This window comes from Haliotis rubra, unplaced genomic scaffold, assembly GCF_003918875.1.
Source record: "Haliotis rubra isolate DU_JTF1 unplaced genomic scaffold, ASM391887v1 Scf517, whole genome shotgun sequence".
NCBI lineage: Eukaryota > Metazoa > Mollusca > Gastropoda > Lepetellida > Haliotidae > Haliotis > Haliotis rubra.
This window is the reverse complement of record NW_025767210.1, coordinates 2,718-56,612: the sequence shown is the minus strand read 5'-3', so window position 1 is coordinate 56,612 and position 53,895 is coordinate 2,718. Positions and strand designations below refer to the sequence as shown.

Below are 53,895 nucleotides of genomic sequence, written 5' to 3'. Positions count from 1 at the left end.
TTGATTATACGTCGAACCTGGACACGTTTCACGTGCCGTGCTCATTTTGGGTCACGTCATAGCTGAAGGCAAATGCTTTGAAGGTGTGTTCAAAGACAAATCTTGGTCGCCGTATATCTGAAGAAACATGCTTTAGTGTGCTAAAGAACACTTTTGTGTGCTTTACATGGAGACACGAGTGCTCAAGGACACATTTTTGTCACGTTACACCTAAAGACATACTTGGGGCGGTGTGCTCAAAGACACATTTTTGTCACGTTAAACCTGAAGACATACTTGGGGCGGTGTGCTCAAGGACACATTTTTTGTCACGTTACACCAAAAGACATACTTGGGGCGGTGTGCTCAAAGACACATTTTTATGTTATGGCCGAAGACACGTGCCTTCATCAAACACACCCTCGTTTGAATTTGAAAAAAAAAAGAAAGCAAAATTAGGATAATATTTTGATCAGTGAATAAGAGTGGATGCCCGGCTTTGCACATTGTATCGAGGTATGGAACCGAACCTGTAGTATTGAGCTTATAAATTTAATCACTGGACACTCCACCAGCTCGGCTGTTTGAAACGTGGAACACAGCAATCATATCCCAAATCATATCCGTCCCTTTTTGCTGAAGAATCCCGAGTTTGTTGTTCAACGCAGCAATCAACAATACTCCGGTCTATAAGCAATCCGTGGACTGTTAATATTAGCACGCCGCAACAAGCCAGCCATTACATACATCTGGAAAAACGAATGGCAACACAAGAATAGTGTCCGGCTGGTATGTGAGGGAGTTGGGGAAGAATGAATCACCAAAACACATGTACGAGTGCTGGCTGAAAAGTTCTAAGCCTAACCGCGAAGGACCTGTCGATTTCCAAACGTTATTTGCTCAGCACCAGCTCATGGCAAAACGGGGCGGTGGGGTAGTCTAGTGGTTAAAGCGTTCGCTCGTCACGCCGAAGGCCCGGGTTCGATTCCCCACATGGGTACAATGTGTGAAGCCCATTTCTGGTGTCCCCGCCGTGATATTGCTGGAATATTGCTAAAAGCGGCGTAAAACTAAACTCACTCACTCACTCATGGCAAAACAACGTTTCTGTCCGCAAAATCAAGGCATATGCCACAGTCCTTATGTATTCCTTTGGTCCTTCTCAGTTGTCAAGTGTAAAGAGATAGCATTTAATCGGTATGAGGAACGCGGGAGTGTCACCACGCCAAATTGCTGCCCAAATTGGTTATCAACCATCAACGATCAACGTTAAGAAACATGGGGGAACTGTTGTAAAGGGCGGTAGACCCAACACTGGAAGGTCTTGCACATCTCCATAGACATGTACAACCCAACCCTTTGCAAACAGTGTCGTGGAATGTTTGTTTTGTCGGTTTTGTACCCCGTTTTGAACGAATTTAGTAATAAGGAAATGTAACAAACTGAATGTTATCTTTTCGTCAAAAATGTAAATGCAGGTTAATGATAGTTAAACGGATACCCATGTTACAACATTATTCTAAAGAAAGTCAAACTTTTAAACCACAGTATCTTCAGTAGCAAACGTACTCTACATAGTCACGCGCTTCACGTGCTCAGTAATTTGATCTGAAAGCAGTGTAACAGCGAATTAATATTATTTTAATTACTTCATGAAGATGTGCCCTAACAGCAGACAGGAACCCATTCGCAGAATACTAACTAGTGGAATTAATTCAATAATTTTCAAACAACTTCTGCATCACATGATCCCTTTTTTTCATATTTACTATGACATACATTTTCTGAAACCTTCCTGTAGATTTCTTTCATGCACTTCATTCATCCATCATCCAAATATGAACCTACTTTTCTTAATGGTTCTTCTAAACCTTGTTTTCCATACGACTGGCTGACCTGCAGGCTTCATGATAGTCAATAATTTCATGTCTATGTGTGATGCAAGAAGTAAATCACTCCAGTTACTTACACTGCACCACACTGAAGTACAGACTGCAAAGGGCCATGTCTTTCCCAATCAATGTCAGTGTCACAAAACAAAGTGAGTGAGTGTGAGTGAGTTTAGTGTTACGCCGCACTCAGCAATATTCCAGCTGTAAATTATCGAGTCTGGACCAGACAATCCAGTGATCAACAGCATGAGCATCGACCTGCACAATTGGGAATCCCACAAAACAAAAACAAAAACAAAAACTGAGATCAATGAACAATAATGATTTATTGAACAGTTGGCTTGTTTCATCTTGTCGTTTTTTGATAACAACCATATCACAGATAGACTTACACAAGAGAGAGATATAGCCGGATTCTTCAGGAATCTGAACACTGCCATCAACCACCACAGACCTTTCGAAACTTACCAAGTGGCCACACTTACTCATATAACCCAGCCTCATCTAGAGTTTTCAAATTCAATGGTCCAAAATCATTTCAAACAAAATGTATTCAAACAAACTATTCACCAATAGCTGGATGAACCAGACAGTCCCAAGAAATGTGTGCTCAACTTGATTTAAATCCATCACACAGAAAGGTATCTCTGTCACAGATTGTGAGAGAGCTTTCATAAACTCAAGTCAAATACTGAGATTCATAACTCATACAAAATAACAGGTGGATACGATTCAAGATCCACTTTAGGGTGTTGCATGATCCAGTGATCAAATTTAGAGATCTAGGCTCATCCAATGCAATATGAGCGCGCTTTGACCTTAATAAGACCTATATTGCAATTAAAAACAAAGAAGTACAATCATCTCCAGATCAATGTTGAAGGTAGAAACACTAGTGCTATGACCATCAGAAATCTTAAGTTGAAGTTAAGAGTACATAAGAGATAGAATCATTGGAAGTTGCATGCTGAAGTTATGAGCTTCAGGAAATGACCACTAGTAAAGTTCAACTGACACTATATCATGACCAAAGCACTGACATAGTACTCTATGTGATCTAAGACTATAGACTATTTACTTTGTCAAAATGTCTTAATAGTCTCAAAAGACTGTTCTATGCATTGTATGCAAATATCAGAAAAAAAATACATAAAGAAATATTTCGATTTGAACCCCCGAATAAACAGATTTTTTGATGACATGAGGGCATAGAATTTAAGTCACAAAGTATCTTGCAATGTATATATACCATGCAATGAATAACAGATAATCTACATTACAGAAGTGATATTATTTACGATGTATTTGTTTGTGTTACGCTTTGCTACTGTATGTAAAAAAGTACTATAGGTCTATGGTCTTCTCAGTACAGTAAATAGGATTGCAGATTGAACACCTACAGCATGCAACGTCTTAAAGGTAGACTGGTCTTATTCAAATAGGCTGCAGCTCAGATCAGACATGTGGTTTACATAAAATAATTAGATTTGGAAAGAAATAAATGGTCTTTTTAGAGTTCTCAAGTCTTGGTATAACAGAATAGTGACTGCCTCTACACCTGCTTTCTTTGTCAAAATATATCAATGTCTGAAACTGCTTGTAAGGCCACCCCAATTTTATTTTTTGTTTTACGGATCCGCCTGTCATATTTTTTCAATAATAAGGAAAAAAATATTCATTAATTTTCCCCACTCAAAAAATAAAATCATGTTTTTATTGACCCAAAATGTAAACTTACAAGAAAATGTTCTTTTAGATTGTTTTTTGCCCAATATACACTTCATAAATTGCCAAAAGTAAAATTTGAATATTTAGAAGGAATATAACCTTGACTGGTGATTTTATTTTTATTTTTTTTCCTCTCCTGCCTTTAGGTTTTCTGAGGACAAAAATCCGTAAAACAAGAAATACAAATGGTGTGGCCTAACATGTACTCACAATCGAGCAAGTAAGTATGAAGCCTTCATATCAACATGGCAATGTACTTCTTACACTACCTGATCAACATTATCTTAACTGAAGCCATATAACATTCTCTAAAAATTCTTTTAATGTGAACATTTCACAAACACTTTCTTTTGTCAAAATGATTCACAACTAATGTCATCCCAATGCAATTGAGAAATATACAATATGTGTCAATCCTAGTACATCTATATGGCAGCAGGGCTCTGAATCACCTGCACCCATCTTTATTGCTAAACTGAGACCTTCTATTCCCAAGTCTTACCAGTTTTATACATCTGACACTTGAAATGGATGTACATAAATATACTTCTTAACAGTCTTCTTGAATTATCTTATCTTGGTTTGGACAACAAATTCCATATGAACATGATAAATTTATACAAAGACAAGCTGGCATAACACCCATCAGTAATATATACTCAAAGGCAAATTAACAGATCATATAAAATTAATGACTATTGATGACTGTCAATAATCACACTGCACACTTTACACACTGGTCAGTCTTCCTGGAATACAACAGGTAAGGGTCACCTGGGTAGTTTCATGCTGTTTAAGTCTGACAGGAGACATTGAGAGTCTCCCTGTTCCTCAAAGCAATCATAGCGCTACGAAAGTCGTAACTCCAATACTTTAACATTGACTTACGACTGTCGTAATGCTACAATCGCATCATGAACAGGGTCCCAGGAATACAACAGGTAAGGCTCACCTGGGTAGTTCATGCTGTTTAAGTCTGACAGGAGTCACTGAGAGTCATAGCTAATAGAGTGAGTGAGTGAATTTAGTTTTACGTCACACTCGCAATATTCCAGCTGTATGGCGGTGGTCTGTAAATAATCAAGTATGGACCAGACAATCTAGTGATCAACAGCAAGGGCATCGATCTACGCTAGTGGGATACGATGACATGTGTCAACCAAGTCAGCGAGCCTGACCCCCTGATCCAGTTAGTCGCCTCTTATGACAAGCATGGGTTGCTGAAGGTTTATTCTAACCCGGACCTTCCTTCATAGGTCATAGCTAATAGAAATTCCCTTTATACATCTTTGATGGAGAATGAAAGTAACCAAATCTTTCAATATTACATACCTAACATATTTTGACACAGACTTCCCTTACGTTTTATATCAAATGAATTGGGAAAAGTTCAAAATCCTCAGACTCAAGGGGTAAAAGATTACTGAACACTTGTTTACATTCTTAGATTAATGAGACTCTACAATGTTTCAGTTACATCGCTGTGTCAGCTCGGCATGGGCAGAAAGCCTGGAGTATTTTCAGATGTGAACCACTTTGGTAAATCCCACACACATTACAGTGAAAACAACTGGCACTTGGTAATCTAAACAAGCGATCCAACCACGCAGCGGGCAAAGTGCAGCACCCTTGATGATAAAGCCATCTGTGCTTCCTCACAAATCTTATCATAAACAAAAATACTATCACTGTTAGTTTTGCCTTTCAATATAACTTAGTGACAATGATTTCAATGGTAACCTCAATTAGGGGAATGAAATATCAGCAAGGCAAAATGGCAAAAACCAAAAAAATATATCCTAGCAAATATCAAATATGAGTGCAAGAAAATTCTCAGGTCATTAAAAATAAGCAAAATACCTCTTCGTGGCAGAGTAATTAGTTGTAAAAAACGGAATGACAATAACTCTTAGTAGGAAATTAAAGCACTAGATGAACAGCCATATCACTTTCTCGAGAACCTTAGTATTTTTCCTTTTGATGGAGTAGCCCTTACGCATAATGCCAAACGAAAAAAATGTGATGATCACAAATGTATGCATATTTGTTAGAATATACAAAATAAACAAGGATCGGTTGTCTCCTTTTCTTCAAATATGGAGGAGGGGTTGTTTCCCTTTCTTCACATACAGGAGATCTGTTGTCTCCCATTCCTGACAAGTAGAGGAGTGTTTGTCCGCCTTTCTCCACAGTTCCTAGAATGTCCACCAGGTGCATATTTACACTGATGTCATGCTACAGAATATATATACACTTCAAACTTTGTTCATGATCATAAATAATATGTATATATACATAGGTATCTACACTGCTGAGGAACTTGTGAGATCAACAGCAGGCTGAGAAAGAGTAAGCTGAGACCAGAGCCTATTTGAGCCCAGAAAATCTGCATACTTTAAGACAATAATTACGGAAGTTATCAAATATGTTCTACTTCACTGCAAATCAGCCTGTTCTTTTCAAACTTGCATGTTTCTGTCTTCCACAACGAGAAAGTTGAGGATGATGTGTCAAGAAGGCTGATGTTGGAATTGATCAAAGAGTCGTCTCTATCCAATATATGAAGATGACCATATCTCAGATCTATCATATCTGAGATATAATACAAACAATACAAAAAAAGGGAAACATTAATATTAAGTCACAAACTTTCTCATTAGTTATAACAGAAATAGCTTGTCATAGAACAATGATTCAAAAATGATTGATATTTGAATTGGGCTAAAATAGAACCTTATCACAGATCAACCTTTCAGAGGAACAGTGAATTGTCTGTGTGAACAATGAAACATTGTCGAGAAGTTCTCCTCAGAAACAAAGGCACATAACAAGCTTGATGACAGGTTTTCTCTGAAAGATACTTTCTGACTTGGTGATTGGGAAAGAATAACAAATCAACAGTCACACGATAAAGCTGTGTGTACAGTCATGTCAGGCTACCCAAACAATGCTGTCTCATTATGACATAACAAGCTTGATTACAGGTTTTCTCTGAAAGATACTTTCTGACTTGGTGATTGGGAAAGAATAACAAAATCAACAGTCACACGATAAAGCTGTGTGTACAGTCATGTCAGGCTACCCAAACAATGCTGTCTCATTATGACGTGTTCAGGGGCATTTATCATGAAATGTTTGTATATGCTGGACATGCTGAATAATAACACTCAAAGAAAGTCAAGGACAGCTTATTTCTATATATTATCCAATCTGCAGTGACAGCACAGTAATATGAATAAAACTTGCGGTCCTTAATTTCTACAGAGTAATATAGCGTGTGCTCATGAACAGGGAAGAGCTATATCATTTTGTTTATGGACAAAGCATATGCTTATTCACATCTCTCTGACTGAAACATCTGACACTCAGCTGACTGTAGAAGGTGAAGAAATTGTTTTTGATACAATCTCGTATAAATCAAATCTTCTACCCATAAGTAGTTCTGAAAAACCACAAACAGCAGGGCTGGCCTGGACATTAGATGCCTCTCACATACCCAAGGGACACAACTCTGTACAGCAAACAGTTGTTCTTCAACCAACTTGCCATCTGTGCCACCATGCAGCTATATGGTGGGGGTCTGTAAATAATCGAGTCTGGACCACCTCAACGCTATAGTTGATGTTCCTATCTGATTTGTTTGCTTAGAGTACAAGATATCAAATCTGCTCTTGAATCATTCAACCCTGTCCCCTGGCTTGTTCAGACATATAGTGGTACAAACATGTTTCATAATTCAATGTGTATTCAAGTAAATTTCAACGCTTCCTCTGTGACAATCAAAATACTGCAAACAAAATATTAGTAAAATCTAAATATTTTTTATATTTGTATACTTATCCTGCACTACTTACTTCCTGCACTTACTGCTTACCACTCGAAAAATGTGGCTGTGCCAGACGATTGATGTTGAAAGCGTAGACTGTGATCACTTCCTGGTCTCGGGTAAACATCCGTCTGCGCACGCATCACTGGAAGGTGACGTCAGCCACCTCTGATTATTGCCGTAAATCCCACAGATGAAAACAAAGAGGGGAGGTAGTTGAAAGCGCAGGGTGGGCCCTTATCATAAGTAGTGCAGGATATGTATACAAATATAAAAATATTTAGATTTTACTAAATTTTTAACTAATCCTGCACTACTTACTTCCTGCACATTTATCGGACAGGCAGGATGGAGGGCGTGTCATCTGTGGGGATCGCCTCACAAGGTAACAAAGACAGCTCGGTCAATGTTATTAAGTGCGCCTCGGTGGTGGAAAACCGTCGTCGCACCTAGATCGGACAGCGAGTGACGATCAGGCAGTGGTAAGACACGTAGTCTTAAATGGAATATACCAGACGATTTTTAAAGCGTTATTAGCTTTAGGGAAATGTAGTAAAAAAGCAGTGACTCGAGTTAACCCAAGCGTTACTCCTTAACTGACACACCCAGTTGTACTCCGGGAACAACTCTTTTCCCATACGTCGTCGGCGTGCTTCATGGGAAGAAAATGCATGGTGGAAGGTATCTTCGTTGCACCTGGCAGAATAGTCAACAGACAGTGACTATCTCTCAGTGGTAATTCGCATATAAGACATGTAGGCTTAAATGAAAAAGACCATGCGATTTTCAAAGCGAGATCAGCTTTAGGGAAATGCAGTAAAAAGCAGTGACTTGAGTTTTCGAAGTGTTGCTCCTTAACTGACACACCCAGTTGTTTCCCTCGGACCAACTCTTTTCCCACACAGCGACATCATGCCTCGTGGGAAGAAATATCATGAACGAAGACACCTTCGATCGTGGAATCTGGAAGACTGGTCGACAGAGAGGGATTACATCTCAGTGGTCATTCTCATATAAGCCATGTACGCTTAAATGGAAAAGGCCACCCGATTTTTAAAACGTTATTAGCTTTAGGGAATGCAGTAAGAAGCTTGGACCTGAGTCTATCCAAGTGTTACTCCTTAACTGACATACCCAGTTGTTTTGTTCAAAACAACTCATTCCCCACACGACATCGTCGTGCTTCATTGCGAACAACAATGTAGGATGTGACATCCTTTGGGGATTGTTGAGGTGCTGGTCAGGCACCAATGGTCCGAAGCGTTGGACTCATATGGTGTGGATACTGATTGGCGAAGACTGTGTCAGACTTCTAGAAACACTCTTGCATTATCAATGCCACTGTACAGTTACAGTGAAGCGCCATAGTAGAGGCGAGTGTGCGAAGTACTGGAGGTTGGTGTAGATGTAGGGGAAACCAGACCAGCCGCATTATACGCATGAATAAAGGAAGTCCGTATCCACAAAACACTCAGGGTTTTGCTTACATGCCTCTGACGGCTTGAGGTCGCCTAATGTACAAACTGAGTACACCAGCTGAACACAGGAAAATCTTAACACCAACAACAGACGATAAGGGCGAAATAGAGAACTGTCGATCATTTCGCCCTAGCTGGCAACGAGTGTGTAGTGATGAAATCCCCATAAAACAGAACCATGGTACAGAACCATGACTGCGTCGTTCAAACTGGATCCAATTCGCACCAAACGCATGACCCTTGTCGCTATCGTGAGTTCGTGAATGACTTGTAAAACACAACGCGTAGGCAGTCCAGGACCATGTTGAGAGTCCTGGCTGGTGTTCAAAACAGCAGCTTGGGTACACAAGTGCTAAAGAAACGAAGCATGGACAGTAACTGCTGTCAATGGGGACTGCTAAAACGAATTGCCACTAACATAAGTGGCAGCCATGTCCCTCCTGAAATGCCTTCCGTCTAAAAATACAGCAGGGAAACTGCTACAAAACAGGGGGGTGTGTGTATTCAGCGGATCCTGCTTCGTGGCAACACAACTGCTCGAACTACTGCCCCTTGTTATACATGTACCTGATGGGAGTCTAATGTTCATCAGCAATGCAGTAACAATGCTCTGGCTGAAAAGTAATTGGCGCAAATGCCGCCTGCAGATGCAGTGTGTTAATTGAACCGTTCTGGCGTGGGATGAGGATACACTATAGGATGTTTCCCCATCTGGCTAGTTGAAGAGGGGCACTGGACACTAAACCGCTTCAAATCAGAAACCAACCTCTGGTTGGTCATCTGGGACCGACTAAATATAGTCGAAGTCAAGTTGTAATTCTTGATTGGGACGAAAACATTTGGAAGCAAGACTGGAGGACAATTATTTTGCATGTAGCTCCCCCAGGAAAGGCTTAAGCCATCCACTGCCCAGGCTGACCATCTGGAGACAGAGACACATAAACCGGTATATCTTTGTGTAGCATTCAGTCTGTGAAAGCGACTCTGTCAGATCCCGATATAGTGTCCGCTAAGATGTACCTGCACCCAGGCATATGCTGAGTTCTCAGACAGACATGGGTGTCAGCTATTACTGGAAAACAGAAGGAACTTCTGGAAACAGTGACCCGGTCAAACTCTTGTCAAACCACACAACCGTCGAGTTGCCCGGGAGATAATGCGCCCAGTGACAGATAGCTAGAGCTCCAAACTGCTGATTGATCTCATGACCGTATGCAAATTACGCCATATGGTGGAGAGCACACATGAAATCACCAAATAATCAATGTTGCTGCATTATGATATGAATTAATAACCAAGGACCTGTTGAAGTAAAAGCATAGGTACTCCCGGTCGAAAGTAAACCTCAGAACCAGGCACATCGTTGAGGCAGAGCTATGAGGAGCCGGAACAAATGTTTCCAGATGTCGTGACGTATGGACCCCCAAGAAATAACCAATTACGTCAGAAACGCCGGTGTTGGACCTGGCGCTTCATAGACGGAAAAAATGGTGTTAAGATGATATATTAAGAAAGCGCAACAAGCACATTCATTCATGTGAAAAAGGGGGAAAAACACGGAAAAGTGCAATTCAATCAGTATGAATGAAGGCACTTATGAGAAACCCCGCCTTACAAACTATACAGCGTTTGCCGTATAGAAACTGCAACATAGCCGAAACCCCCAGCAAACACACTGTGAAAAACATTACAATAGTAATGAGGAACACGCGGGGAAACAGCATAATTGAGAACAAACGTCTCACAAATACTGACAAAAACTGGAGACCAGAATTAAGGCTTAAAATACGATAATAGTATAACAAATAAGCATGAGCCAAGAACAAGCGACTACGAATACATCTAAGCCACGTGTTCTGAATGGCGAAGGGACCGATAATAGTGATGAAAACTATCGTGTTTAACACAAACACCATCACTACAACAGTACTACAAAAGATAGAAACAGAAGGGTAATACCTACACCCTCTGAAAAACAAAGGAAAAGCATCCAAAAGTCAGTTTATTATCAATAAACACAATTCATAGGATACAAATCAGTAGAGCTGGCAAACCACACGTGTTGCGAGGAGTGTGAAAAGCAATAATCTGAGGTGGCTGACGTCACCTTCCAGTGATGCGTGCGCAGACGGATGTTTACCTGAGACTAGGAAGTGATTACAGTTTACACTTTCAACATCAAACGTCTGTCACAGCCACGTTTCGAGTCGTAAGCAATAAGTGCAGGAAGTAAGTAGTGCAGGATTAGTTAAAAATTTATTCTTTTAAATTTAACTTAACAAAAAGTTGACTATAAATAGATCACTTCAGAAAGGTTTTCTTGAACATATACTCATGGACTGACTGACTGACTGAGTTTGGTTTTACGCCGCTTTTAGCAATATTCCAGCAACATCACGGCGGGGGGACACCAGAAATGGGCTTCACACATTATACTCATGGAAACAAATAAGGGAACACATGAAAGTAGAAGTGTTCCTTTATTCTTTTCCAGGTTTCTTCACAAAGTATGTATTGCACTTTGAGTGACATTCTGAAAATAAATGATGGAACACTTGTACTTTCATGTGTTCCCTTATTTGTTTCTATGAGTATATTTTTCACATTTCAAAAGTTCTTGTCAGTCTATAAAAGAAGTCTGCATTTTTCACTCAAGATGGAGATTAAAAATTGAATGTCAAAGACTTTTGCAGTCAGATTAAAAATTCCAGGATTTTCAAAGACACTGACAGTCCTAAAACTTGCCAGGTCTTTTTCAAGATAGAACTAAATTCAAAGGTTTCGCAAACAGGCCAAAAGATTCCAGGCATTTTCTTGTCTGGGTAATCTACAATCATCTATCTATCTACAAGCGATATTTTAAGATTTTACTTTGGATAACATGGTAACAGCTATACATCTGAACATTTCAACTATCTGGCATGCCCATTACTACATATTTTACCTCCAGCATATCCTCAAGTAAGGCAACAAGGAGAATCTCTGTTCACTGGGGGAAGTACAGTGATTACTCTTTTGTGAAAAAAAGTCAGTTCATAATCGACAAAATTGTCATCTTCACTAATACTTCCTTCTAACAAGGGTTTTGAGAAGATATGACTTTGTTACCATAATTATAAAATATAATATAGGAGATAATGTACAGTGAAAACAATGGCCTGTACCATAAAAAACTGTCAGATTCTCACTTAACTACTACCCTGCAAATACAGCATTTATTTGTTGTGGCCTTTAACGTGTAAATAGATGAACGAGTGATTACAACAAATTTTAAGAGGAGCTAAATAAATAATAGTTTAAAATTTGTCCAGCCTGTGATTAAAGGTGTTAAATAGGAGGAGAAATGAGAATGATTTCTAGATGACTAATCACAACCATCGTGTAAGTAGGATCGAACCTGACATGGGAGACGAGGAGTATTATAGTGAACTGATGAATATATACATTCCAATGCATTTCCTCAAACACACACTCCCATCTCATTCTGGGCCTCCTTCCATAGAGTGATCCTCGTTGCATGGTGCAGTATGGGAGTTGCTATCAACCTGCCACGAAGACCACTTTTTGGTGAGGGGGCCTGGAGAAAATACGTTTTCAGATATATGACGACGACGATGATGATGATGACAGTGGTGATGAAATGTTCACTTCTAATTCGCTCTGGAAAGCTCAGGCAGGTAGAACACTGCACATGCATTTAATGAAATAAATACCTCACAGAACTTTCAATCTATTTAGTCAAGGAAACATGTCTTAAGTTTTTACACTAAATATCTTCACCCACCTAAACCTGATTTCATTAAGGATAAATGAATTTTCAAAAGTTGAGGGGAAGAAAAATCAATTTCAAGAGCAGTTTCAGTATGACGACAATTCATAGATGTGTATTCAGTATGTAAATCCTGATTCAGAAGCAATAATTAATACTCTCTTCCTTCCGAATGCACAGCATTTTTCCTGAACTAGACCTGCAAACCAACCAACAAACAAAACTCTAGCCTAAACTTCTAGGCCTTAATTGACTTTCTTCAAACATGATTCCAATTCAAATACCCAATACCTTTAGCTGACCTTTCCATAACTGACATTGGCGATGGTGACAAACAGCCACCAGCTTCTACTCACACGTAACAACTACATGTACTACATTTTCTTCTAGTTTCAGTGAAGGCTAAAAGTATTTTGAAAGGAAAACATAAATCCATAACTAATATCCATAAAATCCTGGCAACAATGATGATGATGATGATGATGATGATGACGATGATGAATATGATGATTAAATAGAAATTCTGGCAATCTGGATTCACACATTCCCACAAGAGATATCTCACACCTTGGAAGAGAGAGCCTGAGAGAGCACACCTTGGTCAAAATGAGAACTAGCCTTTTCTTGCAAAGAAATATAGAAAAAAAAGACATGTGGTGGATCTCAATCATAATTAAGTAATCGTTGGTGGAGAAAGTCTTGGTGTGAATAATCTCAGCTTTTTCTCTGCGGTAGTCTTTGGCAAATAAACAGGCCTTTCTAGCAGACTCTAATGCAATGCCATGGAAGCGGATCACCAGTGAACACAAGCTATCTTCATGTTGGTTAATTAGCACATTACAGAGTTGCTGCCACAAAGTCACAAGCACATCTTTCTTCACCTTGGCCAACATGACTTTTCAGGGCGTTTTCCCTTTTCCCTGACCTTGACCTTGACCCCACATCCACCTTGACCAGACCTAGCTCCTCTGGTAATGTGTCGGTCTGTCCTATGACTTCAACTGGGCTGTTGTTCGGTCTCTTAAAGCTCACGCATGGCTGTTTAAATGACATGACCTTGAACTTTTATGGGTGACCTTTGACCCTGATGATGAGTGCAGGATACATGATGATGATCTTTGACATAGGGGATTATGTCATATGTGCTATGCATCCCATGTTCTCACAACATCCACAACACAGGTAGATGCCGCTGAGAGGAAGTGACACTTTACAGGATCTCTCATGTCTTCTATGTAACCTTCAACACAAGGTCAAGGTCACCCTGATTGTCTGCAGTGGCCATGATAGATTTATACTGATAGTAGAGTTCATTCATATCTGTGATTCGGACTGATGGTGTCCTGACAGACCGAGTCTCTGACGCTGGCTCAAACAACTTCGAGAGAATCTCCTGTAACTTCTCCACCTTGTATTCTGAAAATGCAATGCAAAATCTCAGATATGCAAATTACATCCTTGAATACTATGACAATGTGTTTGAAATCCATGTTTGTCCTAGTAGCTTTGATAGATATTGAGCTGTCTTCGAGTTATGCCCCAGAAACGGAATCCAGCTCTTTTTTGGGATTTGTGTTAATGGTTACCAAGGAAATCGAGAAAAATAAAATTGCCAAAAATCTGTACATACAAATTATATCATGTCTGATGTGACATAAGAACCTGAAGTGATGCAAGTCTCGGATGTTTACAACTTTCTTTTCATCCATGAGCTGACATAGGTAAGTCTTTGCATTTGTACTTGGCCACCGGAGACCGTAGAAACAATACGACAGATTGAGTGAATGAGTGAGTTTAGTTTTACGCAGCTTTTAGCAATATTCCAGCAACATCACGGCAGGGGACACCAGAAGTGGGCTTCACACATTGTACATATGTGGGGAATCGAACCCGGTTCTTAGGCGTGACAAGCGAACATTTTATCCACTAGGCTACCCTACCGCCCCCCTTCCCTGACAGACTGACATGAAGAAGTTCTCTCACCATCAAGGTCCTGCCCAAGGAATGAACACCACCTTTCCCTCATCTCCTCTGCAGAAGCCGTGTCATCCGAGAAGCCAGACAGGAAGAGAGCTGGCATAGAAGGCAGCACCAGATCCATCATGGTCGTCAACATCTCGGAGATGTCGTCCTCAGCTTCAAACATCTGCGCAGACCAAGCGTTCAGTTTCTGTGGAAATGAATATGACATGTCAACTCAATCTCGAATGACAGATGACTTCATCATAGCAAACGTTATTCAACAACGTAATGCATTATCCAGTTAACATGAAGTAAATCACTATAGCCTGTACAGGATCATTGTGTTCTGAAACATGCAGGACTGACTGACTGAGTTTGGTTTTACGCCGCTTTTAGCAATATTCCAGCAACATCACGGAGGGGGACACCAGAAATGGGCTTCACACATTGTGCCCATGTGGGGATTTGAACCCGGGTCTTCGGCGTGACGAGCCAACGCTTTAACCATTAGGCTACCCCACCACCCCACAACATGCAGGAAGACAGGAAGATGATGTACACCATACATGGGGGGAATGGAAGTAACTGTGGTCCAGGAATACCAGTGGTTGATGTCATGAGCAAGCAATGCCATCACAGTCAGTCTTGCTCAATACCAGAGTCCCAGAGAATTCAAAGAATTACAGTCCATTTGGCTCAAAAGCGGACCGATGAATTGCAATCTAACTCGAAAACTAATAAACATAAAATACTCAATGAAACGCTGATCATAATCAAAACATCATACCAACTCTGTGAGGTTTTTGCAGAATTTTTGTCCTAAAAACAATAAAGTTGTTTAACAAACTATCATTAAAATATTAAAACAGTTCACTGTTTGTTACGAGGGAGGAGTGCAGCGAAAGGGACAACCAGGTGTTCGAGAAGCACGTTCACAGACAAAGTTATTTATTCATTGACATGTGCTGTGCCGTCTCCATCCGTTCTCGAACACCTGGCTGTCCCTTTCTCTGCACTCCTCCCTCGTAACAAATAGTGAACTGTGTCAATATTTTAATGATAGATTGTTAAACAACTTTTTTATTTTTAGGACATAAATTCTGCAAAAACCTCACAGAGTTGGTATGATGTTTTGATTATAATCAGCATTTCATTGATTATGTTATGTTGATTAGTTTTCGAGTTAGATTGCAATTCATCGGTCCACTTTTGAGCCAAACGGACTATACCTTGCTATTTACTTCTTCTCAGATTCTGGCTGGAGATCTACTCACCTCTAAGCATTCCCTCTGGTAAAAGGCCACAAGCTGTTTACTCATCCCCAAGTTCTCACTCTTGCCCTCGATCACCTCAGTGTTGTAATGCCACGCTATGTTAAAGTAAGGCATTGCTTCTGCAAACCTGCAACACAACACAATGGCTGTAGTCTTGATCTTGTCCAACAGAAACGTTGCTTCATATGTACAGACAAGTGTGTGTGGTGAGTGTGTCACACTCGGACGACTGAACACAGTAACACACGTTATATTTGAGATTACACGTTCATACTGGACACAGCTTTAACAAGAGCCAAGGCACTCTAAAACAGTTGGACTGCAGTCTTTCAAACACCTACTCGTTTATCCACTATCTGACATGATATTGATCAATCTAACACAGTCTACTGCTGCAATGTGATTGCTCTAGCCACATCATGGCAAGGTGGAATAAGCCAAACCAGTGATCAATATTGCAAGCATTGATCCATGCTATTGGTGTATATTGACACAGTGAGCGAGTGAGTAAGTGAGTGAGTGAGAGTTTTATGCCACACTCAGCAATATTCCAGCTACATGGCAGCGGTCTGTAAGTAATCGAGTCTGGACAAGACAATCAAGTGATCAACAGCATGAGCATCAATCTACGCAACTGAGATACAATGACATGTGAAAACCAAGTCAGCAGACCTGAAGACCCAATCCCATTTGTCGCCTCTTACGAAAACCATGGATTCCTGACTGACTGAGTTTGGTTTTACGCCGCTTTTAGCAATATTCCAGCAACATCAAGGCGGGAGACCATGGATTACTGAAGACCAATTCTGACCCGGATCTTCACGGGTCACCTTGACACAGTACCAAATATGACACTGAACCTGACCAACTGACCCATTTGGCCGCCATTGATGACCAGCATCGTCAGGGACCTACTCTAATCTCACGGCGTCGTGGCTCCAATTACAGGACCTCCATGGCACCACCAAGGAGATAGATCAATGAGTACCATTCAATATAACCAATGGGCAAAAGAGGATTGTCTGAGGATGGTGTTACTCGGCTTTTAGCAATATACTCTAGCCTGGAGCTGGTATCAGTACTCCATGTCCTCTGCTCTAGCAATATCTTACAGCATAATAGTGTAGGAGACCAGAGGTGAGGTGAGGTGAAATTGGGTTTAACGTCATGCTTGAGAATATTTCGCTCATATGACGACGTGCATGCGTGTGTATGTGTATGTGCGACTGCTTGTACTAGCCCAGACTGAAGCTGGTTTTATAGTGCTAGCCCACTGAGATACCATGCCACAGTGAAGCATGAATACCCCACTCAGACACATCATACTGACTCCAAGCTGACCAGTCCTTGTACCCATTAATGCCGAGCGCCAGGCAGGGACCAACAAGTACCATATTTTAATGTCTTTTGGTATGACGCGGTCGGGGATCGAACCCGCGACCTTCCGCTCTCTGGGCGGACGACTGACTGACTGACTGAGTTTAGTTTTACGCCGCTTTTAGCAATATTCCAGCAATATCACAACGGGGGACACCAGAAATGGGCTTAACACATTGTGCCCATGTGGGGAATCGAACCCGGGCCTTCGGCGTGACGAGCCAACTCTTTAACCACTAGGCTACCCCACCGCCCCTGGGCGGACGATCTAACCACTACACCACGGAGGCGGCGTAGGAGACCAGAAATGAGCTTGACTTATTGTACTCATGTGGAGTGAATGCCTTAACCATGTAGCTGCTATTCTGGGCTGGAAGCAGCATGAGAACGATCATCAGATCAAACGTCTTGAGGTCCGAGATTAACTTACCTTTCTTTATAATAGGCTTCTAGACCTTTAACAAAGAGGTACACCACTTCCCTGAACTGATGGTATTTCCGATGCCAGGCCTGAAACAAAACGCTCATCATATAGCCTGATGTTTCAACACTGCCTTGCAGGTGCTGTCTCATGGCGTGTGGTGTGGTGTGGTGTGGTGTGGTGTCTCTTGGTGTGGTGGTGTGGTGTGTGTGGTGTGGTGTGGTGTGGTGTGGTGTGGTGTGGTGTGGTGTATAGCTATGTGTATGTGTGCTTGTGTATATATTTATGATACATCCTGTTACACACTACTCAGCAGTCTACATGGAATTCACCCAGAGCAGGTAATTTCGAAATGTTAACACCTTAAACCTGGCAACTGTGTTCAGGTAAAATACAAAGTACCATGGATAAAATAACATTCTAAAACTGGAAACACCTAATGTTTATCTTCATTCTTATACCTCATGCAGTCTCAGACCCTGCTCGCCCTTCTCTCTCTGGATGTTCGTCATCATCTCCTGAGCCGCAGCACGTAAAGACTTCGTTCTGAAACACATGAGAAGGCTTAACTGACAAAGTATTATCTCAAATATAACAAATGTATACTTGACCACTTTCTTAATGGCTTTGTGTATCAAACACAGAGACTGACATCCTACATCATCATGTACATAGACACACCTTCAGTAAAGTCACTGATTCTGACCACTAAACGATTCTCACCATAATGTAATTTTTTGAGTAAAATTGATATTTTATACTTATCCTGACTCATGTTTATTATGCTTGTCTCCTCCTTCTATGCGAATGATAGTGGAACACTTGAAATCCCTTGTAGTTCCCTTTAAAGCGGACGTAAAAGAACACTCACCCACGAGTTTCCTCCCTTGCATACTTTCCCGCCAAAACATTCACATGACTAACCATGCTTGTCACTCTCTCCGTAATATGCCCGACACCTGGATCTACCATTAAATCCGAAGTGTCATCTAGTGGGGAGGTTGGGAGGGCTTGACATCATGAGTCAGGATAAGTATAAAATATCAATTTTACTAAAAAAAATACATATTTTTCCTTATCCTGACTCATGCTTATTATGCTTCCAGTATCCGTGGGATAGGTGGTGGGTCAAGCCACTTTCCCGGATTTATCGGCTGTCCTAGATACGTCCTGTATCTCCCCCCATGGGAACTGTAATACAGCACTTCCTGACGATCCTGTTCTTTCAACTTTAATCTGTCAACTCGTAGGGAACAATACTTAACAGACTTCTTTAAGACATGTGAATCTACTAGATTCATGTGGATTTGTCATATAAGTTGCCACCCTTTCCATGTACGAGTATCTTCTATACAAGTACAGGGTCTAAATCACTCATACTGGTCTATTCTTAGACATACATATGGACTTATAACCAGACTCTGGAGTGAAGGTTATCTGTCATGTGATAACAGGGGTGAGATTCCTAACTCAACGCCTTTGTGAAACCATTAATTGCTGTGCTACAACAAGTGGCCCAAATTGGTGAATGCCGGATACGTCTTCAGTAGCAATGTCTCTGAGGTAATGGTTGGCAAACACCGTATCCGATTTCCAAAAGCAGCGCTTCATTATAGATGAGATCGAGCAGTTTCCATGTAAAGCGAATGTAGATGCCAGAGCTCTAACTTCATGTGGGTTGGATGCTCGTGGAGGATCTAGTCCTGCTGCTTTATAGGCCCTCAGTATAATGGCTCTCATCCATACTTATATTGTTGTTCTTGAGACGTCTGTAGATGTCTCTGTAGACAATGTGATTAAAAGGCACTTAAAATTCCGTCTTCTTGTTTGTGTCTAGTAGATGTCTCTGTGTGTATTAAACTCCAGCGATAATAGCATAACTACGCTTATGGAAAATAGTACCAGACAATATTTGATTAAAAGGCACTTAAAATTCCGTCTTCTTGTTTGTGTCCAGTTCAAGTATCAGTGCTACGGAACATCGTTCATTCACGACTGACGTGTGTCTAGTGACAGGGTGACGGTGTAGTGTTGAAACACACTTTGGAAATCTAAAAGACAACCATCCCACGAATTCATCTAGAAAAGGTTTTCTGTCTACAAACCCAACAGGTTTGAAGATTAAACAACATTTTGTTCTGTGGAAGGCGTGTTACAGTCACGTCATTGGTCCCAGTACAGTACAGCAGTTCGATGAAGGATAACTCTAGTCGGGAATCCGAGTCAATGAAATGTGTCAATCTCTGCATCAGATACTGGGACAAACCTCTCGGACTGATTAGGAATGTGTGGCTCAAAAATTCATTTAGCACTGACTCCGATAAGAAAGAAGCTGTTTTCTGGTTCGATGGCATGGATGCTGTGGCAGATCAACTCACATGTCACACTAAGGTAACGTTTTAACAACAAACAGGTTGTAGGAATTCAAGGGCTGTAATATTCTTATCAGTCTTCCTGCTACGTCACCATCAACTTTAACTAGGTCATTGACCTTAATCGGGGTTAGCCTGATGGCGGCCATGTTTGTTTACAAACAATGCAAACAATTGTTGTTGTTTTTTTAAGGTTATTTATTTTAAAAAGACTACTATTTATAACGCAATTTTATTGCAAAATAATAATGTCTAATAAAAAAGAGTATTCACATTCTTTAACCTTTATGTTTTCTCTTAAATATCGGAATGTGTGAGTACAGCACGTTCTAATTATCAAGGAAACGGTAAAAGTTGTCAATGAACTTGGATCATGAAAAGTAGTTCCGTCAACCAATCATATTTCTTCTCTGCTCAGCTGACCAATCAACATTGAGAATCACTGAAAAGCACATGTGTGATTATCACAAAAATAAAATGAAATAGAGTTTTCTGAGTGTGTAACTCGAAAGTCGTTTGCTCAGAAGTCTCACAAGCATCACTGGTGAGATGTTGTAGTACTACATTGAGATCCCAAGCAGGTGCCTTCAATTTCTTTTGATGATCTTCCAGTTTAAAGGAGCATAATAGAGCGAGTAGTTCTGGCACTTTTGTCAGCTTGATTCCTGTCTTCACTGTGATGACTGTACTGATCGCCGCCAGATATGTAGACAAGGTCGAACCTTTCAGTCTCCTCGTCTGTCATGGGTGACACCAGTAATCCCCACTTGAGGATGCAAAGCTTTCATTGCTGTGAAGCCTTTCTGCTGTGCGTAGAGTTCAAATCTCTGCCACTTGTCATCATACAAGTTGCGAGTTGATCTGCGTAGAGCTAAAGTTACTGCGTTTGCTGCTCTGGCAGAATATCCTCTTTTCTTCAAGCAAGTTTTGATACTGTACATGCGTGAAGCTGAAACAATTTCTGTGAGCTTGTTTGGTGTGCGGATGTACTAGTAGGTTCGTCCACGTTGGTAATTTCAGGGTTGGACTTCCGAGTTCCTGAATGAGGTCTGGAAACCATATTCTTGCTGGCCAGTAGGGATCGACCAAAATCAGTTGCAAGACTGTCGTCTGCTTGATTTTCTCGAGTACTTGAGGTAGTAGAACTGGGGCGGAAACGCGTATGTGTTTAGTCCTTCCCAAGGTATGTTCAGTGTGTCTACTGCCCACGCTTGCAGGTCTGGTACTGGAGAGACGAATGTTTGTAACTGTTTGTTGAACCTTGTGGCAAACAGGTCCATGAGCGGGGATTGTAATTCCTGTATGATGAGTCGAAATGCCTCTGGGTGGAGCATCCATTCTGTTGGGGATGGTTGCTGTGGACGAGATAGAGCATCTGCCAGGACATTCTTTGCTTCTGGGATATGGCACGCCGCCTTTATCCAAATGTTTAGGCTGTCTACTAGTTCGAACAGTTGGAATATGAGCTGTAAGAGGCTTGGCGATCTTGTTCAGCCTTGTCTGTTGATGTAGTATGCCACTGTGGTGTTGTCCGTGTGAACTGTCAACATTCTCTTGACTAGAAGACTCCACCAGTATTGTAAGGCGTTGATTACTGCTTTCATTTCCAATTGATTGATGTGAAGTTGTTGCTCCCTTCTCAACCACTTTCCTGCTGTTACCTTGTTTCCGTGATGAGCTCCCCAACCTTGCAGAGACGTATAGATGTGTGTTGCAGACCGGCTCTTCTAAGTAGATTCCTCAACAAACATTCTAAATGAATCTACCTGGTTTGAGAAGATAATCTTGATTGAATTTCTTCATATTGTAGATTAGTCAAAATTTCTCCTTGGAATTCTCTTTGGGTATTCCGCCGAATAAGGTGGGCGCTGACCATGGGACTTTTAAGAGTGGCTTGGTAAATCTTTTGCTCCAGAAGCAAGATGAAAGGAGACCCTGTCTTCTTAAAAGTGTAAGGCCTGCCATCGTAGATACTAGATGTTCCGACATGAAATGCTGATCTCTCTTCTGGGTAAATAAGGCTGAAAGAATAATCCTGTCTTCCTCTTCATGAGAATGCTGGAACTTTGACATAAGCGCCTCGTTGATTGCTCTGGATATTGCAGGCCCAAAAAAGGTCCGCCTGGTCGTTGTGTCCAGTTGAGCGATCTTCTTATCTTCTACTTTGTATGACCTACTGCGACCCTCGTTAATAAGCTTATAGTTCTCATCCACCTCCTGAGCTTTCATAAATGGTTCCATGAGATGTAAAGGAAATCTTCTTGCATTAAATGTCGGGACATGTTGACTCTGGAATTTCGTAGCTTTGTCAAATGCTGTGCTGAGAGTTGCAAGGACTCCAACCACAGGTTCAATGGGTGGGATCGTGAGAGAGTAGAGTCCTCGTTCAACATCTTGTACGTGAGTACCTCATTTGTCTCTTTGGAAGGAGATGCTAAGTCCAGACCACTCGCAATCCAAGATGTAACTTCTCAATCCGAGAAGATACCATCACTTTCTTTATCTGTTCTATGAGTCGATTCTCGCTCTGATGAACTGTGTCTTTGCGAGTGCATTCGCGAATGCTCCCTTCGCGGATCCTCCTTCCGGTAATCTTCCATTCGCGAATGCTCCCTTCGTGACTGGTCTTCTCTTCGGACGTGATTTCCTCTGTATGAAGGAGATGTTGATCTGTAACTGTGAGATCTACAGGAGTCTGATGTAGTACGATCACGCCTCGATGGAGATCCCCTTCGACTGGAAAGGCCATGCGAAGATAGGTCTTCCCTAACTTCATCCACTTCAGTGACGTTCGTAGAACCTTCACGAGTGTAAACTGGAGATACTTCTGCCGGTAAGGATCTTCTTGAAAGCAGCCTTCTTTTCAGCGAACCGCGGCTCCATCATGGACATCATTTGCTGTGTGAACTGCTTCATGAACGCTCCTGGGTCGAAGTTCTGCGCTGACTGCTGAGTCTGCTGTGGAATTGACGACGCCTCTGAGAACGTGGAGTCTTCCTCCAATCTGCGTTCTAGCTGCGATGAGGAGATACTACTGCTACCTCTGGTGCCAGATGTCTGCATAGCTGACGGCCCTTCTTGAGATATCTGATGTGATGAACCAGATACCGACGTCGTAGATCTCGTCAATGATGGATGCTGCGACGTTCTGCTGATAGTTGTAACTTCAGGCAGTAGAATAGGGGGGTCATCAAAACGTCTGGTTCAGCAGGAGGCACTATCTCTTCGTTCAAAGACTTCTGATGAGTAGTCTTACTTGGTGGAGATGACTTCGAAGAGGATCTCGACCCTGACGTCTACTTCTATTGCAACACTGCTGAAGACGACTTCTGCTTCTTAGTCTGAGATGACAGCAACTCTGATGAAGATGCCCTCTTTTTAGATGCAGTCATGTCAATCGGGATAGAGGCCTTCCCCTGAGACGAAATCGGCAATTCACTGGAAACATGAATTTCAGATGTAGTTTGCAACACACGGTTACTCATGCTATCTCTAGGATTATCAGCCATGACTTGAGATAATCTTCGTACCCTGTCCTTCGAGCGTCTATGTACAGACCATAAATAATCACTAAATTGTGAAGAACATAAAGTAGTACAAGAAGGACATAAGGGGTGTGGATCAGCCACAGATAACCTGTGCCTGCAAAGAGAACACGATTTCATCAAAAGTAAACAAAAATTACAAGAGATGAAAACTCAAGATAATTATGTAATTTTGAACATAATTCCTATATAATATACAATGAATAATATACAGACCAAAAACCGTATACAGCAGAATTTAGGCTATAGGATTGAAACTAAAAGAAATATAGTGCCGTATAGGGACTCCAAAGTTCACACAACCATCCACCAGGGCGATGGAGGAGAGAGTGACAAGCATGGTTAGTCATATGACTGTTTTGGCGGGAAAGTACGCAAGGGAGGTAACCTGGGGTGAGTGTTCTTTTACGTCCGCTTTAAAGGGAACTACAAGGGATTTCAAGTGTTCCACTATCATTCACATAGAAGGAGACAAGCATAATAAGCATGAGTCAGGATAAGGAAAAATAATCTAATTACCGTATTTTTTGCACCATTACCCGCTCCTGAATATTACCCGCACCCCAGTTTTGGAGTTAATCTCGACAACACAGTCTACACATAACCCGCACCTTACTATTACCCGCAACCTTTTGTGCGATTCAGTGTAAAACTAAAAGTAAGACGCGGAATATCTTTCAGTAGCCAGGATCTAGCGTACCTTTATTGGGAGTTGCCATCAAAAAGTTTTCAAAATCGTTATAATTTGCTATCCTTCTTCTTTTTTATATATCCTTTTTTCCATATTATTTGATGTAATAAATTGTCAATATTAGTGTCGTTGACCGATTGAACATCGTGTGGCTGACGGATGAGTAGCGTCACCATTTTAGAAGTAGACCGCACCGAATGGAAATATTGTAGTAAATTCATGTTTCAGACAACTTTAATAATCTTTCGGGATAAATCATCATGTCTTCTGAATAATAAACATAATCCATTGTTGTTATTACAAAATAAATGATTAAAACTGATGTGTCGTTCTAACTTCTATGTCTGGCTGCACTGCGACAACTCTCCTACCCAGAATTCCTTGCGGCGAGCCTCTGCCACCGCCAGAAAAATGTGGCGTTTTTAACAGTCCATTCAATATAATGTACATAATTCGTAACTTTTGTTATGTTTGATGGGACTACACATCTAATTAAACATTGTTGCTAAAATGGTTTAGTTTCACTGAGAAAATATCCAGAAACGTGTACCACCACTATTTCGATTTGCGCGGCGATCCTTTGTTTACATGGGTTGTACCCACGTGCTGTCATCGAGGCTTTATGGAGAGAAAACGATGCAGCCAGTTTGAAATATAAATATGTATTGTCATAATATTTACGTAACAGTGTAAAACTGATATTAGATGTTATGCTAAGTCATCGCTGCGCCGGAGTGTGTACTGCGACCTACCACGTGCCAATCAGTCGGGGTTTCCCGGCATGAATTTAGTATAGACATGTGATTGGCTGAAAATACCACACCCACACAAATTAAGCCAGTAGAAACACTTCAAATTCATATCGCAATAGCAATATACTCATATGGTTAAAAATAACATGAAACACATAAGAATATAAAAAGATAACATGCAGAAACTGAAGAGCTAGAATTATTTATTTTGACAAATGATTATTTTGATTAAATATGTATTCTGCCAATATGGAAACGATAGCATTTCAGTTCATTTCGTCTTCACTGATGGATATTTACGCAGGTGGGAGGACTGCAACTAACAATACTGATTTTCTTAATTGTTGTGACAACACTACATCGAGCGAAATCACTTTGTAATCGTACGAATTGCATTAGGATTGTGTTGACAATATTTTATTCTTAATTTTGTTTCTTTATAAACAATATATTATCTTGTAGCAAAATACATTAACAACTCTTTAACTAATCACGTGGCCCTCCTCCATTGATTATCAACGAGACTAAATTACGAAAAACATCAATGTAAATACCTGCCACGCCCACCCACATGTCGCGACAAGTTCATGGTGACCTGATGAATATTCATACAAGAACCCGACACCTCCATGGCAAAATGTCGATTGCTATTTTTATACGCTTTAGAAATGAAATAATCACGGAAGTAAATTCACAGTACCATTTATAAACTTTTGCTGTCCATAAAGTATGTATTAGCATTGCTGATTCACGTAATTAACGACAAAAAGTTTTCGCTTTTGCACACGTCCCCAACTCCGACATTTTGGCGAGCGTCCCAGCCAGGGTTGCGATGAATGTGCTAAGGCGTACGGAATTACCGGACGGCATTGTATGCTCTTTGAACATTTTCATAACAGTTACAAGCAGGATTGTTTTATTCATAAATCAAATCTACTGTCATATTATTGATACACCGCTCGATTTGAAATTGAAAGTCGCGTTTTAAATAGCACATACAACGACTACATTCCCGGGGTATTTTATAACACTTCCTTAAAAAAAATTCATGTTTTCTCCGTGTAAAATCCACTCATAACCCGCTCTGGATTATAACCCACACTGCCGCATAACCCGCAGTTTTAGAGGGAAAAAGATGCGGGTAATAGTGCAAAAAATATGGTAGTGTAGTTGGGTGACGAGCAAGGTATATGGAGAACCTGAAAATAGCATGAAAGAGTTCTATGAATCGCACATTGTTCTGTGCCCAAACCTATGGTGTCTACAAGCCTGAACACAGCTCCAACATCAAATTCAGTACATTTCTGATTTTTCACTGAGACTTTACCTATGTTTAACGCTGCCTCCAGCAATACAGTACTTGCATCTAGCTGTCCAGATAAAAGCCCAGAAGCATGTTTGAAATCATAACAAGGAAAATGTAATTTTTGGAGTAAAATTGATATTTTATACTTATCCTGACTCATGCTCTTTTTGCTTGTCTTCTTCTTGCGAACATAGTGGAACACTTGTATCTCCCTAATTGAAGCTCCCTTCAATTTAAAATCACTAATTAGTATTCACCACGAGTTACCCCCCTTCCACAAGCGCGGGAACGAGGGCGCCACCTCTACCCATGTGCCTCACTCTCTCCTCATATACTGAGCCCAACATTTGAATTTACAGGGAAATCCAAAGTGTTATTTGGGGAGGATGGGAGGGCTGACCTCATGAGTCAGGATAAGTATAAAATATCAATTTTACTCCAAAAATTACATATTTTCCTTATCCTGACTCATGCTCTTTTGCTTGTAGCATCCTACGAACGGAGGTGGGAATATCTAATACTTTGGATTTTTAATAATTAGTGATTTGAACTGTGATGATTGTAATAACCCTATGGGAACTTCATAAAGGCACTGAACTGATGAATTCCTGCTGCTAACTTATCAGCTGCCATATAAAAGGTTATTACCATGTACTTATTATGATAAAGTATATATAACATTAATACAATGCTTAAGACTAATAGACTTAAGCTTGTTAATATGCTAGTATAAACTCCTTAGAGTTTGTTAGCTAAAATACTTTAAGATATAACATAGTACTAAGCTTAAGATATGATTAAACTTAAGCTAATTATATAATAGCAAACTCTTTAGAGTTTGTTAGTTAATATACTTATATGATATAGATATAATGCTGAGCTTAAGATATGAATAAGCTTTAGCTACATATATAATAGCAAAAACTCTGTAGAGTTTGTTAGCTAATATATTTTTATAATATGAGTATAGTACTGTGCTTAAGCTATAATTAACTTAAGCTACATATATAATAGCCAAACTCTGTAGAGTTTGTTAGCTAATATATTTTTATAATATGAGTATAGTACTGTGCTTAAGCTATAATTAACTTAAGCTACATATATAATAGCCAAACTCTGTAGAGTTTGTTAGCTAATATATATTTATAATATTAGTATAGTACTGAGCTTAAGATATAATAAACTTAAGCTACATATATATATAGCAAAACTCTGTAGGGTTTTGTTAGCTAATATATTTTTACAATATGAGTATAGTAGTGTGCTTAAGATATAATTAACTTAAGCTACATATATAATAGCAAAACTCAAGTGAGTTTGTTAGCTAATATATTTTTACAATATGAGTATAGTAGTGTGCTTAAGATATAATGAACTTAAGCTACATATATATAGCAGAACTCCATGAGAGTTTGTTAGCTAATATATTTTACAATATGAGTATAGTATTGTGCTTAAGATATTATTAACTTAAGCTACATATATAATAGCCAAAAACTCTGTAGAGTTTATTAGCTAATATGTTTATAGTGTAACCATAGTACTAAGCTTAAGATAAGATTAGACTTAAGCTAAATGTATATATAGCAAAATAAACTCTTCGCCTACAGATTGAAGCTGTACATCTAGGTCCTTCGTCAAGGTGGTCCGTGACTTCCTTCGCGAAGGTGACATCGTCCTGGCTGCTACGCGTTGACGGGGTGCCTCTGGGGTGCTGTCTACGTTGGAGCCTTCGCTTAGGCTCGGGACCCTGCTACGCGAGATATTGGTCCTCCATGATGTTCATAATTTGTCGCATCATGTCTTCTGGGATGGTCTGCGGCGAGGTCGTGTCGGTGCTTTATCTGCGGTGTTAATGGAGGGTCCACGGAAAATCGTCCGACATCAGTGTAGAGGCATCAGGCTGCATGGTGATCTCTGCTGATGTCGTTGTAGCTGTCCCCGGTCGTTTCTTGTGGCGTCGTCGGGGATGATGATCAGCTGATCATCGTAGAGTCCAGGTCATCGGCTGGAACAATCTCGCTGAGAAAGTCCTAGTAGACTTCGTTGATTTTCCCTCAGAGGTCGGCGCTGCCCTGGGTGTGCGGCGTCTGCGTTGAGTGTTGGTAATGATGGGACCCTCAGGGCGATCATCGCGATATCTGGCGCGCGGTACATCAGGCTGCATGCTGATCTGTGCCGACATCGGTCAATCTTTGATGTACATCCGGTATGAAGACCGGCTGATCATCATACAGGCCCAAAACTTCGATGGGAGCGGTCCCGGTTGTTGAGATGTAGTAGAAAAACCCTCTAGTCTTCTGCTGCGACGATGGGATGTCTGGGGAAGCAGGATGCTTCTTGGAGATGGCGGACTACGTCCCACACCTCTCCACCACTCTGGCGGAACACCACCACGAGGGGAGTCGGCCAACAGCAGTAGACTGGCGAGGGTTCGTGTATCAGTCATACTAGACTCTGCATACACGACCTATCTGCTGTCGTGCCAAACGCAAAGTAAATATTAATAAAAGGTAGAATTGGATAAATTAGTACCGCAACTGCAATGTGAATATAATAAACATGGCCGTACATCATATTAAAGGCGGATCAGCAGCAGCATAAAAACGTAATCTGCAATAGTACAGAATTTTCATCAACGTAATCCACTGAAAACAAACACGCAGCCCCGCGTGAATAAACTGTAGAAAACGACTAAATATCAATATATAATCGTTGAAGGATACTAGCTAAACCTCTATAGATGTCTATACGAGGTAACTAACTAAATATAATTCAAAGGATATAGTGTGTCGGGAGACACAGGCGCTCTCACGTCCAGCTCACTGGGCGAAGAAGGAGAGAGTGAGGCACATGGGTAGAGGTGGCGCCCTCGTTCACGCGCTTGTGGAAGGGGGGTAACTCGTGGTGAATACTAATTAGTGATTTTAAATTGAAGGGAGCTTCAATTAGGGAGATACAAGTGTTCCACTATGTTCGCAAGAAGAAGACAAGCAAAAAGAGCATGAGTCAGGATAAGGAAAAATTTAAAATATGCTGTCATCAGCTGCATTCTTCCTACCTGAGATGTAAAAGTATATTCAGTACTTGTTACTCACCTCTGTTCAGTGTCCAGCCTATTTAGGTACGTGATCTGTTCCAGCAGAACCCACTTCAGCGTGTCCTCGTCTGTCCCATTCATAAACAGATACAGGCTCACCATCCGCAGCCTCAGGTCGTCAAGGGGCTTCTTGGGAAACTGTTTCTCCAACTTGGCTAGACTCCTCAGCTCTCCCATAATAATCTGAAGAGGTGAGGTGAATTGGGTTTAACTTCGTGCTTGAGAATATTTCGCTCATATGACGACGTGCATGCGCGTGTATGTGTATGTCTGGCTGCTTGTACTAGCCCAGACTTAAGCTGGTTTTATAGTGCTAGCCCACTGAGATACCATGCCGCAGTGAAGCATGAATACCCCACTCAGATACATTATACTGACTCCGAGCCGACCAGTCCTTGGTGTACCCATTAATGCCGAGCGCCAGGCAAGGACCAACAAGTACCATAGTTAAACGTCTTTTGATATGACGCGGTCGGGAATGATCACAGGATTATAAGTTCTTGAAACGTTTTCTGGAAGTGTTCAAAAATAGGCCTGAAAGTTGAAGTGTCCATATCGTATCCATGTTGATGCGCCAGGATTCAAATTTGACTGGAACAATTTTGATGGAGCCCAGGCAAGCCATAATTTCAACGACTGAGCAAGGATGTGAATCAAGAATGTTCTAATCTGCGACATTCTACCCTATAAGGCAGAGTGAGTGGGTGTGCCTGAGTTTGTTTAGAAAAGGAAGCAACCACACAATTTCCAGCTTGATGGTTAAAAGCATAATGCATGCAAACTCCAACCCCTGGATTCAAACCCACATTAATGAGGTCCTAACATACTGCAGTCCCCAGGCCTGAAATCCCTACTGACACTGCTACCAGTTAGTCTTTAGTGAGTGAGTGAGTTTAGTTTTACTAAGCACTCCGCAATATTCCAGCTATATGGCGGTGGTCTGTAAATAATTGAGTCTGGACCAGACAATCCAGTGATCAACAGCATGAGCATCGATCTGCGCAATTGGGAACCGATGACATGTGTCAACCAAGTCCGCGAGACTGACCACCCAATCCTGTTAGTCGCCTCTTACGACAAGCATGGGTCACTGGAGATCAATATTCTAACCTGGACCTTCACGGGTACCTAGTCATTAAACAGCCACTGAAGTTCTACACTATACAGTATGTCTTGTGGCCCTGTCATCTTAGCAAATAGAGTCATTTAGACCAATGTCAAGTGGAAATGATGTCTTGTTATGAGAGTCGTGACTTACACTTTGCAGCAACTCCCCAGGAGGCTTGGCAGCACTCATCTCCATCATGTTGATGACGATGCCGAGAGTGTCTTTCATGGCCAGCTGGGCGTGGACGACGGACAGGTTGATACGTTGTGACATGTGCACTGTCTGAGTGCCTGTAGTTTGTGCTGAAATGGAACACCACAAGTATAAAATTCTGAACTGGGTACTGGGGGCTTAACTGAGGCTCTGAACCTGTCATTGTAATGTGGGAGGCTAAAGAATATGTGGTTTAGGCATGAACCGATTTGTTGGAACCAGGTACAGTCAAACACCGTTGTCTCGATATTTACGGGACCAGGAAAAAATATCGACTTATCCGAATATCGACACATCTGAGTTGGGCATATCATCACATACCAACCTGAAAGAAATGAAAGAAAACAAATGAAAACAGTAGATTGCATGTCTATTATTTATTTGTCCTCACAGAGATCGCAAATACACATGGTAATCTCGTCATAGTGTCCATTTTGAAATATACAAAAGTTGGATTTACTCCACAAACGAAGTGAAGAAATCAGAAAGTTTTAACTGATGGGCATTTGGTGCTGGCATGAACGCAATACTGGTCAACCACTCTTGATATATATAACAAGTCCTTGTGTCATTCGACCTCCATCTCTCGATTCCACAAATCGAGTCAGGACGTCGGGGTTGCTTGTGCAAGTGAGGGCGGGGGTTGGGCTGGTTCCTCACTGTCAGTCTCACAGTCGCAATCACTGTCGTCGGCGGCTGGCTGTCTGGCTGCGATCACATCATCCACAACTCGTCGGGAGCATCGGTAGCAGTAGTGGTACTGGTATTTGTGAACCCGGCCCTTCGGAAGCAGTTACTGATTGTTGTTGGTGTAGCTGCATCCCATGACATCTTTACAAATCTTAAGGCATCCAAAACAGACACATTCATTTCTTTTTTTTTGATTCAATGGAGGCCAAATGCTTCAATGTTACGTGTTTCCTGTAGTGGACTTTCAGATTTTGGATTATTCCCTGATCCATGGGTTGTGTTTTGCTCATTGTGTTCGGTGGCAGAAAGATTAACTTTACATTTGTCAAATTTGGAACATGTGGACGGGCAGGGCAGTTATCAATCACAAGGGCAATTTTCCCTTTTTTCTTCTGCATTTTTCTATCTAAATTTCTGACCCAACCTTCAAAAATTTCGGATGTCATCCATGATTTCGTGTTAGCATGGTAATCTGTAGGGATCTTTTTCACGTTCTTAAAGCACCTAGGATTTGGGGCTTTCCCTGTCGTCAAGAGTGGCAACTTGTCAGATTCCGACATGTTTGAGACAACAAGAACAGTTATTCGTTCTTTACTTCGGTTCCCACCATGACATTTAGAACCTTTGAAGTCAAATGTCTTATCTGCTTCTAGTCGATAAAAACAACCCCATTTCATCTGCTTTGTAAATGTCATCTTTGTCATATGACTGCAAAAGTGTCGCTAAGTTTGTGTTCCACTGTTTCATAGCATCGGAAGCTGTGCCAACAGCATTCTCCTCCACACAAACCGTCTTGAAGACAATATCGTGTCTCCCTTTAAACCTATCTAACCAGCCATTTGTACATGTGAATACACTAACCTCCAATTTTTCTGCCAATTCTTCTGCCTTAGCCATAATCATATGCCCTGATACATTAATGTTACTATCCCTAACTGTCTTAAACCATTTCAAAACTGCCTCATCTACATCCTCAAACTTAGCCGTACGCATGTGTTTTCTTGCTGGAGAGAATGATGAACTCTCAAATGCCTCTTTGATTTTCTGAGAATTCTTTATCCATGTTGAAAGTGTGTTCTGGGGAACGCCAAATTCTTTAGCAATCTCCAGTTTTTTTCCACCATTCTCAACCGCGATGATAGCTTCATACTTGGTCTCGATCTTATTAACTGTTTACTTTCTCTTTTTAGGTGTACCAAGCCGGGTCCTTTGCTAGATTGCTCAGACCTGGTGATAACCGTACTGACAGACCTACCATTTGGTAACATGTTATAGCCCCAAAACACAATAGCGTTCAATTGACTCCTAATCCGCATTTCTCAGTCAGCGATTTAGTAACAACTCCACAATCAATTGCTTGTCACGTGATGACACAAGTCCCTGACTAGATTCTCACTATGTTTTGATTCGATACTATAATCCGTTATCAGGAGTGTTAAGTTGAAATTGGGAGTACATCCTAGTAAGATAAACAAACAAGTGACAGCTACAACTCAATTAGCCTTAATTAGCTTACACTACCGCTACCTTTGATTCATGCCGCAGCGTGTGTGTAAACACGTGGAGACAGTCACAGTTCAGATGGATACTTGTCCGAGAAAGGTAGGTGTATATCGACTTAACGTGCAAATATCGAGTTAAAAGAGTAATTTTGCTTGTCGGGACCATGAAATCATATCGAGATATCTGAAATATTGAGACATCCGTATCGAGTTAAAAGGGTTCAAATAATGATAAATAATGAAGGATTTTGCCAGGACCGAGAAATTATATCGAGACAACCGAGATATTGAGTTATCAGAGTTCGACCTCACACGACTCATGTAGGGAACTAAACTCAGTCAATTATTCTGGTAATATCAAGCACTAGGACACACTGTCTTGACAAACTGTACTTGTTCATTCATTTGTGAGGAATTAGCTCACCTGGCTTGTCGCTTCGCATCCTGTGGTCAGTGACTTCAGAGTCTCCGCCCACTTTCTTCAGCGCCATCTCTCGGTCCCAGTCCTCCAACTCCTTCCCGAACTTCTTGTTGTCATCCATCACCTGGTCGGCGAGGTCTGGAGGGAGAGCCTCTACCTGCTCTGATCGCTGCTTCCCTGGAACAACAAACCCACAGTGAACATCTGTCTCTCCAATCAACCAGTGATATCTTTTGCATTATCAAAACACACATACCACAATATATCACACTTATTATTTCATCTGTTTTGTATGTTTGTTTGTGTCTTGTGTAATGCCACACTAAGCAGTGTATTTAAGCGATATAGCAGCAGTGTGTAAACAGTTGCACCTGGACAGACGATCCAGTGATCAACTTCATGAGCACACAGAGCTGGGATATGATGACACATCATCCTGGTCAATGAGGATGACCACCCCATCCAGTTAAATGCCTCTTATGACAATCATGGGTTGCCTGAAGACCAATTCTTTCCCAGATCTTTGCGGGTTCTTTCATCTGTATTTTGCTGTGACCCTAAATACACTGGAGACTTCTGTTGTACATTGACAACTTTGTAGTTGTTGTTATGGTCACAACATGTCATACAGACATTATTTCTGATGTCCCCCGCCGTGATGTTGCTGGAATATTGCTAAAAGCGGAGTAAAACCAAACTCAGTCAGTCAGTTATACACAGCAAGCTGGTTGCAGATGGTGTCATTTCTCAGATGATAAGAATGACCTTGATATTTCTGAAAAAGATGTTGACTAACACAACATTGGAATTTTCCAGTATTTCTCTGTATTTCAGGCAGTGGAACACCAGTAACAACTATCACCTCTACATTCAACTGAATCTGTGGTGCCTAACAGACACTAACCCTGTCTTTCTTGGATATACTTTCACAATTGTTTATCATCAGATTGCAGTATCACATTGAATCTGGACTACTTCACTAACTCACTGTCATTTCAATAACATCACACTGAGGCACTGTCTACCACACCCTACCTTCTAACGCCTCCAGTCTGCTGCGGTCCACGTACATGAGGCAGTAGGCACTGGCATTGTGGTAGCCTCCCATGCTCTCCTTCTCCAACTCTTCCCAGGATGACTCGGACACGGTGATGTCGTTGAACTTGAGCCACTTCTCCCTGGTCAAGTCATAAATGTAGGCCCAGTAGTGGCCCGACGCCGCCTGACCCTCATGAACCAGCACAGCATGGAGATGGTAGGGGAACTGAGGAACAACAGTGTATGCTATACTGATAGCCTGGATATATATTAGATCTTCCAAAATAATATGACTGGACAAAATTTAAAATCAATCATGGGAAATCTTACTGACTTTGCTTGTGACAAATATTACTGGCTCATCTTACAAAAAGGACTAACTTGATACATCAGTCGTAGATGCTATACAAGCATCCTGGGATATCTCTAAGATTTCAAAATGGGGAACAAATCAGTCTGTAATACCAGCATCCTGGGATATGTCTAGGATTTCAAACTGGGGAACAAATCAGTCTGTTATACCAGCATCCTGGTATATGTCTAGGATTTCAAACTGGGGAACAAATCAGTCTGTTATACCAGCATCCTGGGATATGTTTAGGGATTTCAAACTGGGTCTAGAACAAATCAGTCTGTTATACCAGCATCCTGGATATGTCTAAGATTTCAAACTGGGGAACAAATCAGTCTGTTATACCAGCATCCTGGGATATGTCTAGGATTTCAAACTGGGGACCAAATCAGTCTGTTATACCAGCATCCTGGATATGTCTAAGATTTCAAACTGGGGAACAAATCAGTCTGTTATACCAGCATCCTGGATATGTCTAAGATTTCAAACTGGGGAACAAATCAGTCTGTTATACCACCAGCATCCTGGATATGTCTCCTGAGATTTCAAACTGGGGAACAAATCAGTCTGTTATACCAGCATCCTGGATATGTCTAAGATTTCAAACTGGGGAACAAATCAGTCTGTTATACCAGCATCCTGGATATGTCTAGGATTTCAAACTGGGGAACAAATCAGTCTGTTATACCAGCATCCTGGATATGTCTAGGATTTCAAACTGGGGAACAAATCAGTCTGTTATACCAGCATCCTGGATATGTCTAGGATTTCAAACTGGGGAACAAATCAGTCTGTTATACCAGCATCCTGGATATGTCTAGGTTATTTCAAACTGGGGAACAAATCAATCTAGTCTGTTATACCAGCATCCTGTTATGTCACCAAACTGCAAATCAGTCTGTTACACCAGATCCTGATATGTCTAGGATTTCAAACTGGGGAACAAATTAGTCTGTTATACCAGCATCCAGGATATGTCTAGGGTTTCAAACTGGGGAACAAATCAGTCTGTTATACCAGCATCCTGGATATGTCTAGGATTTCAAACTGGGGAACAAATCAGTCTGTAATACCAGCATCCAGGATATGTCTAGTTGAGAATATAAAGATTATTTGCAATACATCATGTACTCACTTTTTGCATAGCATCATCATACTGTTACTTCAAGTCACTTCTCCTGTAACTCTGACCAAGGTATGATCTTCAAGTTTCAATGTTCTACCATGATAACTCTGCATAAAAGTACATTTTTTCTGTTGTATGAAATTGCCCCATACAACATCTCAAAAATAAACATTGGCGTAAAGTAATATCTCTGAAAACTATCCGCCAGTCACATTTACACAACTATACCATGATTCATTACTATTTTGAATGTTTTAGAGCACTAAAATGAACTTATCAAACATGTTTATTAAAAATTTCAATATCATAAGGGACTCTCAAGGCTGATTACTTTGAGGTAAACAAGGGGTAGTATTTTGGAGACCCTGTTGATCACTGCTGGAAAAATAAGAAGACATCAGAAGATTTTTCAAAATATGATCAGGCAGCATTCTAAAGGTGAGAATCTTGTAATTATGCTAGAATTTTATCATATTTGTTCTATCATCTGTTTAGCAAACCCCTCTGTGTCACCTGTCACTGTCAAATAACACTGGCATTCCACTGGATGTAACTGTGTATAAACATACACATTTTAACAAAAATAATGTACCTTGATGTTTTCTAGGATATATCAGGCTACATTTAATATTGTTAGAATAAGAACATTGTATCAAGGTCTAGCAGATTTGAAAAGCAAGCAGACGTCAAGTGACACATTGTTGCAAAGTGTATATATAAGCTTGAAGTGACAAATAATAACAGTAGAATCTGTAGCCTAGTGGTTACAGTGATGGATTCTCAATTTTTTTCTGTTATCAGACATTCAGGTTCAAATCCTAATTGTTTTTTTCTTTTCTTCTTTTTTCTTCTTCAAAAGTTAAGTTAAACATTGTAAATTGGCTGACAAAACTTGTGCACATGAAATACAAAAAATTCTTAAGTTTGGTAATGTAAGTTACACTGTTCAAACAAACTTGAATTAACATCATGTAAATCTTGTTTAAGCCTGAAGACACTGACTTTTCCACTTTGTTCCCACACAATAAAGAACCTGTAGAAGGTAAGCATTGTTTCAAAATGTTATTATGGTAACAAGTAAGTATTAAGTAAATATTTACAAACTGTCCAGAGCTGTTAATTAGTGGTGCACTGATCAAACAAATAATTAGTTTATGGATATTTTGTGGGCTGCCAGTCAAAAATATGTTTACAGAATCAATGACTATTGGTTTCAATTGTCATATTAAAACTGAGGACTGATTACCTTTGTTTTCATGTGGTCTAACAGTTGTTTTTATCTTATATCTATAATTGATCAAAAAGTGGCCTCAACAATTGATTATGCTTTTGGAGGTCAATTCCCTTCCCTATATAACTATCCTATTCACATCTTTAGCATTAGAAAAATTACAGAGCCCCAATTTCTTGAACATAATGATAATTCTTTTATGATTTCAAATATTTGTTTTCAGATAAGAGAAATTTGCTTGGACTGATTTCAGGAGTGTCATGTCATGAAGATGACAACTTAAAACTTGAGGTGGAAGGTAAGAATAATGTGAGTGCTAAAAATAACCAATATTTTTTTTCTTCAATTTTCTTATTTAAATTGACAGAATTTCAGAAATACTGATGTCTCAGTGGTGATTAAATCTGCATAAGCCTTCAAGGCCAGACTACTGACATTTGAAAATAAATAAGTAATGTTACCCTTGTATAGATTTATAATATTAAAGTTTTATAAAAAGAATTCTCTTTTGATATAAAGTCATCTGTTTTTCAGTTGTGAGAAGATCTGGCTATGGCAGACACCAAGACAATATGCCTGTTTCCAGCAACTCTAGTGATACACGGTTGAATGCTGCAGTTCTTGACAGTGATTCAGAAACTGATTCAGAGATTGATGACCATGTGGATGAAGAGTGAAAATGGATGTTTTATATATCTTTGCAGTGAATGAGTTGTGAATAAGTACTTTTTGAAGATTTTTGAATACTGACTTTTAACACTTACTTGGTGTCAAAATCAAGCTGTGCCAAGAATGTAATTTCACCTGAAATAGGCCCCTTTGAGGTCAAGACCTGTGCTTTTTAGTGCAACATGATTGGTTATTATAACAACATGTTGAGAATGAGATGTTGACTGTATATATTTGCAAGAATGTTGTAAATACTGACTTTTAACACTTACATGGTGTTAAATCAAGCTGTGCCAAGAATGTAATTTCACCTGAAATAGGCCCCTTTGAGGTCAAGACCTGTGATTTTTAGTGCAACATGATTGGTTATTGTAATAACATGTTGTGAATGAGATGTTTACTGTATATTTGCTAAAACCGGTTGTGAATACTGACTTTTAACACTTACTTGTTAAAAATCAAGCTGTGCCCAAAATGTAATTAGACCTAAAATGGGCCCCTGTGATTTTTAAGTGGGACATGATTGGTTATCATAAGTACATGTTGTAAAATTGACCAATAGTTTATGTTTGCAAAGAAAGTTGTCAATAATGTGCTTTTTGTAATCAATTTGCAAGTAATTGAATTACTGTCCACAATGTATTGCAACCCTAATTGGGCCCCTTGAAGTTGAAACCTTGTGATTGATGTTGACATGTTGCTTCATCATGAATACCTGTTGCAAAACTGATACTGTTTGTATGTAAAGAAACTGATAGTTGTATATAAGTCATTATGGCACACTGATATTTCAGATTTCTTGTTATTTTTTCATGGGAACTGATAAAACCCATTTTTGGCCCCTCTGCATTGAAATTATGGCCTCAGATCATTTAAAAATGGCTTTTATATGCAAAAGCCATCTTGTCTCTAAACAAATAACATGTGTTCAGCCAATTCTGTTTGTGGGCCAAAAACACCCTTATCATACCTTGTCCTTTGAAATCATTTGAAATTATACACATGTCACACTGGCCTTTAATCTCAACACAGAATATGAGAGTTTGACGATTAACCTAGAGACTTGTGTGACAAACTATGTTTGTTGTGTATCTTGACAAAGAGAAGATGAAGTTTTCATTGTTTGGTTTTCTGTCATGAAATAGCTTGAGTATTGCTGCCTGACATCACTCACTCATCCCTACTTGGACAGAAGACAAAAACTTACCCCTGACGCCAGTCTCCACCTCAGTTCGCCAACGTCTGAGACAGTCTTGTAGCACCTGGAGTTCACTCTCTGACACATGGCGGGGAGGGCTGGGAAGTGCCGGGCGGGGGCTTAGGGGCCTGCCCGGGGAGCTTGCGGGCAGTGGGATGACATGGTCACATCCACTGGCCGGGACTGGGAGAGAGAGTTCGAGATTCTGTTCTGCAACTGAAACAAGATGGAAATGTAGCATTAGTTTTGTTTTTCAATAACTGCTTCCAAGTATATGCTAACAACATGACGACGAACTGTTAATTGTCAAACCTGGATTAGACAAACCAGTGACTGATATTATGAGCAACATTCCTCATTACCTGTGCGCATAAATCAAAGTACTGGAGTGAGTGAATATGGTTTTAGGCAGCCTTTAGCAACCTTCCAGCAACATCAAGGTGTGGAACCCCAGAAATGGGCTTCACACATTGTACCCATGTGAGGAATTGAACCCGGACCTTCGCGATGAGCAAAAGCTTTAACCACTGGGCTACTGCCCTCAAAGTACTGGACAAACATTACTGATAAACTGATGTCATGAATCAACTTTGTTGTGAACAGGGGAAAACATTATGTTTGTCTTTTCAAAAGAAAATAAACCTGTTTCGTTAGAGTAGTGACCATATTTTGTACTGTTTTCTGGGTTTTCATTATACACTAAAAATCTCAGCAATCTGACACAAACTGATCCACTTCATGACCACATAGCAGAGTAAAATGAAAAGGTTTTTCTTACTTTGTGATCGAGTTCGGTTTTGGAGATTCCATCTCAACATCGTCGCGACTGTGGACTGGAAGAACTGGGTTTACTCTCTCGAACTGCAGCACGGACGACAACACGTCTTGTAGAGGGAAACGCTTTGCTTCCAGACCAGTAACAGATGAACCTGGAACAGGCACAGGAATACCGGGATAGGATTGCAGGGAAAAATGATCTCATCTATCTCATCAACCTACTTTACCATGCATCTAGCTGACTTAATGATCCATCTCGCTGATTTACTGATTCCTCTCATTGACTTACTGATCCCTCTGATTGACGTACTGAACCATCTCGCTGACTTACTGATCCCTCTCAATCACTTACTGAACCATCTTGCTGACTTACTGATCCCCTCTTTGACTTTACTGAACCATCTCGCTGATTTACTGATCAAAGTCATTGACTTACTGATCCATCTCGGCGGACTTACTGAACCATCTCGGCTGACTTACTGATCCATCTCGCTGACTTACTGATCCCCTCTTTGACTTACTGAACCATCTTTCGCTGATTTACTGATCAAGTCATTGACTTACTGATCCATCTTGCTGACTTACTGAACCATCTTGCTGACTTACTGATCCATCTCTGACTTACTGATCCATCTCGCTGACTTACTGATCCATCTTGCTGACTTACTGATCCACCTCGCTGACTTACTGAACCATCTTGCTGACATACTGATCCATCTCGCTGACTTACTGAACCATCTTGCTTGACTTACTGATCCATCTCGCTGACTTACTGGAACCATCTTGCTTGACTTACTGATCCATCTCGCTGACTTACTGAACCATCTTGCTTGACTTACTGATCCATCTTGCTGACTTACTGATCCATTTCATTGCCTTATACATCAACTTATCCAACTAGTTACTAACCACGCACTGACTGACTTACTTATCCAGTTTCTCAAGATGCAGCACAGTGAGTTCCTCCTTCAGCTTTCTCCTCCTCTCTCCTCTGCCGCGTGTCAGTGCCTTGTTTCTCTCCATGTACCTGGACAACACAGGTGAATCTCAGGCTCAAACTGGGCACAATCAAACCACGGTCCAACAGCACAGATATCATATTCACTGTATCATGGTGAGGCCCTGCACCAATGGGACACAATTCACAGAAGAGAAAACATTTCCAAGGTTTCTTCAGCAAATTACCTTCAGGGACAAAAGATGAATGAAGATGAATGTCTAGAACAATTTCATGAACCTGCAGACAGCAAATACAAGGGTTAGTATCATGGGCATGGTGCTGACAGACCAAGTATCTTGATCAGGGAGGTGCCCAAGTTCAGCAGATCCTTGCATAACAAGGGACATAACTGCACAATATCAATTGCCACATTCAACACAATGTTAATGAATGAACAGTTCATTTAAGAATGGATGCCCCAAACATGTAAACAATTACTTACCGGTCCATGTAGATAACTTTAGGAAACTCTATCTTATTATGTATTTTTTCAGGTCGACCCATCTGCTGGTTGAACTGGAAACGTGAAAGCTCAAAGGTCAATACTGGAGGCAGGCGGGAAAACCATAGCTGAAACAGCGAAATGGGAATTGTGAGTCTTCTTGAGTTGACGGCATCTAAGAAACTGGCAAACAGGTGCACAACATGGGCTTTGGGGCATATTCGGACATCGCATCCCAAAAAGCAGTGTATAATATATATAGCCAGTCCCATCATCCTAGACAGTCTACTTTGGGGAAGGACAGTCTATTAAATAAGTAAGGCCGTCCTTTCGTAGGGGGAAAATTTGGAGAGAGGATAATAAATACTGTGATCAAAACAACATTTGTTGTATTTTTATTGTATTAGTTTTTGGGACTGGCTGTGTTTGTTCAGGACTGGTCACTTTTTTGGACAGCCAGTCCTTGAACAGGCCACATTTCAAAATTATATTATACACTTTAAAAAGAGAGCCTTGACACCTCTTCTGTCCCAGAGTACCAAATAGTATAAAAGCAAGAGCTCCTGGGCATGTTCAAACCCAGAATCCTTAACAGAGGAAAGAAACAATGCCTAGTGATAATCTCCACACCGAATTCCTAAAGGAAAGTAAGATGCCATATCTCTGGAAGGCAGGGATCAATTTAAGAGAGGCTAACCTACTTGCACTCGTGCAACCTAAGATAAAACCTGAGTTGCACCAGCCAAATTCAAGTTGCAAACGTGAGTGTGTAAAAACGTCCAGAGGATTCGAGCACATAAAACACATTTCCTTGATGTAGTACCTGTGAAACCATAGCAACACAGAGACACTGCTGATCCCTGTTTACAAGAGCTGTCATAGCGAAAAGTGTAAATGAATAGCAATATTTCCAGTGTTATAGCTATTCAAAGTTAAGAAGAAAATGAGCTGACATATTTATGCTCATAATGTTAAATTTATTGTTGATTTATTTCTAAAAACTTGGCGTGCACCTTGTTGCAGAGTTAAGACTCATAACTAGGTTGCACTTTGTAATATTGCGTTGCACCAGTGCAAGTAACAAAGCACTAAATCAAGCCCTGGGAAGGGTTCAGCTTACTAAAGCAGGATCTGGCGGTACCTCCTGGCCTGATTTCTGTGTGACGTCACTACTGACAGCCTCAATCTCACCCTGGGCAGTGGCACCCTCTAGACTCTGCGTGGATATCTCCGAAACCCGTTCACCTGCAAAGGAAACTGCCCAAAGCGTCTCCCTCGTTGGTGAATCCCTTTCCTATAAAAGAGACATTGAACTCTAGACCTACTGGAGGTGTAATGATAGGGTTGGGTCATACTATGATAGCCAAGCTGTTACTGTTGGTGCTATACAGATTTCATTGGTAGATACTCTTTATTTCTGCAGTTAAACCACACATCAATTACAACTTTGCAGAATTGATTGTGACTGGTTGCAGGATAGTATTTGAACAACACAAGACCACATGACATACCTTCATTGATATCCCTCTGCCTGGAACTGCCGTGGAAATAGATCCACAACAGGATTGTCATCCTTCTTATCCTCCTGCTGAGAACATCCTGCCTTCCTGAAAAAATAATATATATATAAGTTGCCATGGTTAATGAGTGAGTGCTGTAATTGTTCCACTGACATGACACAGACTAGTTGGAATCCTGTGTATTACAAAGTGCATGAGGGATGGAAAGAGGGAGGGATAACAACTGCATTTTGCTATCAATCAGCACAGAGGGATGCACTGATGCATCGACAGAAACAACAACAGTCATCAGAAGATGACAAATCCCCAGTCCCCACAAATTTTAAAGAACAAATCACCTGACAGTTGCTCAAAGTCCAACTTGATATGTTACTAACTTTCAATCTTAGACTAAGTCGAATCATTTCCAAAGGAAATCACGAACAATGTAATTTTCAAGTAAACTTGATATTTTTATACTTATCCTGTCTCATGATCTTTTGCTTATCTCCCTTTCCCTTGCGAATGTTGGAACACTTGAATCCCTTGTAGTTCCCAAAGCGGACGTAAAAATACACTTACCCACGAGTTACCTCCCTTTTCCTCGTAAACAATCATGTGACCAGCCTTACTTGTCACTCTCCTGATTTTTCTGCCCAAGCACTTGGAACTGCTGTGAAATCCAAAGTGCTTCCAGCAGGGAGATGTCGGGTGGGCTTGACCATCATGATAAGTATAAAAATATCAATTTTACTTGAAAAGTTAAATATTTTTCTTATCCTGATTCATGATATTTTGCTTATAGAATCCTGGAGATTGGTGGTGGGTCAGGCCACTTCCTGGATTCATCAGCTATCCTTTAGATGCGTCCTGTATCCCCATGGGAACTTCGCGGCGGCATTTCGAGATCCTATTCTTCCAACTTCCGTTGGGGGACCACTCGGGGGGACCACTTCTTGTCTTACTTCCATCTCAGACAAGTTGAATCATCTTGATTCATGTGGCTTCAGATAAACTAGTATCTTCTTATTACTAGATATCTTATAACAACCCATAGATTATGATAAGATCTTTATCATAAATAAGTTCGCGACCCCTTCACGCATTACAGGTAAGATCTTTACCCGTACAGGATTTTTAATCACTCATGCTAGTCTGTCCTAGAATGTGTGCATGGACTTTCAAACTAATACTTTTCCTTAGTAAAAGTTATCAAGTCAGCGTGATAAAGGGTGAGATTTTCCAACTCAGTGCCTTTGAGGAACTGTTAGCTGCTGTGCTCACGAGGGCCCAAATTGGTGAGATGCCTGCAGAAGTCTTCAGTGGCTTTGTCTCAGAGGTAGTGGTCGGCAAACACCGTATCCGACTTCCAAAAGCAGCCCTCCATAATTCCTGATGATAGAGAAATTTTCTCGTGCAGAGCCAATGTTGGCGGCCAGTGCTCTGACCGTGTGGGTTGGAAGCTCTAGGAGGTTCTAGTCCTGCTGCCTTATAGGCTCTCAAATGGCGACTCTCATCCGGAGCGATATGAGTGCGTTCTTGAGACTTATACTGATGTCTCTGTGGATAATGGGATGAATGGCTTGAATTTTTATCTCCTTGTCTTAGTGTTTTGAAAATATATAGGATTGTAGATGGCTGAGTGCGTGGAACTGTCTATCCTGTCTGACCAGGTAGTTGGTTCTTGGCAATGAAGTCCCATCTAAGTCCTAGATGAACTGCATCATGTTGCCCCTGTCGAATCTGGTTCGACCAAAGTCCAGCGTATGTATCTCTGATATCCGAGCTGCCGTGGCTAGCACAAGCAGGAACAGAGTCTTCTGTGTCAGCACAATAAGTAAATCACAAGCTGGAAGAACATGGTTTGATGCCACGAAGGGCATTGGGGTGAGGATCAGCCACGGATAACTTGTGCTCTGCAAACACTGCCAGATTTCATGAAATGTAAACAAAGTTACATCACGATGAAATTATGACACAAATACAAATAATTTTATAAAGTTTTACATATAATACAATGTAAGTTATAGCCAAATCCATACACAAGCGTAATTTTGAAGAATAGGACCTAAAATAAAAGGATATAATGCAAAGATATCTGGGACTCCAGTGCTCGTCAAACCATCCACATGGGCGAAAAGGGAGAGTGACAAGTAAGGCTGGTCACATGACTGTTTACTACGGAAAAGGGTGGTAACTTCGTGGGTGAGTGTATTTTTACATCGGCTTCAGGAACTTCAAAGGGATTCAAGTGTTCCACTACCATTCGCAAAGGGACATCAAGTTAAAGATCATGAGTCAGGATAAGAAAAATAAATAAATAAAAAATCTGCAAGAAGCAGCAAAAGGCACCACTTCATGAGCTGTTTGATATATCTACCAAGTCTTGTAGAAAGATACTGAAGGTTTTTCAAATTGTGCCCCGGAAACGAAGCCCATCCCTCATTTTTGTGACTAAGAAGTCGAATCATTTCCATGGAAACCAGGAAAAATAAAAATGCCAAAATCTGCAAAATAGCAAAAGGCACCTCTTTGGGATCTGCCTCAGATATCTAACAATTTTTATTGATAGAGCAGTTGAGCAATTGAGGAATTTTTAGTATGTTCGAGAAAGCGAATTCAACCCCTTTTTGACACAAGGCCAAATTGTTTCCATAGAAATCCAGAAAATAAACATACAAAAATCTGTAAATAGCAATATCCTACCCTCATTACATGCATTAAGGGAACCTTCGAGGCTGATTGTCTGCATTGAAGCTTCTCAAGTTTCAGAGAGAGTGGATACAAAACAAGCAGATCTGATTTCTGTATCTCAAAACAAACAGTTCCCAATGCAAAGGTCACACAACATATTGGGAAATGTCATTTTCATGAATGAAAGGGAAAAATTACTTTCTCCTAGTCCTAGTGGTGTGAAAGTTGCTGAAGTCAGTGAGTGAGTGAGTGAGATGCATTATTAACTGCACTCAGCAATATTCCAGCTATATGGCGTCCGTCTGTAAATAAATCGAGTCTGGACCAGACAATCCAGTGATCAGCAGCACGAGCAGCAGCGATCTACGCCAATTGCGATACAATGACATGTGTTAACCAAGTCAGCTAGCCTGACCACCCGATAGTAAGCCTCTTCACGACAAGCATGGGTTACTGAAGAACTATTCTGACCAGGATCTTCACGGGTCGGTGCTCTGGAGTAAGAGAGTGAGTAGCCTACACCAGTGGGTAGGTAGGTACTTATGCGGCTTTTTAAGATGGCGAGGTCCCAGCAATGTGCACACAATAACAAAACAAGACTCCACGCTCCCGTGAGGATGAAGGGTCAGTGTTATCCTTCTTGAAGGCTTCCTCAAGCCATTCTAGGAGTTTATGTTGAAACTCACTGACGTCCTGCAAAACAAATCAATACACTGGAGAATTCTTCATTAGATCAAACAATGCTAAAATGAGGACACACCTCATAATTTGCAGATACATCCATGACAAGTTTGGGGAATAATAATGTTTCTCTTGCTTCTTGTTATGCTCTCCTCCAACAGGAACATTCTGGTCCTGCAACTAGATCAATAACATCAGGAACAACGCCCTCCAACAGGAACAGACTGGTCCTGCAACTAGATCAATAACATCAGGAACAACGCCCTCCAACAGGAACAGACTGGTCCTGCAACTAGATCAATGACATCAGGAACAGCACCCTCCAACAGGAACAGACTGGTCCTGCATCTAGATCAATAACATCAGGAACAACAGCTCCAACAGGAACAGACTAGTCCTGCAACTAGATCAATAACATCAGGAACAAGCGCCCTCCAACAGGAACAGATTGGTCCAGCAACTAGATCAATAACATCAGGAACAACACCTCCAACAGGAACAGACTGGTCCTGCAGCTGATCAATAACATCAGGAACAGCGCCCTCCAACAGGAACAGACTGGTCCTGCAGCTAGATCAATAACATCAGGAACAAGCAGCCCTCCAACAGGAACAGACTGGTCCAGCAACTAGATCAATAACATCAGGAACAAGCCCTCCAACAGGAACAGACTGGTCCAGCAACTAGATCAATAACATCAGGAACAACGCCCTCCAGCAGGAACAGATTGGTCCAGCAACTAGATCAATAACATCAGGAACAAGCAGCCCTCCAACAGGAACAGACTGGTCCTGCAACTAGAATCAATAACATCAGGAACAACGCCCTCCAACAGGAACAGACTGGTCCAGCAACTAGATCAATAACATCAGGAACAACGCCCTCTAACAGGAACAGACTGGTCCTGCAACTAGATCAATAACATCAGGAACAACGCCCTCCAACAGGAACAGACTGGTCCTGCAACTAGATCAATAACATCAGGAACAAGCCCTCCAACAGGAACAGATTGGTCCTGCAACTAGATCAATAACATCAGGAACAACGCCCTCCAACAGGAACAGACAGGTCCTGCAACTAGATCAATAACATCAGGAACAAGCCCTCCAACAGGAACAGACTAGTCCTGCAACTAGATCAATAACATCAGGAACAGCGCCCTCCAACAGGAACAGATTGGTCCAGCAACTAGATCAATAACATCAGGAACAACGCCTCCAACAGGAACAGACTGGTCCTGCAACTAGATCAATAACATCAGGAACAAGCAACCCTCCAACAGGAACAGACTGGTCCAGCAACTAGATCAATAACATCAGGAACAACGCCCTCCAGCAGGAACAGACTGGTCCTGCAACTAGATCAATAACATCAGGAACAAAACAGCAGCCACTCTAACAGGAACAGATTGGTCCAGCAACTAGATCAATAACATCAGGAACAACGCCCTCCAACAGGAACAGGCTGGTCCTGCAACTAGATCAATAACATCAGGAACAACGCCCTCCAACAGGAACAGACTGGTCCAGCAACTGAATCAATAACATCAGGAACAACGCCCTCCAACAGGAACAGACTGGTCCAGCAACTAGACCAATAACATCAGGAACAGCAGCCCTCCAACAGGAACAGTCTGGTCCTGCAACTAGATCAATAGCATCAGGAACAACGCCTCCAACAGGAACACACTGGTCCTGCAACTAGATCAATAACATCAGGAACAACGCCCACCAACAGGAACAGTCTGGTCCTGCAACTAGATCAATAACATCAGGTCCTGCAACCGTAGCTGAGGAATAAAGTCTTCTTATAAGAACATATACACCTTGCAAACATATTAGTAAGATAAGGAATAGAATTCTTCCACATCAACATTTGGCCCTGGAATTATATATCAGTAACAACAGATATATAGCGCTCTCCCCTTTCCCTGGGGCAGGTTTCACCTGTAATCATCTCTGTAAGAGATAAAGCACCCACCTGCTGACTATCACTAGCTCCTGTTGGGGAGGAAAAAGCCTCCTTCAGAATATCCACAGCTTTGGGCGGATCCACATACTTTTTGTTTGAGCCGACCAGCAAGGCAAACAGGTGACGCAGCTCATTCATGAACCGATGATTTCTCCTCTCCTGGCGGGACACAAACATGACATTTGAAACAACCCACTGTGGGTTAGTATTCCTCAGCTGCAGAACAAGTTGTATGGAGGTGTAAAACCAACAGGAATTGTTTTAAAATGTTCTCTTTCATATACTACTGAAACAACGTTCAAGAACATCCACAATTGAAGTTTCCTGCAAAACCCACAAGCCATGACAAAGTACAGTCATATGTAAATATTTAGGTGAGTGAGTGAATGAGGATAGTTTTCACGCCAGCGACTCAGCAATATTCCAGCTATATGGCAGCGGTCTGTAAATAATCGAGTCTGGACCAGACAATCCAGTGATCAACATCATGAGTATCGATCTTCACCATGGGGAACTGATGACATGTGTCAGGCCTAAAAAAAGAAGCTTGTGGTTCGATTTCCCGACCGACCCTAAATATTCCCGCCCGAGGCGAACAATTTTACTCACCACATAATAAAATAAATTTATTTTCTGACACATGAGTAATGTAACAATATTTTGAAAAAAAACACCAAAACCCTACCTATCTACCCTAGTTCTGAAATGTAGGAAATCGGAACCACAACATTATTTTTTTTGGCCTACAACCAACTCAGCGAGCCTGACCCTCCAATCCCGTTAGTCGCCTCTTACTACAAGCATGGGTTACTGAAGGCCAATATTCTAACCTGGACCTTCAAGAGTCACAAATATTTAGGGTTCATGACCTTTTTGAGTATGCTAAAGGAAATGTGAAACTGTTCACTTCATGAATATCTATATTTAGGAATACGAGTACCATATCAGGGCCTCATCATTCATTTCTCACAGAAAAAAACATTGTCACTGAGCAATCTACCTAAATCAGCCTTTGAAATTTATCATTTGTAACAATAAAAATACATATGAGATTCTGCCGGGGTGCTCCAACACTTCCGAGTTAAGATGGCAATGCTTACATGCTTACATACTTACATTTGTTGATGTAGAAGGCCCTTCATTTGGAAGTTTGAAATTCAGCACAATGTGTCGAAATTTTCTTAGATGAAAGAGTGACTGAAACCAATGCAAACAAAACTTCAATCAAGCTCAAATACCTATGAATAAAGACTATGACATCCATATTTTGGTCGAGGTTACAAAAAATCCAAAAACCAAACAAACAAACAAATTGTCAAAGGGAGATAACTGTGTCTGATCTCTGCATCTCTCTGCTTTCCTAAGGCAGACAGTCGTTGACGATCAGGCTTTAATCTAGCAAAGACAGATACACAAGGAAAATATATCTAAATTCTCCGTGTGATTTGTGCCTGTTATTGCAAATAGGTACTTGATGCCATAATAATTTTACATTATCAGAACAGATCATGTCTTTGGCCAGCCTGTGCTCATTACTGTTAACACAAAAATCAATGAAATGGGCCACTGTGTTTTATAACAAAGGAATCTCAATTAATCTCTATTACATCATTAATCAGCAGGAATATCAAACTTGTAAATTCATTGCCTTTTACAAACAACAATCAGTCCAATTTTTTACATTTTCGTCCTCTTTCCACATGCTGTTTTAGACTTGTAGCTTAATATTTAATTGTAAACCTTAAAGAGTACACTTTAAATGTTACAATGATTTGCCTTGCAGGTGATAAAAAGCAGTCAAACATGCAGTAAACGTTTTCATACACTGTACTTTGTACACTTATGTATAGGTAAACATCTGTTGAGAAATAACGGAAATGTTAAATGACTTATACCTTGCATGTACTAATACGAAACAACATTATGTACCGATGCCTACTTATGTATTATGTAGTTATGCCCACTTATCTATATGTAATATCTTCAAAGAAAGAATGGTCAATGTAACACCGACTAAGGCCCTATGCCAAGCCTGTAAATACTATCTATTTATGTATGGCTTTGTATATGTGAATATCTATTCATAATTATAACGCCATGTAAACGCATTGGGAAATAAAACGCGAAAAAAATAAATAATAATAATAATAATCAGCATGAAGTGTCGCCATGGCAACAGATGCCTGGTTACCTGTATAACTGCGCTGAACCAGCATGTATTGCCGACATTCTTCAGTCCTACTGGCCATCCCTCGCTACGCTTGCGTTCATGGGGGTTGAGTGGGTCGACAAACCATACCTCCCCTCGTTTCCTCTTTGTCCCTGCCTTGCTCTCGGCCAGACTGGCTTCTAGAACCCTGCAGTACACCGACGGATGTAGTGAGTGAGGGGGGGGGGGGTCATGTTTCTTGGAACAGTATTTTAGGTTATAATATGATAATTTGATGCATGTCCTAAACATTTAGTGCTCTGATGATCATAATCATGGACACCATTGTTAGTAGGAATTTGGGAATCAAATCCATATCATAACGTGTATTGACGAATATAAGGAAAAATTTTCGTACCGAGAATTAGAGGAATTGGAAGAATATTTATTTCAGTCAGAAGGGAAAATTGCATGTCTGTATGTTCACACAAGTCATCGACAGATTCATTTCAATAAACTATTCGAGAAACAGATAAGTTTCTGAAAACAATATGCCTGCAACAATTCAAACAGAAACTAAAATAGAGACATGTAAAATTGAATGCAGAATTGACAAAAGATCACAAGATTTTGAGTTTAGGGGGCTGGGTGAACTGATGTTATTATCAAGATACATGGGATTGAGGCGAGTACCTGCTAATATCTTGCTCCTCCCTGGTCACCTGACCTCCCAGAATGCCCTGGCTGTCCTGCAGACTGGCCGCTATAGCTTTCTGCAACTCATCACGGTCAGTGGTGGGCTCATTGGTCAGGTCAATAACTCCTGAAAACATACAGTTAACTGTAGAAAAATCATCAACTAAGACTGACATTACTTTGTTGAGTTCTTAGTGTTTCACCCCAAAAGGGCAGTGCGTCAGAATTTCGAAAGGGACAACGCTATTCCCAAACGGGCATGCAATGACATATTTCAAAGTATTATGTTTACGTTATCACAAACATTTTCTGAATATCTTTATAATTTTGGTGATTTGAAACAGGTGTTGTGTAACCAGTTGAAAGTTACTAGGTTATTCAACGATAGTGATGTCATAATGCTTAACTTTCTGTTGTCCCTCAATATTTTAAATTAACATTTTAACTCCATTCAAGCAGTTTTGAACAAAAATGTCAACCAAACAAAACATTAGGTTTGTGGATAATTAGGTAGAATTCAATTTCGATTGTCACAAGGATAAGTATTATTTTTCAATTGAATATTTTTAATTGTTTATTTTCATCTATAAAGAAGTCGTGACAGAGTTATCTCCCTTTCATTTTGTTTATGTTTTTACTGTGCCCTGCTAAAATGCCTGGGGAAAACACTGGTTCTGTTTCCCATTATTTTACCTCCATGTGGTGCTGAGGGCTGCCAATAATTCTAGTTTCAATCACTGCTTACCATTGTTGTTGTGTGGTGTTGTGGTTGCATCTGCCCAGCTCACCCTCTTATATACCTCTACTAATACTATCTATTCTACTGCTTATCCTTGCTAGTGGCAGCTCCAGCTCCCTCTGTCTTCTGTGTGGTGCTAGGGATGGCCTCACCACCACCCACCCTCACTCATCTACCTCTACTAATACTACCAGTTCATTATCCTTGCTAGAGGCAGCCCCAGCTCCCTCTGTCTTCTGTGTGGTGCTAGGGATGGCCTCACCACCACCCACCCTCACTATCTACCTCTACTAATACTACTACAGATGCTTATCCTTGCTAGAGCCAGCTCCAGCTCCCTCTGTCTTCTGTGTGGTGCTAGGGATTTGCCCCACCACCACCCACCCTCACTCATCTATCCTCTACTAATACCACCAGTTGCTTATCCTTGCTAGAGGCAGCTCCCTCCAGCTCCCTCTGTCTTCTGTGTGGTGCTAGGGATGGCCTCACCACCACCCACCCTTACTCATCTACCTCTCCTCTACTAATACTACCAGTTGCTTACCCTTGCTAGAGGCAGCTCCAGCTCCAGCTCCAGCTCCCTCTGTCTCTGTGTGGTGCTAGGGATGGCCTCACCACCACCCACCCTTACCATCTACCTCTACTAATACTACCAGTTGCTTACCCTTGCTAGAGGCAGCTCCCAGCTCCAGCTCCCTCTGTCTTCTGTGTGGTGCTAGGGATGGCCTCCACCACCACCCACCCTTACTATCTACCTCTACTAATACTACCAGTTGTTATCCTTTGCTAGAAGCAGCTCCAGCTCCCTCTGTCTTCTGTGTGGTGCTAGGGATGGCCTCACCACCACCCACCCTTACTATCTACCTCTACTAATACTACCAGTTGCTTATCCTTGCTAGAGGCCAGCCCCAGCTCCCTCCTGTCTTCTGTGTGGTGCTAGGGATGGCCTCAACACCACCCACCCTCACTATCTACCTCTACTAATACTACCAGTTGCTTATCCTTGCTAGAGGCAGCCCCAGCTCCCTCTGTCTTCTGTGTGGTGCTAGGGATGGCCTCACCACCACCCACCCCTCACTATCTACCTCTACTAATACTACCAGTTGCTTATCCTTGCTAGAGGCAGCCCCAGCTCCCTCTGTCTTCTGTGTGTGTGCTAGGGATGGCCTCACCACCACCCACCCTTACTATCTACCTCTACTAATACTACCAGTTGCTTATCCTTGCTAGAGGCAGCTCCAGCTCCTTCTGTCTTCTGTGTGGTGCTAGGGATGGCCTCACCACCACCACCCACCCTCACCATCTACCTCTACTAATACTACCAGTTGCTTACCCTTGCTAGAGGCAGCTCCAGCTCCCTCTGTCTCTGTGTGGTGCTAGGGATGGCCTCACACCACCACCCACCCCCTCACTATCTACCTCTACTAATACTACCAGTTGCTTACCCTTGCTAGAGGCAGCTCCAGCTCCAGCTTCAGCCCTCTGTCTTCTGTGTGGTGCTAGGGATGGCCTCACCACTGCTCACCCGAGTAGTCTGACTCTGGGTCACGCGTCACGCAGAGCATCTGTAACATCCCTGTATGGCTTCACAACCTGTACAACAGAAAAGAAACACAGATTGAGGGGCAATTCAGGCTGAAAGAACAGTCAATGTTTAACATGTGCAAGGACATTCTTATCATGGAAGGTACATCACTGCACTTGCAAGTAACCACTGGGCTCACAATGCCCGTAATGAAACCTCACTGTAATCTTATTTATTTCATATTATTCAATAACCTAGTGCAATCTTATAAAAATCAGATCCTAGTTCTAGAACAGACCACCTATTTCTACAGAGCTGGGACACAAGTTGCAGCTATGATAATATTCATTGGGAAAATTTCATTTCCGGTTCTAAACTTGTATTGAGATTTCCTACAGAGCAGTCTCTCACCATGTCACAAAACCACGCTGACATTGCTTTGAGCAACATCTCAAAATCATGGGAATACCAAAATGAAATTAACACAATGGAGACTTAAGCTGGTTTCATAGTGCTAGCCCACTGAGATACCATGCCGCGAGTGAAGCATGAATACCCCACTCAGACACATTATACTGACTCGAGCCAACCAGTCCTGGTTGTACCTATTAATGCCGAGCACCAGGCAGGGACCAAAATTACCATATTTTAGCGCCTTTTTGGTATGACGCTGTCGGGGATCGAACCCACCGACCTTCCGCT

The 53,895-nt window shown here is 41.1% G+C and overlaps 1 protein-coding gene across 1 annotated transcript; it reads right to left on the bottom strand.

Annotated features, from left to right (window-relative positions):
* Positions 1–13,250: 13,250 nt before the first annotated feature.
* Positions 13,251–52,302, bottom strand: LOC124292437 (ubiquitin carboxyl-terminal hydrolase 25-like). The gene is given in 25 exon segments (XM_046729517.1): positions 13,251–14,088; positions 14,656–14,842; positions 15,909–16,035; positions 17,716–17,795; positions 18,168–18,252; positions 29,471–29,655; positions 30,731–30,882; positions 33,410–33,583; positions 34,442–34,670; positions 35,932–35,952; positions 39,007–39,148; positions 39,799–39,923; positions 39,925–39,949; positions 40,726–40,824; positions 41,240–41,367; positions 42,381–42,472; positions 42,475–42,533; positions 42,751–42,846; positions 46,040–46,125; positions 48,094–48,243; positions 49,201–49,281; positions 50,276–50,441; positions 50,927–51,056; positions 51,871–51,949; positions 52,213–52,302. Coding segments are annotated over 25 exon segments (2,973 nt in total). The 3' UTR covers positions 13,251–13,903.
* Positions 52,303–53,895: the final 1,593 nt, after the last annotated feature.